Source organism: Lygodium microphyllum, chromosome 15 (assembly GCF_053477565.2).
Source record: "Lygodium microphyllum isolate KBCC chromosome 15, Lygodium_microphyllum_v1.1.10, whole genome shotgun sequence".
Taxonomy (NCBI): domain Eukaryota; kingdom Viridiplantae; phylum Streptophyta; class Polypodiopsida; order Schizaeales; family Lygodiaceae; genus Lygodium; species Lygodium microphyllum.
The window spans coordinates 52,840,882-52,912,970 of NC_141149.1; positions in this window are offsets into that span (position 1 = coordinate 52,840,882).

Sequence of the window (72,089 nt, forward strand, 5' to 3'; positions counted from 1 at the left end):
GACAAGCGACTTCACAACCCCCCGCATGAATTTCGAGCGACATCTCGCTCCATACCAAGAGAGGGGGACAAGAGCAATCTTGACAAGGACGAGATGCTGATCGAGAAGGAGGAGACTCTATTCCATGAGATGAAGAGACATCATTCCATTCAACCCAAGGAAGGGGATATGCTGAAGGTCTCTCATCCTCTTCTACTCTAATTCGAAAAGACAAGACACTGAATAACTTTATCCTATTCTATCAATCCGATTAGAAGTCATACCTCTACTCTCATTGCTATTATGTCTACTAGAGAGAGAGAGATCATACCTATTCTCTTGCTCTTGCTCAATACTAGAGAGAGAGCTACCCTTGTTCTTACCCTTGCTTGCCAAGGTGAGAGAGAGAAGTATTGCTCTCCAAAAAGCAAGAAGAACCATCTGTGAGGCTTACATCATTGAATCTTGCAATAACCATCATCATCATCTAGAGTCTTACACCCTTGCCAATCGGTATTACTACCGTGTTCTTCTTCTTCTACGAATCATATTTCCGTCATGGCCCTGAAGAAAAAGAATTCAAAAGCAAAAATCGTGAATGGCCCTACTAACGTGGAAGCAACAGTTGGAGTTGCAAGCATAGGAGTCACTAACAAAGTCACCAGTGCAGATAACAACCCTTTTTCCAATTGCGATACCACATGTTTTTCTGAAAGTTGCATGATTGATTGAAGTCATAAGTGCTTGAAGACATCAATCTTGTTTGTGATTTTATAGATTAGATCATGATTGAATTAAGTATTGAAACAGATAAAAATTGAGGAGCCATATACCTTCCCCAAGGATAGGTGATGAATCCCCATACCAAGTGGGGATGTTTCTACTGTAGCGGAATCATGGACCGGCTCCGATAGCGAGATGTCTCCCAGCAGGGATCATATTAAGTAGGAGGTGGATAGGGTGCTAGGGGGGCTCTGACTAGTAAATCCTTTTTTCACACCTAGGAACTACTTGGTCCCCTATATGGCTTGAGTTCTACTTGGGACACCTATAAACGCTAGCTATAGGTGGATTTGATCTTGGTGATGTGCAGATGCGCCGGATAAGGTAGCATGTGAAATTGTAAATTTTGTCCTGTATGGATGAGAGAACACACATTATGGAGTATAATCAATGAATTTGTTTTATTCTAATTGTATGTCAGTGAGTAAATTACGTAAACGAACAACTGTGCATAAAGGGATTTTAATTAATGAAGCTGTTTTTATATGTTTCACGTAATGTGGTAGGTAATTAGACAACTAAGAACTTCCGTAGAGGGAAGCGCGTGGATGGATTCCTGACAAATCCAGTCCTATGGCAAGGTGGTCTCAGTTAGCTGAGAGGTTTCCCCAAAAATAAACACTAGGAAGAAACTCTAGGAAGAGCTGATTCGCTGACTTACCTAGGGTTTGGTCTTAGAACTTAAACTATAAATTATATTAGGGGAAAGGTACGAATGCTATGCCAGAGCATTGCGAGGGATTTCATAAATCGTTAGTTTGCTACTGGAAAAAAGTGTTATACTCCATGAACCAAGGGTAATGGCACTCGCTCCTTTCGGATAAGAAGCCTCTCGAAGGACACCTCCAAATGTGAGCTAGTTGTTGATAGGTGATTGTTAGATCAATTAGGAACCTTTAGGTCAGTCCTTTGTGGGTAATGATAGGACGCTTTCCCTAAGGGGTAGACCTAGGGTTAACTAGCCGGGACAAAATCGACAAAATCTGATCATTTTGGTTCGAGTATGGATGTCAACAACTGGAAGGTAAACTCTGTGCGACTAGTAAAATGTTACTCGTTACATAATTAAGGCGGGTATGTTACAAAAATCATTGACCACTGTATGAAATTCAACTTGAGTAGAATGATTCATTGATGGTTTTAGAACTATACACACTAGCTTATCAAAAGAATGCCAAATTTTTGCCTAGGGGTATGCATTTTTAATACTAGGCTATCTTTACAAATCTATATTGCATTTGCATAAATCTTTCCACAGCTCCCACTTTCACTTTGATGGCTTTCCAATGATATTGCTTAGGAATCTCTTCACCTTCATTCCACTCATTGATATTTTTTGTGCTATGTCATAAGTTAGGCCTAATGTTTTCTACTCCTTTTTAATATTTACCTTGCCTTCATGTACACCTAATGAATTTAATAGCTCCTTGACTTTCTCAATAATTACTTCACATCTAGAGGAATGCTTTATTATTTATACATAATTGATATACAACTTCGATAACTTGTCAAATATGCACACGAGGCAATGCAAAGTGCAAAAATAGACATTCTCAATGTTAATTGGAAATATGGCTTTCCAATTCTTGTCAATATGTGACCTATTTCAGATTTTCTAGCTCTCACCTCGGCCTCCAATATCATCGAAATTTTTTTAACAAAAAATAGCCATTTTTAGGGAATAAAGTATAGATTCAGATTGTCCTTCAATAGAAAACAATGAACCTTAATAGTTTGTAGATATTTTTTCCACACTCCACCATTCAAGGATAGTAATAACATTGGAAGTAATTAATGTTTTCTTTCCTTATAATCCATGGGAGTTTGCTGCACCTTTGCAACTTTGCTTTTGTAATGTTCTTATCCTTATCTGTTTGCTCCTAAAGTGATTTTAATGAAGCATTCTCCTCCTCCAAGGTTGAATTTCTTTGTGTGTTTGTTGCCATATCTTGTCCCTTGTCTTTATATTGCTTTAGATCTTCTTCGAGCTTCGGTACTTTGATTTGTTGACATTGTAGGGCTTTTTGCAACACATTTAAAGAAACATGGGGTTTTATAACGTTGATGGATTATATTGATACATATGAATATTTCCATCTAAGGGTTTGCAATAACCTAGTACATCATTTTCACCATCCTTGACAAATGTAAGCAACAAAGAAGTGGAATTGAAAGGTGGATTTAACCTAGTGCTAGGATCATTAGGATACAAGGAACCATCCACCCAAAGATCAATATTTTTCTTTCCCTCTAAACGATATTGGGAAGCAATTGTTACATCTAGACCATGCTTGCTATAAGGGGACTTTGCAATAACATACTCTTCATCTATACGAACATGCAAATCCACCTTCTCTTACGATTTCTCATGTCCCTAAGTGGTTCCATTAGAGCAAGAGAGGAAATGGAGTAGATTAAGTTTTCATGGGATAATGCTAATTTGGAAGGAGGAGAGAGCAAAAGAGAGTATGAAAAATATTTTGATGCATATATAATATGGTCAGGCACCACTAGAGATGGAAAAGACCATGTTTTGAGAAAGGAGGAAAAAAGTCACTTTTTGGGGTCAAAATTAGCCTGCCTTGCTAATGTGACAATTAGGAGGAGTAGGAGCATAAAACATGTATATAACTACCTTTGCAAGCTCCGAGGTATCACATATGTGGATATTAAAAAACATGAGCTGATTTTGAGGGCCTTCAATACAAAAAGGTGTATAGAAAATGAATATTTCAACTTGTAATACGATTGGGTTCCTTTTGAGAAAAAGAAACCTATTGTTAGTGAAAAATTTCAAAAAGCTATTTTTTGGGACAAAAATAAATCCGAGTTGCTAATATGGTACACCTTTGGAAAGTGGTGGTCCCTTCTTGGAGAAGGAGCTGAAGTAGAGGGCCTTTCACACAAAAAATTATATAGAAAATGAGTGTTTCAACTTGCAATATGATTGGGTACCTTTTAAGAAAAAGAAATCCAATTTTTGTAAAACTTTATAAAAAATTATTTTTGGAGCTAAAACAAATTGGAGTTTTTGATGTGGCACTTTTGAAAGAGTGGCGGTCCCAACTTGGAGGATAAAAATGACTAGTTACTAGGGTGAAAGGAAAGGGAGACCCCCCTCCTTTCTAGGAAGGGTCCACCACAAAAAATGGGTGGAGCTTAGGAATGAAGGGGGGCTAGGGGACAAAAAGGCATGCAATGATTACCATTAAAGAGGGACTAATCCATGATAAAGGATTTTTGATCAATTTCTTATGAGGCCCTTTTTGAGTCCATATTCCCCCTAATATAAATATAATAAGTTAGTGGCTATGTAAGGATCATAATGACCACCGACATGCCAAGTGTAGACATGCAAACCCATCTAGCCAGGAGATCCATCATCAATGTCTGTACGAGTTGAGCTTGCCATCTCAACGCTCCCCCTGAAGCTCAACTGTATCTTTGCAACTCCAAGTCTGATCCCGTGTACTGACATATACCAAGTTTATCTCTCCTACAAGTAACTGCTCTCTCACAAAGTGGTAATGCACCTCAATGTATTTTGTCCTAGCATGGAACACTGGGTTTCTAGCTAATTGTATGCGTTCCAATATACACACACACAGGTGGACTACATCTTGAGTAGACAAAAGCTATCCATTTGAGTACGAGATGAATGACAATTGGACCATCTCCCTATACATGCAAATCACCCAATAACTTTTATAGCCATATCACCTCACATGCTACCATATTAGTATCTCTATACTTAGTCGTCTCAGTTCTTGATAAAGAAATTGTAGGTTGTTTTTTGCTGCTCCACATATCTGCTGCACTACCAAAGAAAAATGTAAATCTGGCAGATATGCTACCAGCCCAAACTATATCTATGTATCCAAACACCTGTATATCCTTACCTATCTCATTAGAAAGTCTATAATGCAAAGTGGACTTCACATATCTCAATATGTGTCTAAGTGCATCCAAGTGAGGCTCTCTAGGCATCTGCATAAATTGACTAACAAGGCCAATAGCATAGCCCAAGTCTGGTCTTATGATAGTCATGTAAATCAAACTTCCTACTATCCTCCTAAATATAGTAGGGTCTTCTATCTCATCCCCAACATTAACACTCAGCTTCACATTTTTCTCCAATGGCATTGAAAGAGGCTTACACACTGACATACCATACTTAGATAACATATCCAAGCCACACTACCTTTGGGACAACCATATACTATTGTCACAACATCTGGTCACCTCATTACCAAGAAAGTACATTAGCTCACCCAAATCCTTCATCTCAAACTTTTTTTTAAAAAAAGTCCTTAACTTCAACAATCCCACTATCACTATCACCTATAATAATCAAGTCATCCATATAGATGATTATGATGACCAAGTTTGCATATCTCTTTCTCACATAAAGTGAGTGCTCATCATAAGAAACATAAAAGCCTTCGATCTTGTTAGACCATGCTCTAGGTGCTTGCTTCAGTCCATAATAGAGTGCTTTCTTTAACTTGCACACATATGTGGGATGCTAAGCTCTACCTAGATGAGCATTCCCCTGGCATGGTTCCTTTATCTAAGAGAGGTACTATTGCTTGAAGACTAGCTGAATTTGGCCCCTATTTTAACATAGGTAGCCCCAGATAGCCATCTATTTGGGAACAATTTTTACCTTGTTCTTTTTACAGCCTAATGAAACTTAGCTATAATTGAGTTACTCAAAGAAATCTTCTTTTTGACATGTAGCACACCTCATTTGGAGTAGCCTATGACAAGTTATGATTGATTCTTTCCAGTAGGATCTAAGCACATAACATGCAATCCACTATTTTTGGGAGCTGTGTTTTGGAATAGTCTTTATTGTCCCCTTATAACTACAAAATGAAACTTAATGGGCTCAAATTACTCCCTTGCTTTGACATAAAGCCTGCCTCATTTGGAGTATTCTATGAAAGGTTATGCCTGTTTCTTTATAGTAGGGTCTGAGTAGACATCATGTTGTCCATAGTTTGCAGGTGTCTAGTGCTCAGAGATTAATAGCCAATTTTTTCACTTAATGTATTCCCATGAATGTATATATCATAACAATGGTCCAAGGCTCTTTCTCAATCCCATCCTTTCCACTTTTAATACTGAAATATAGTAGTACTCTCTCAATCCCACACTTCTAGCTTTGTATTAAGTCTCAATTTTGGTTTATGAGAACAAAAATATTTTAGGTGGGGATGAAATGTAAAGAAGGAAAAATATAAATACCCAAGGAAAATAGGGAAAAATATCGGCTACACTAGGCAAGTATATAAGATGTATGGGGTTATATTTTTGCATGATAAATTAATACAAATACCCTTACATCTTCACTATCATCTTCTTCAAATTTTATGGATTCCCCTATCTTAGCTCCTCTTCTTGGTGTTCTCTTTCTTCTTGCCTTTCTCTCTCTTTTGCTACTCTTTCTCTCTCCATTTCTTTCTCTATTTCTCTCTCTTCCACTCATTCTCTCTCTTCTCTCAGCCTCCTTTATTACACATAGTAGCCTTTAGCTTGAGTACATTTATATATAGGGTAAACATATGTAACCATATTCTTGCCTTTTGCAACTAGTTTACATCCATTTTTGAAATCTTCTACAACGTAGCTCCAAAGTAGCCATTTTGACAGACTTTACTTGCGATCCCTACTCAATCATTTTCCCAATAGAAACCATGTTCTTTGTGATGTTAGGCACATGCAACATATTCAACCTTAATTTTTCCATCTTGCATAGACAATGGGACACTCCCAACATGAGCAATAGGATGGGGACTATATTGTCATTTATTTCCAAAACTAGACATTTTAGGATTTTTCATTTCTCTAAATCATTCTTCATGAGATGTCATATGATTAAAGATACCTAAATCCATATACCATACATTATCAGTCATTACTGCTGATGCATTTGCATTTACTGCATTCATCGTGTGTTGCATAACAAACAAACTCATTAGCTACTTGATTATTGATAGATGCATAATTGTTAATTTCACCTCTTCTCTTTTCTAGATAGTCATATGAAATATGGCCCTTTTGAGTACAATTATAGCATTCTTAGTTAATCATAGCTTGCATTCTATCAGCCATGTCCTCTATGGCTCCCCCCTTCCTTAAGACTAGCTTCTACTACCTATATGTGACAACTCTTATGAGATTGCCCTTGATTTTACCCATAATGGCCACCCCATGGCCTCTATCACTAGGACCTCAATTTCTACTTGTGTTAAAGTAGAGTACTTGTTCTAACCCATTCTTGCTTTGTGATGAAGATGTAGTAAGACCCAATTTTTTATCCTCTAATATCAACTGAGATATTAGATCTACAAAATCAAGCTTGTGTTGATGGAGATTCAGTATTCTTGTACTCCTTGCCCAATCCATCTAAATATGCAATTGTAATAGGAGCTCACGTACAACCGTTAAGACCCATGGACCACTTATTCTTTCAAGCATTTCAAGTGAGCACAAATGGCTATCTCTCACCTAGTTGACATGCCTTCGATCCTATGGGATATAGTGAGCTTACCTTGATGCCCAAATGAGTAGCCTCCTCCCTCAAGCAACCCGGTAGCTCCATGATTCTAGATAGAAGCTCAAGAAACCTCAAGCCTCCACCTTCAAGATCAATCCTCCATAGCCGGCGCAAGAGAAGAGAAGATAAGAGAAGAGAAGAGAAGAGAAGAGAAGAGAAGACAATGGAGAGCTTCTTCTCCTTGATCCCTCACCCTCACACACTCACTCCCTCACTCTCACACTCCCTCTCTCAAGCACACACAAGCAAGCAAGAAGGAGAGAAGAAGAGAAGAAGAAGAGATCATGTTTGCCACACACCAAAGAATGAGCTTCTCATTCACTTTTTGAGTTTATATACAAAACCCTAATTCCTTTTGGGCGATCATCCTCTTTTTTATATGGCCAGCCATGGCCTAGGCCCTATTTCCTATTGTCCTCCTATCTTCTTAGCTTCCTTTCTACCATACATCTACCCTTATAATTTGCATAAGAGGGATCTTGGCACTCTTTTTCAAAAGTTTTAGGGGCGCTTTTCATTTAAAAATGCACTTTGTCCTTTGACTTAGCTTTTGAGGCTGCCCTTGTGCTTTTGGCCATTTTCCTTCCTGCTTCTTCTTTTGTGTTCGATTTTCTTCTAGACTGCCTCTTCTAGCTCTGCCAACTTGCACTTTTCCACTTTTTCTTCTTTTTCTTATGCTGAGGTTAACATCACCCCCCCTCGCTCCTAGTTGAGTGCTAATCCCATGGCACTGATGGTGGGTAGTAGTTGGAAGGTGGGATGGGTGTAGCTAGATGGCTTTTTGAGTTTGTATACAAGCCCTTGGTGAGGATGGTGTGGAATGGTTCTACCCTTGAAATTGTAGATGGTGTTGGGGTGGGTCCCTCCTCGAGGAAGAAATTGATCAACCATTTGAGGTGGTGGAGGCCGAGAGGGAATTGAGTGGATGATAGGGCCTTCGAAGTTGGTGGGTTGCAGCATTTGTATTTATCTGAAAAGAAAAGAAGGTGCATTACCTCTGGGGGGGTATGTCTACCTTAGCGTGTGGTGTATTGTGCTCATGTTAGTGGAATTGGGAGTTGGGTCAAAGCGTGGGTGTTGTCCCACACTTGAGAACCCATTTCGTGCATCATTGTATGTGTGGTGCATGGCTTAGGGAGACAAGTCTGGAAGTCCTACCCTTGAGGTGCCCTTAGCGTAAAGTGGGGGATGGGGCTAGGTAAAAAATCCTAGGTGTAGTGATTGTGGCACTCGAATGATTTGAGGAACTTAGTCTTTTCCTTTTCTTTCTTTTTCTTTCTTTTCTTTTCTTCTTCTTCTTCTTCTTCTTCTTCTCTTTTAAAAAAAATAAAAGAATTACATACACATGATGAAAAGCTAGTCTTCGTCATCTAAGTCGTGAGAGGGTGGTTCTAGGGGCTTAAGAGATTTTTCAAGAAATTTATAGCTCTTCATGTACCCTTTGAGGTTTAGACATACGTAGAGAGGGGTGGTGGAAAGAAATGGACGATTGCAGTAGGTGAAGTGGCTATCATTCATATCTTCTAGGAGAGCTAGGCAAAATAAGGAGAGTAGAGTAGCTCGCATCATTGATCTAGCCATAGCATAGCTATCTATGCTATTGGGATAAAAAATTAGTGCTTGGAGGAGGTGCTCTTGTGGTGTTGGGTCCTGCCTTAGTAGTATCCTAAGCAATCTAAGATAGTTACACGTGGTGATGAAGGTGGAATCGGGGCAAGAAGAGAATTTGACAATGAAGTAGACTATTGAGGCATAGAGGTCCTCTTACGTGAAGACTATGGCTTCTTCGGGTTTAATAGCATTTGTATTATAGATCAATGGAAAGTCATATCTATCGTGGATGCTTGGGCTAAAATCCACTCTTACCCTTTCTTGGATATGACATGAAAGTTGGGTCTTTCCTTTTGAAGGGTAGGGTGTTACAAAATGCCATCCAGGCGTCCATGTTTACATCCAACATGCGCCTTCTCCACATCGGTTGGCATTCATAGCCTTTCACTGCTCTGGGCACTTCAAAAAATTGTTTTGCCAAAAATCTGCATCCTTTATCCCCCATAAGGTAGGGTTCTATCCCCTCTCGGATATCCATTTGTCTCCTAGCCTCATTCTGACATCAATTACCTCTTCCACCACCTTGACTAGTAGTACTCTGCACAAGTTGGCAGGAAATCGAAAAATAAAGTTGAAGGGCTTACGAGAAGTCTCTTGTTGTTTGTAGATTATGAGTTTAGCATTAAAGCTTGCTGGGAAGTCATCTTGGCTTGGTGGGATAGGTGTTATTGGCACTACTACTGGTTTTCAACCTCCTGCTTGCTGCGTGCTTGCTCTACCATCTATTCTCTCTTCCTTTTAAGTGCAGCTTTCCTTTCTACAGAGATGTCCACTTATTGCTGCTCTTTTGGTCGAGGGGAAGGGGGCAGTGGGCCGAGTCTTCCTCTTGAGATCCCATCTCAAAACTTATTCCTACCCCTTTCTCTTATTTGTTCTCCTGTTGTACTTCCTCAGTGAACCCTAGGCCATCTGCTCCTTGTGGGGTCAAGCTTGCCCTTAGTAGATGACTCCTCTGTTCTTCGAGGCTAAGGCAGACACCCACTGGTTACACTGGCAAATGCAATCCTACTCTTAGAGCCCTACAAGAAATACCTAGCTTCCTCTTCAATGGTTCAATAGCCTCCCCTTCTTCTGTTTGAGTGCTATCCATGATTATGTGAAGGAAGCCACATTGTTGGGTCTCTAGGCTTACTTGAGCAACCTCTTCCTTGCTCTCTAACACTTTATCTCCTTCAACATGGGCCAAACGGTGCATGAGGTCCTTGACTCTTCTTTCATTCTGATTAGTACAATCCTCTACTCTTCTTTTCATTTCTTCCAGACTCCCCCCTTACCTTTGAGCCAGGATTATGAGTCTTTGCTCTTGATTTTCAATTTCTCTCTCCAACCTCTTTTGCTCTTCCTGTCCCAAGGCTACTTCTTTTCTCAAATTCTCTATCTCCACTTGATACATGTGTGTCCTCTCCTCTTGTGTTGCCTCTAGCGTTTCTGTGGCATTTTGGACATTCTTCATTTCTTCTTAAAGCTCTTGATACAACCATGCCAACTCCTCGATGAGTCCTTCTTCATCCTCCTTAGCTCCAAGCTTTACCTTCAGCTCATGTATTTCTTTTTGGCACATAGCTATTTGGCAAGTCTTATCTAATTGGTGTGCCACCATAGACTCCTTTTGGGCTTCCAACTCAGCCACCATTGCTACCTTCTTATCCTCCTTAACTTTCTCTAACTACGAGAGAAATTCTTGGACGTACTCATCGTAGTTTGCAAGTGGCATCATCGTTGTGGGGATGGAGGTCATGGAGGTCTCCACCCTCTACCTCTTAGGGTCCTGTCTCAACTCGGTGTCTACTATTTCCAGTCTCTTAGTTCTTGCCTCAAGAGTTCCTTCACCTCTCAACATAGCATAAACATCCCTTTTGGGCCTCCTTTCCACTTTGTGCTCTAGCCCTAATGTCTTCTCCACCAAGGCTTTACTCAACTCAACCTGTACTTGCTTGGCTCCTTCTCCTCTTCTAACTGTCACAGTGCCACATTCTCTATTCGGATTGTAGGTTCTCAAGAACTCTACACACTTAGTGTGGTTGACATATTGAGCAAGATTGCCATGTTTCACAATTCTTTTGGCAGCCTCCTCCTTGGCCATGACTTCTCCAATGTTGTGGATAGTCCTGAACTTCAACTGGCTATAGGTGTGGTTCTCCAGGGAGATGTGGTATCTTGCCCTTTCTTCTTTTTTTAATGGGAGCCGATGGGCCCGATCTTGCTGTCCTGCCATTTTGAGTTCCTGCCATGATACCATAGTTCACCATGAGTGTCCTCAATATAATATTTAGCTAAAAGGTAAGTAGGAATTGATTATGCTTTTTATGGAACGAATAACATGCTTAAGTACAAAAAGAGAATTATTCCTTCAAGCAGTCCATTCATTCCAAAAAATTTATAACTTTTCTCCTCAATCACGAGTTGATGTTCATCCACTCCTTTTCGCTTTTAGACATTGATTGAGGATTTTTCCTTGCATTTCATTCACCTTACATTGTTTACATGTTTGACTTGTTTGATTTCACCTTACATTGTTTGATTTTGATTTCACCTTATCCCATCCCCTTTGGAATTGAGAAGAATCCTTCCTAGGAGATTAAGGTTTGAGCGGTCAAGGGCATTCAGCGTGTGCTTGTGGTATTTTACTTTCGCATGAACCAAGCATAGAAGTTCAGACTGTATTCTAGATTAGCATAGCGGTCCATGTCAAAAGGATAGATGCCTACTTGAGTGATGTAGGCGAGAACATCCATAAGGAAGTCACCAGATTCGATCTTGCTAGTAGTAGTGTGTAGCTCCTCTTCCGTAAGGACTCAATCTAGATACGAATGGCTCATGACACGATCTTCCAATGATCAATTGTGAGTGATGGCCAATACCCTAAAAGAGGTAGGAGCTACGTAAGTGGGATCATACTCAGAGGTCTTGATGGCATGTCGCTGCTCAGCATTGGTCATGATTTGGCAACCTTCTTGTTTCCACTAGAGTTAGAGAGCATACCACTTGCGTAAGAAGGATGAGTCAGTATCGGCTAGCTTGAGGAGTTTGTCCAACTTTTGGCTTGTGGTAGTAACTCTGCTTTTGCTATAGGAGGTGATTAGCCATTGTTTAAGGGCTTGGTCTCAAGATATCTTAGCGTTGGTGATCAATTCCTCTACGATCGTGGGGGTTTTACCATCACAAATTTGTATTCCTCCCAGGTGCATGGCATGGAGCGGACATCCGATGCTAAGGATGGATCAAGTAGACCCAGGTCTAAGTGCTCATAGCTTTTAGCAAGTAGGGTGAAAGTGGCATCTAAGCGCTTGTGATGCAGGTGATTAGATTGTCTCCTATGTTTTCAGCTAGGTCTTTAGCAAATGTGAGGATCGATCGCATCGTTTGTAGGACAGCTTAAGACCTGATGGTGGGTAGGGTCGAGACGAGTTGGACAAGGGATCTTTTGGTGGCCAACCCTTAGGTGAGTCCTTAGGAGTACTAGCATCCTTAGGGGTGGTTGAGTCAACGGGAGTCAGCTGCAATTTTGGTCGACAGACTTGCTACAGTGTCGATGGCTTAGTGATCGCAGGCTCTATAGGTTTAGTAGCTCTGGGCTCTGCAGGCTTGGGTGTGAGGGTTTTTTGGGCCCTGCTTCCTTTACTTCAGTTTGATCTTGCATGGATAGGTTCGAGGGTGGCACTTGAGTAATGCCCTTGGCAGTTTTGGCTTTAGGCACCCATATCCAAGCACTGGCCTTGTAATATCCCTATGCTTGCAAAAAGGTTTTGGGAACCCATTGCGGCTTGACCATTCACATATGCTTGTATCTCCTATTCTACGGTCTCCAAGCTCTTGGATGTGAGTTTCTAAGATTGCAAGGTCATGTGTGCCTGCTTCTAGGACATGGGCCTTGATGTTTAGGTATCCATTTGAGCTATGGTTCTTGGGCCTTAGCTCCAATTTTTGTGGTTTGCTAGCATTGAGGTTTGGTAGGTTATGACAAGTCACGACCCCCCTCCTTAGTCTTGCTAGTGGATTGCTCCATTGGTGGCTTTACTAGCTTTGATGGAGCCGCCCTGCCCTTGTTGAAACCCATGACCATACGTATGTCACCGATGGCTAGATGAATGCATTGTGATTGGTAGTCAACATTACAAAGTCTCTGCTTTTTAAACATACGTCCTAACAGTGATTCCATACTTGCATGCTTTGCATTTTGCAACACATAAAAGATCATTGGTATGCTTTTAGACTTGATAGAAATTACAACCTTGCACTTTCCCAAAACTACATATGATCAACCCCCATATGAGCTGAGTTTGGCATTAGTGGGCTACAATTGTGGTCTACCAATTTGGATCCAATGATCGTGAGTCAAGATATGAAGTCAACACCCTCATTGATCAATGCATCAAATGTATGTGTTTGCTTGGTAGTGACAGTCATACGCAGGTAAGCTGGAGATATGGCTTCATGTAGGGGGTGTGTGGGAGGGTAGTACTTATTTATGTGGTTGCTGTTAAAAGGTCCTAGTCCTCTAAACTTCATCTTTTGTTTATGACCTTTGATTGAGTACAACAGTACTAAGTCTCCCTGTTTGAAATCCTGTTGTTCGACATTCCTATCAAAACAACTCTTACATTATGCCTTTTCGCATATCAGTGCATGGGTGGCTAGAAGTTGAGTCTTTGATAAGCATTCTAGCTCAATTAAGCACTTCGTCCATGCCTCCCTCCATCCCATGTCTCTTGTGAATAGCTATTCTCAAGCTCGAAACAAAGAAATCTACAAGTAGAATTGCTTCAGTCTCATAGGTCAACCTGAAGGAAGTCTATCCTACAGCCGTTTTGTAGGCTATCCAATAGGCCCACAAGGTTGCAATTAGTTTGTTATCCCAATCACTCCACAAAGCAGAGACTACTTTGGTCAGGACATTTACTAGAATCTTGTTTGTGGACTTAGCATGTTGGCCACTCACTTGAAGGTAGTATGATGAGGATTTTTTATGGGATGATTAGAAAGGTAGATAAGAGGTGAGCGATCGCTTTATTGATGAAGTGCGTGCCCTAATCACTAATCAGTTCCATAGGGCAGCCGAATTGTGAGATGACTTTCTTCCATAGGAACTTACATGTGGTCCAAGCATCGTTTTTCCTCATAGCTCATGCTTCCACCCATTTTGTGAGAGATAGCCGATGGTATGACAATAGATGATAGATTCAATGGAGATGCACAACCGAAGGTGATTTAGATATGGATATGGCGGCTTAAGCTTTCTTCATCCTCTTCTTTTTCATTATCCTCCTTCCATTCTCAGAGACAACTACAAGTGGTATCCTCCAGTGATAGATACCCTAAACTTGGAGACACGTTACATATGCTTCTACTTTAGATACATACAACCATAGGACATGACTTAGGATATGTCATATTTATGAACACTCCCCCTCAAGCTCAGAATGAGCTTGCACACATAAGACTCCAATCTCAGAATGAGCTTACACACATAAGACTCCAAGTGCACTCCTGAAGTACTCAGTTTCTGCATAAACTGACTTATCAATCCAACAACATAACTCAAGTCTAATAAGTAGATAAGACTACCAACCATCTTTCTGAACATAGTGACATCCTCAACATAAGATCCATCATCCATCAACTTAACATTTTGATCCAATGGTGTATCAACCGGTTTGCATCCTGTCATGCCATATTTTTCCAACATCTCCAATGCATATTGCCTTTGTATCAGCCATATACCATGAGGGGTGTCAATAACCTCGATACCCAAGAAGTATCTCAACAAACCAAGGTCCTTTATATCAAAATCTTTATGTAACCCATGCTTGACTTCAGCAATCTCCTTCTCAAATGTACATGTAATAATGAGGTCATCAACATAGGTGACAACAACAACCATACCATCTTCTGTATGCCTCACATAAAGTGAATAATTAGCTTTGCTCTTCTGAAATCCCATACTGCATAAGAATTTTCTGATTCTATCACAGCATGCTCTTGGTGCTTGCTTTAGTCCATATAAAGCCTTCTTTAACCTATATACATAATGTAGGTATTTTTGGATCTACATAGCCCTCTCGCTAATCCATGTACACTTCCTCTTCTAAGTTGCCATTCAAAAATTCATTTTTCACATCCTTTTGATAAAGCTTCCAACCATAGATGGAAGCCAAACCAATCACAGATCTCATTGTCGTCATTTTAGCTACTGGATTGAATGTTTCTTTATAGTCCAAACCATAAGTTTGTGCATATCCTTTTGCGACCAGCCTTGCTTTATACCTCTCAAGGGAACCATCCAACTTATGTTTGACCTTATAAACCCATTTACATCCAATGGATTTCTTGCCATGAGGTAATTTCACCAAATCCCAAGTCTTGTTTTTCCTTAGTGCATCCGTCTCTTCATCCATTGCTTGTCTCCACTCTTTGCTTTCTACTGCTTATTCAAAGCAAGTAGGCTCCACATGTTGTACATAAGAAACCATGTATGCATAATGCATCTTCATGAACCCATTATAAGTCAATCTATCAACTGGATACCTTACCCTTTCTAACCTTCTCAATTGAGGTACACTACCATGTGTCTCAACTGATCTAGCGTATGGTGGAACATACTTTCCTACACTTCTAGTGCCAGGTGTTTTAACATGTGGAATGCCATACTCATAATCTATAGATTCATCTTCTAAACTTTCAGCCATAGGTCTCTTTCCTTTCACAACTTCTGCACTCCTTTGTGCATTTCTCAATCTACCACTCCATGGATTGTAACTACCACTGCTTTCCACATTCTCTTGAGGTCCTGAAGCATCTTCCACATGCTGATTTTTAGCCTTGTTGTTTGCTGAAATTTTCCCTCCATAGCCATCATCATCATTGCTCTCATGGGAATCAACATCCACTGCAATTTTGGGCTTGTACCATGATTCATATTCATTAAATCTGACATTCCTGCTTATGTATACTTCCTTACTCATTGGATCATAGCATTTGTATCCCTTCTTCTCATCAGGATATCCAAGGAAAATGCATTTTATAGCCTTTGGTTCCATCTTCTTTCTCAAATCATTCGGAACATGAACATAACAAACACATCTAAAGACTCTAAGGTATGCAACAGTGGGTATCCTACCATACATTTTCTCATATGGTGACATATTATGATTCAAGGCTGTAGGTATTCTATTCATAATGTGAACTGTAGTATGCACTGCTTCTACCCAATATGACAATGGCATGTTCATTTGCTTCATCATTGCCCTTGCAACCTTTGCAATGATCCGATTCTTCCTTTCAGCCACACCATTTTGCTGAGGCGTGTACATGCATGTCAATTGCCTTTTGATACCATGATATCTCAAGAAGTCACAAAACTCATATGACATGTACTCTCCACCATTATCTGACCTCAAACATTTTATGTAGCATCCAAGCTGCTTTTTAGCCATAGATTTAAATTCCAAAAACTTTTCAAATGCTTCACTTTTATGCTGCATAAAGTACACCCAAGTCATTCTGCTAAAATCATCAATGCAGATTATATAGAATCTACATTTTCCGCTCATGGAAACATTATGACATGGGCCCCAAATATCTGAGTGTACCATTTCCAAAGGATAGCTGCTTATTCTCCCCCTCTTTGGAAATGGTAATCTGGACTACTTGCCAAATTGACAAGCCTCACATACATGACCAAAATTCACATATCCAAAATGCAGTAGACCACGACTATCTGTCTTGATTGCATTTGCTTCAATCTTTGCAAATTGACATGACCAATCCTTCTATGCCATAATTCCACATCCTTATCTTGCCCATGTCCTTTCTCAACATACATAGAGTTTTGAATCACTGGAGTACCTGCATCCAAAGTAAATAATCTCCCTTTCTTTCTACCATGAGCAATCACCCTGCCAGTAATCCCATTATGGAACTTTTCAATGAAACATTTAAACTTATTGAATCTCACCTGCAATCCTTGATCTCAACGGATGATAAGTTCTTAGTTATTGTGGGCACATAAAGTACATCACCAAGCTTATTCTCAATCCCATCTTTAGTAACAGGTGGCACACTACCAATATGAGTAATTTTATATAAAGTATCATCACTAGTGGCAACATATTCCTCATTCTGCATCTTCTCCTTTGCTATCAAACCACTCAACATGATGAGTCATGTGGTTTGTAGCTCTCAAATCCAAAAACTAGTCATTCTGAACCTGATTGTAACTTGAGAAGCTGTCCAAAAAACTATAGGCCTCTTTACTAGCTACTCGCTCAAGCATATGCTCAATGTTGTATGGCACTGGTGGGTAATTACCTCTCTTGGTAGCCGCATTGACTTCCTTGTAGTTGACGCACACTCTAATCTTTTTGTTTTTCTTCAGTACAATCACTATAGGTGAAACCCAATTTGTGTGCTCAATCTCGTAAATGAATCCTTCTCTCAATAGTTTATCGATTTTTCCTTTGACAGTGTGAGTGTGCTTGGGATTCATAGGATATGATCACTGCTTAACCAGCATTGCATTAGGGGTCATGGGTATATTGTGAGTCACTACACTTGGATCTAACCCTTTTAGCTCATCGAGAGACCAAGCAAAGATGTCTATGTACTCCCGTAAGAGAGCAATGAGGTTGGCTTCCTCCTCCTCAATCAAGTCATCAGCTAAAGACAGATCGAGGCATCTCCCCTTCCTTAGCTAGATTAACCTCCTTGACTTTGGTGGTGGCTGGCCCTTCTATTGGTTCACTCGTCTTCCCATGTCATTTGGCTCCTAGCAAGATCACTATCCTATTGCCTTTCTTAAAATTTGTGAATTGTTTTAGTAGGTCTTGCAACATTCTTTGCTCCTTAGCTTGTGGTTCCTTTGACTGTCCCCTTTGTTCCTCCTTCAACCTTCGGTGTCTTAGGTGAACTGATAGGTCCCCCTTGGTACATCTGGTCTTAAGCAATTGAGGTATCTCAGGATCACTGACTCGGAATTGAACTTTGCATCTTTGCTAAGAAAAGGAAATATCTCTTAGTGTTGAAGCTTAGATGGTGACTCTATCTTGAATAATGAGATGGCGCTTGGTTGGGCTAGGCCTGCTTGCCCATAGTCAATTATACCTCTGTGCTCCAACCATGTGCAATCGCAATCCATGCGCACGACTTCTCTCTCACTTCTAAAAGTGTTCTTTATTTGAGGTTTGCAGTCTACTTGTATTTGCTCAATAACATGTCCCTCGGTGTCATTCCTTGCTGGTAGAACAACAGTCTTTGTACTCATCATCCAAACTATTTCCCTTTGATCACTCATCATCTCTAGGCTCTTGTCTCTAGCCTCACTCTCATTAGTGACTAGGGCCTAATTATACATCAAGTTTAGGCCGTGCGTCCACTCCCACTCAGGTTCGTCCATGAGATCCTTGAGTGGTTTCAGGTTAGTGGCAAGGTTGTTGGCTAACTTGCCCATCATGTATTTCAAGATCTCATCGAGTTCTAGCCTATTGCTAGGGACATGGAACATGATAGGTTTGGGTTGACTACAAGAACCTCTGGTCATCATGTAGAGTGGCACTCTAGGATCCCTCTTGGGCACTTTCACTTAGGGTCCTCGATTACTCGTCTAAGTTTCAAGGTCTTCTCCTACTTGTGGGTTCATTTAGTTTCTTAGGTTTGAGTGAGTTCCTTATTATTTACAAACAGTCCTCAATTAACTGTCACTCTCTGTGTGTGTATGTGTGTGTGCTCTTTTCTGTACACTCTGCAAAATCAAGCCTTCAGCTGTTCGTTAGGTGCACTTCAAGTGTCGAAAAACAATGTGGGGTGCAATGCAGAATGGTAAATGCAGCTTTAGTACTCCCATCTATATTCTTGGCTTGATAGGGCTTTAAGCTCGGTCGTTGCACTGGTCGCTCTTGCTAGTCTTTAGGGTTTTTGTTGCATCCTTCTACTCATTCGAGGTCTAGCTCAAGGTCTATGGTTCAGTTTGTCACTCTTAGTGGGGTGGACAACTAATAGGTCAACTGGTGTCGCTTCTAGATCTGTGATTTTTTTGTTCTCTCGTTTCTTGCGCTAGAAAGGTATTATGTTTGTCTATATTGCTTTCGAGGGTTTGTACGGCTATGGCCCATGTCAATCAAGGTCTATAGATGTCAAATTTGACAGATTCTAGATTTGACTTGGCTGGTCCGAATTGCAAGGTCCAATCATCATTGGCCTCTCTGAGGTGGCCCAGGGCCGAATGATATCAGGACCGAATCTGAGGCTAAGTGTCTGAGGGCCATCTAAATGCTACATGGCAAGGTGGGCATCCGATTCGAATGGGATGAATACTGTGGTTTGAGTGGTTAGGGCCAAGTGGGTTGTGGGCCGAATGGCTAAATGGGGCATCTAAATGTGGTTGGGCCAAATGGCCGAGTGGATAGATTGAGTGGGCCGAATGTGAGCGGCCGAGGTTCGATTCTAGGACTTGACCTGAAGTGGCCGCCCGAATTTGGGAGTGTCTCAATTCTAGGAATCAAATGTTCGAGTGTCAGATTCTGGGAATTGGACCCCTGTCGACCGTGTCTGATTCTGCCGGCACGTAAATAGTGGCAACATAAAATCGATTCGTGGCAACGATTTCGGCCAGCCCACAAGCAAGGTTCTCTAGAATCCAAGGGTAGATATGTAGGGAGGTTTCTATATACCTGATCCAAGCAGAGAACTCCTAGGAACGCTGATTGATTTGTCGGAAGCTTGAAGTCTCACTCTCACTATTAAGCTCTCTCTCTCTCTGTGTACTGGAAAACTAAAAATGAGCCTTCCAACCCCCTTCCTTGGGTCTTAAGCCCTTGTCCTAATACCCAAGTGTTGCCCCATTAATACTATTCCTTGTCAATGGATTGCAAGCCTATTTTTTCCCCGATTTTGCCCTATTTTGGTCTCTTTTACAGTAGAAACCCTAAAGCTTTTTCCTTCGACTTCTTAGTTCTATCCTACTCTAAATGCAATGAAAATCAAAACACAAGTACTAAAATGAATCCTCCTACTTGTCTACTCATCAAAAATTGAAATACTTACTTGTTTTGAAGATTAAAAAGCCTAAATCTCCTACCTATCTCAAGCTCTTATTTGGAGATGAAGCCCTTACTTCGTTGCTCGATTTGAGGCATACAAGTGCTCAAGCTTGAATCCATTGGTCTTGGAAACGGGACCAAAACTCAACCGCCAAGACCCACGGACTGCTTATTCTTTCAAGATTTTCAAGCGAGCACAAATGGCTATATCTCACCTAGCCGACATGCCTTCTTCGATCTTATGGGGGTGTAGTGAGCTTACCTTGGTTGATGCCCAAACGGGTAGCCTCCTCCCTCAAGAAACCCGGTAGCTCCACGATTCTAGATGCCAGCTCAAGCAACCTCAAGCCTCCACCTTCAAGCTCAATCCTCCATAGCCGTGTATGAGACAAGAGAAGAAAAGAGAAGAGAAGAGAAGAGAAGAGAAGAAGAGAGGAGATGATGGAGAGCTTCTTCTCATTGATCCCTCACCCTCACACACTCATTCTCTCACACTCTCACACTCCCTCTCTCAAGTACACACAAGCAAGCAAGAAGGAGAGAAGAAGAAGAGATCATGTTTGCCACACACCAAATAATGATCTTCTTATTTACTTTTTGAGTTTATATACAAAACCCTAATCCCTTTTGGGCAGTCATTCCCTTTTTTGCATGGCTGGCTTAGGCCCTCTTTCCTATTGTCCTCCTATCTTCTTAGCTTCCTTTCTACTGCTCATCTACCCTTACAATTTGCATAGGAGGGAGCTTGATGGCGCTCTTTTACAAAATTTTTAGGGGTGAGTTTTAGGGGTGCCTTGCATTTAAAAATGTGCTTTTTCCTTTGACTTAGCTTTTGAGGCCGCCCTTGCACTTTTGACCATTTCCATTCATGCTTCTTCTTTTGCGTCCGATTTTTTTCTAGGCCGCCTCTTCTAGCTGCTCGGCCGACTTGTGCTTTTCCACTTTTTTTACTTTTTCTTGTGCTAAGGTTAACAGAAACCACTATATCATGATCATCAATTGCACTTAATAGATCCAAGAGCTTCAACAATGCTCTTCTTTGATGCATAATCATTAATAGATAGATTGCCATACATGACATTGTTTAACTCAGATGTTAACTGCAGCTTTCTAGTTTTGGTATTTGTATAAAACAATTTGACCACATTATTCCATGCTTTTGCAAGACATTTGCATATTGTATATGCCCAATGATATTGTTTGAAACACTAATGGAAAGCCAATACCTAACTTTTCAAGCACTCTGGATCCATTCCTTCACTGCATTGGCCTACTCAAGCATGGTATTCTCCTTCGTAACTCTTGAGCCTCAGTATTATCTCCTTCAATGTAGTCTCAATAACCTTTACCCATAAGGAAATTTATCAATATAAACTTCTAAGCATGGAAGTTATGCTTGTCAAGCTTATCATTGAAAATCTCATTAAATCCCTTAGACAATGTGCAGCAGAACCCACAAATCTGCTTTTATCAATAGCTTGCTAAGTCAAGTAAATTGTCACCCATATATTGAACTCAATATACAAGCATACCCTGAGCAACGCCTATAATATCTAACAATATCCAAAAAATATCTACCACACCCAACACTAGCAACTTGTTTGCAAAATGATGAGGTTTGCAAAGTTTGTGAACCTTACCATATTTGTAGAAGAATATCATCTAACTCCCAAATAGAGACCAAAACATGCTTAGAATGCAACTTTTAAATAACCATAGACCAAAGATCTACAATGGTCCTTTAGCACTCCAAGCTCTTGAAGATGACTTGTCAATCAGAGATCACATGAGAGAAATCTCCATAGGTGTTTTCCATAATAAATCTTCCTTATAGACTCGTGCTTGCAGCTCAGAGCTCCTCACTTGAATGCCACTCTGATACCATGAGAAGCTAGGGGGAGAGTGAGGGATCTTAAGCTCTTGCAAGATACACAATACATATAGAATATAAATAAGATAGGAAGCAAAAAACCCTACTCTTTCTTCTTTTTCTTCTTCTCCACTATAATAGTCTACCAAGAATAAAGAGAGAGTATAGCATATGTAATATACAAGTGGTCTGAACATGGTAACTAGAAAAATGACTAGATAGATATTCCATAACTTGGATAGGTGGACTAACTTGGCTTTAAAGTATTACTAGAATGATATGTTGATACAAGTACCAACCACATCAGTGATATGAGTGTGGAAATGGATATCCAAGTATATGAGTGTGAGCTCGTGTTGAGCTTGACATTTTAACATAATAGTGATGGTTGTTGCAGGCAAAAAAATTTAGTAGCTCTACCTCCCTTCTAGCCACATGGACTAATAATAATATTCGATCATATTGAGGCTATACATCATTTGATATACTATAAATACATTGCCAAAAACAAATCACAATTGATTGAATATCCAAAAATGTACAATATGGCTTACATAGAATTGTAGTAAGAAATAGGGTAGAATAACAATAGGCAAATGTATCTATAAATATTTCTCAATGTGAGCCTCATATAATGAAGGAAAAATGTATTTATAAATGTAAGATGTATACAATAGCCAAGATAGAGCATATGGACAAATAGAGAAGGATGCTCCAAGTATCCAAACTCCTATAGTTAATCAACATCCAAAAGTTATCTCAGCATAAGGGATCATCAAGAGCACTCCACAATATAACCAAATATCAATCCAAATTAGATCATGCATAATAAAAACTAAGAATTTGTTGCATGATCAAAAGAGACATGACATATAGACCACCATGTGCAACTTTTGATGAGTATAGTTAGACCATGTCTTTCTGCATATCTTATTTTGAGGCTGATAAGATCTTGATTTGTGATAGAGTGCTACATCAAAGAAGATAAATTAGTATTGTTAGAACTAGATTAGTACTAGAAACAATATAAAATATAAGAAAGTTACAATGGTGTGAAACTATGAGACAATTAATGGTTGAAACAAGTGTTTTCATTGAATAAAAGTGCATTATTAGCTTTTACACTTTATTAATTGCTAGCATAAATAGTAGAATTTAATTTGTACATTTAAAACACAAAAATATCCAAAAAAAATTAAAATGGTACATTTAACATCAAACCCAAGATAAGCCATTTGCATAAACATGATTGTCTTGAAAAACTACTCACTTCTACAATTTTACGGCACATTGGAAAACATTAGACTAAACTCATAAGCAATAAATGAGAATGCACTTTTTATGCAATATGACATTGAGAAATAAGGGGAAAAGAGTGGGAAGGGAAATCTCTAATTTTTTTGGGGCAAGTTAAAAGAGGAGTGAAACATAATGAGCTTAGGGATGTATAACATACAATGCTAAATCAAATTAGCTTTTACCTTTTGTGAAAGGAAAATGACGTAAAAATTATGCTCTCCCTCCCCTCCCCAACCCCCTAGCTTCTCTATATAAATTTCCCTCATTGTACAAGTTGGAATCCACTTTGAATCACCTTGAACCCTACAAACATGCATCCCCAGAGTACATCAATGCTCTCCAATCAAATCTTCATGATAGTTCACGCATCCTCCATCCTCTTGGCATGAAAAAAAATTGTGCATATTTGGCTGCCCCTCTACTACAACATTTCTCAAATATTTCATACTACATCCAACTTTAGGTCTATATACACCCAACTCCCCCTCCTCACTTACTCTATAAGCCATGTTTCTACTACATCAAACTTTAGGTCTATATACACCCAATTTCCCCTCCTCACTTACTTTATAAGCCATGTTTCTGCTACATCAAAATTTAGGTCTGGATACACCCAACTCCCCATTTCTCACTCACTATGTAAACCATCTTTCTACATGGAAGCTACGAGAGGCCACTGGGATGAGTAAACAATGTCAAATCAAGCCACAAAAATTTTACCGTGCTACTAGAGAATTCTAGTTTACACAGCCTCAAAGTGGATGTAGAGGGATTGTACATGAACCCATGAATAATGAATCTATGGTTGAATCTAAGGTGCAACATGATGCTAACAAGAAGTCTCAATTCTCCAATCTTAAGGATTGATTATTTATCATGAGATTCACCAAAGCAAGCTACAAGGATAACCTCATTGTGCAGCTTATGAACTTAGAACAACAAGAAGCTGTGAATATGCAGGACTACATCTCAAAGTTAAATAGTCTATATAAAATAATTCCTACTAGAGAAAGGTTGAACATCAATGCCATTACACAATCTTTTCTTAAGGGTATCCATGATAAGAGAATCTATGAGGCCATGGTTAGTAACTCTACATTGGACAAGTCCAAAAGAGAACTCTTTTAGGGTATAGAGGAGACACCTCACACATGGTATTAGAGTAATGGTTAAAGATTGATTATCGATAAATAAAAGGAACTGAACTAAAATAAAAAAAATCTTTAAATTGAACCCCTAAGATTGATTTCAACTAACTTCTGGTGTGCACAAGAAATCAGAGGTGAGGAGGCAATCTAATTAAGAGACATTTTCCCTCTAATATAATACATAGTCCAAAGCTTAGACAACTACTCATATCAATAAGCTGTACTAGTATCCAAATTAGCCTACCTACCAGTTACATCTATGTTTCTTTAATGTCAACCACCATATGAAATTATGCCTACTTCAAATTAGTCTAGATACAACTCTATGGTAAATTTTAAAGTCATGGTTGGAAAGATCCTAAGATTCACTCAAAGGTTAAGCAACTTGAAGGATGGAACACCACAAAGCCACCCAATGAGAAATTTGATCCACAAACCTCACAAAGTGCACATCCACCCCTTCTAGCTATACCCTTGCTCGTTTGGCTCTTTTAGACACAACAAGAAGTATTTATTGTGTTAAAAATTGCATGATCTAGAGAAAATGTGTTTATTATTAGAAGCTTATCTTTCTTTTGTTATTTTTCCAAACAATTTGTATCTCCAAGCAAGAAGCTTTCTTGTACCATGATAAATTTTCCATTCTGTTTTTGGAAAACATTATTGGAAAGAGTGTATAAATTCATTCCATTCTTTCTTAGTGCATGCTTTATGTCATGTGGAAAGCAATAATTGAAGACAACATGCTGATTCATTCAATTCTTTCACAATGCATGCCTTATGTCATGCAAAAGAATAATTGAAGAATGTCCACTTTCTACGGATTAGTAATGGAGGTACACTGTGCTTGGCATACATCCCATCTTATAAATGTATTTTGTCACCTAGGGAACTCTAGGTCTAAAGTGTTGACTAGAATAACTTTTATTTCCCATTGAAAACTCTTTCCTCGTGCTTTTCTATCACCAATATCCTAATAAAGTTTTGTTTTTGTTGCTTCTTGTTCTACATCATGATATGTTTGTGTTCCATTTTCTCTTAAACAATGTCTACCATAAATGAAGGCTAAGTTAATGCTTTATTCATTATTTGATCAAACTATGAAAAAGTGGTTTGATTGATTGTTGCAAAAGAAAATTTGTGTGGGCTCTTGGAGTAAGAAATTAATGCTTGATTTACTTTACAATCATTGTAAGATCATTACAAGTAGATCTATTTGAACTTGCTACTGCCCCTTTGCATGTTTATTTATAGAAAGAGGAAACTTTCTCTTTTGATTCCTTGCTACGTGGTGATAGCATTATATCTACATTAGCTTGTTATAAAAAACTTACCAACCAAATACTAGTAGCCTTGATCCATGTGAAGGACACAAAGAGTTCAAGAAACATGCTCACCATGTATCCATATTGTAATGACAGGAATGGGTTAATAAACAAGGACATAGCCACAACGACTTCTATCTCCTTACAAGTGAATGAAATGGCTAACTTAGCAAGTCAAAAGGATGTCAAACTAGGACTTCCTATAGGCTATATGTGGCTATAGCTAGTCCAATGCGAGTCCTATTTGAGTGCAAAAATATTACTATCTATGTCTTGAATAACCTAACTACATAATATAAATGGGTTAACATTGTATAGTTGAATACCTTGCAAAAATTCATCAAGATAATGATGATCCTTTCTAAATAAAGTGAATAATCTACCAACACAAAAGGGACAACTCCCTTTTTAGAGTTAGTCAAATGGGTACCTCAATAGATACTTATTTTAATGAAGGCATGAAATTTTACAACGTAAACATTAAACTTTAGAAGTATTGAATTGTCCTTCTCTTTTCACATTATGTATTTCAAAAACTCTGAACCAATTTGACTAAAATAAGATTCCTTAACAAACAAAATGAAGTTTTTAGTTGTTCTACTATTAATAGGAAAAAGTAGTCACCTTGTTTTAAGGCACTCTTATTCTCAACCTTTTTAACCTTTGCAATTTTGATTGTGAAAGCTTATGTATGTAATGTGAAATACACAACACATAGAAAATAGTAGATGCTATGGTTATAAACATTGAAATACAAAGTTCTTCATTAGCTTACACCCGAAAGCCATAGAAAATCTTGCAAAAATGAAAAGTTTCATTCTTCATCTAGTATCTTACATCTCTCTCTCTCTGTGTGCATGCATGCGCATGTGCACATATATGTGTGTAGGTTGCATTAATACAAATACAAGAGTTGTAGAATACAAAAAGTGTAAGACTATTAAACCATGTCCTCCAAAAATATGGGATATAATACAAGGACGCATCATCAAACATGTGCATTACCATATTTGATTAAGCAATTGACTAGTGAAAAATGTTATGTTAAACAAAATAGCATTTTATATGAAAGAATATTTCACATGAAACAAATATTTATTGTCATGAAAGAAAGTTTCTTTGTAAATGTGTAGTGACTTGCCATGTTTGACCTATAGGAGTGTAAAGATATATGTCAAACTTACAATAATATTTCAATAAACCTTTAAAAAGTCTTAGCTAAAGGACTAGCTAAGTAATTTATGGTTTCGGTTTATTTAGATTAGAGATTTATCTATGTAATTTTAGTTAATGAAAGCATAAATTATTTTATTTGAAAGATTATGTTTGTACTAAAAGATTAATTTTTAATTTAATATTATTTTTATAATTTTAAAGGACTAGATAATGTAGAGAATAGTGTTAAGATGGGGCATATTAACAACTCTATTTTGTATGAATTTATTCCTCAAATAGACTCATATAGGATGATGGAATAAGCTTTGACACCTTTGCTTGATGAATTTATTCCTCAAGTAGATGTACTTGGTTTCACCAAATGTAGGGAAGAAGTTTTAAATATTTTGCATTCTTGTAGTCGTTAACTTCAACATCACTAGTTTGTAAGTAGCTTGGCATTGACCTTTTACTGTATACAATTAAGATACACAAATTACATTAGCACATAACTAATTTACATCCATATGGATATATCAAAACTTGAAAATTACATGATTAAGCAATCAACTATCACATGATTGAGACACAAAGTACATAATCGTGTAATTAACCAATATACAATTGAGATATAAATTACGTGGTTAACCAATTACCTCATACACAATTGAGATAGTTGATTACACATTTGAGATGCAAGGATGGCACAATTAACTAGTACATGATTGAATGCAAAGTACACAATGGAGCAATTAACTTGTATAAGTTTGAGATGCAATGTGTATGATTGAGTAATTATTTGCGAATAAGATAAAAACTGCATGACAGAGCAATAAGCTTGTATATGGTTGAGATGCAATGAACAATTAACTCGTATGTGATTTACATGCAAATTACATAATGAAAGGTGAGAAGGATCAAGCAAGAGAGCACGGAGGTGAGAGCTATAGCGGATGGGGCAAAAGCAAGAAAAAGAGAGACTCCAAATGTGGGAACTCCAATAGTCACAATGTGTGATTAGCCTTCCCTTTATTCAAATGTGACTGAAAGAATAAAGAATGAAGTGATAGTGATGGGCACTCGCTGCCTGCAGTGTGCAAGTGCGGGTAATGTCAATGTAATAATATATGGGCGGCTAGGTGGAGGTGTCTTTACCCCGAACAACCTCCCACTTAAAGGCGAATCTACCTCAGTGTGAGGAGTGAGAAGAAAAAAGAAAAGTTTCATGTAGATCAAGACAGTTTCTTGCAATTCAGGACAGTTTCCTACAGATCAGGACAGTTTCGTGCAATTCAAGACAGTTTTTTGCAATTTAGGATAGTTCCCTGCAATTCAGGGCATTTTTTTGCACCAAAGAAACAAGATATTTCAGCCTTTTAAAGCCTCAGAAACATCCACAAGCATGTGGGATAACCCGTAGGTATTTCAGTCAGTACATAGACTCTGCAAGTACTGTAAATGACCAGCCAAGTAGATATCAAGGCATTTGTTTCATCTCTAGATTTCAATCCTCAGTTGCATCCAATGCTCTCAGGAGCTCCAAAATGACATGTAATGCTTCAGTAAGAGACAATGCTTTTTGCCTACATTCAGTGACAATTTCCAGTCATTAAAAAATTCTAGATTTAAATATTTTCAGCATAAAATCCCAGCTCCAATGCATGACATCAAGTCCATATGACTTCCCAGCATATACTTATGCTTCAATGGTACTCCTGAATAAGTTTGAGAGCTCCAAGCTCATGTCAAAGGTGCATATATGTTGTAGGTTTTCTGTATATAGTAGACCATTGTTATTTCAGATCTATAATCAGTTCTTCAAGCTCCCAGATGAGCTCTCAATCAAGCAATGGTGCTATCACCTACTGTTTATTGCAATAAACAGGCAGACAGCACAGGTCTGTGCTGAATATCTCAAAATCTATGAGGAATTTGAAAAAAGTTTCTTTTGCAAAGTTGTAGACCACGTCAAAACGGTCAAAATTAGTGGGCCATTTCTCCAAAATCCATTTCTGTAGCAAGTTATAGCTTCTGCAAAAAAGGGCATGTTGGCACAATCTCCTTTATTGACGTTTTCTTCAGATCTGATGTATTGATGTCAAATGGCCCTTACCAAGCCTTTAGGCTTCAGGCATTTAGGCTCTGATACCATATTGAAAGAGAGGGAGAGAGACAGAGTGGAGTATAAGATGAGCCTCAGCTCATTGTTGTTCTTCTTCCATTATTCTTCCATCATACTAACTAAAAGAGACTTACACACATAACCATATGGCCTCCTTTTGCAAGCCATAGTGGCTGCAACATACTCGACATTTATAATAGAAAGGGCCATGCATTTCTGCACCTTGGACATCCATGAAACAACACCTCTAGCAAAAGTGAACACATAGCTAGAGGTGAACTTCCTACTATCTACATGTCCTACATAGTCAGAGCAGTGTATCCCATGACTCCTGTATCTTGGCTACCATAACATATGTACATATCAGAAGTTCCCTTCAAGTACCTCATGATACCCTTAACAACATCCCAATTCCTCTTTCTAGGCGTAGCCATATAACGTACCACAATACCAACTACAAAAGCAATATCTAGATGGGTGGCTATCATACCCACTGCTGCGGATGCATAGGGAATCTTGGCCATCTCGGCCCTCTGCTCATCTTTCTGCAAATAATTAGCATGTGATACCTTCACATGAGAAGGCAATGGACAGCCACCAATAGGCTTTACATCCTGCATACAGAAGCGCTCAAGGACTTTATGACTGTACTCTCTCTATGATAGAGATAGAGTAGTCCTTGATGCCTATCACACGTAATCGCATACCAAGAATATGAGAGACCTATCCCAGATCTTTCATCTCAAAGATCTTCTTGAGCTGAGCCTTAAGAGCATCTAGCTCATCATGAGCTTTCCCTACCAGAAGCATGTCATCCACATAGAGTACCAAAATCAATAAAGATCCATCACGGGCTTTCTTTGTTTACAAGCACGGATCCATAGCACTACAGCTATAGCACTATGATTGCATAAATGCATCAAACTTATGATACCATTCCCTAGGTACCTACTTCAAGCCATAAAGACTTTTCCTCAATCTGCACACTAGGTGTTCCCTGCTAGGCTCTGCAAAGCTCTTAGGCTACTCAATGTAAATCTCATCATGCAAGTCCCCATGTAAGAAAGCTGTCTATCTAATTGATACAAGTCCAAGTCAAGCTATGCAGACAAGACAAAGTGTAGGGTGGTTATCTTAACCACAAGAGAGAAGACCTCATCAAACTCAACACCATGCTCCTATTTAAAACCCTCTGCTACCAATATGGCCTTGTATGTCGGCATGGGGTGTCCAGGGGTACTTTTCAACTTGTACACCCAGTTGCAAGGCAAAGCCTTCTTGCCACTAGGAAAGGAAACCAAATCCCACATACAATTCTTATGCAATGAGTCAAATCTTAAACTCTACATAGCCCTCTCCTAGGAGTGACTGACAACCGCCCCGCGTATAGCCTCATCATAGGTGAGAGGCTCTCTTGCATCTCTGTAACCAAGACATAATTTATGGAGAGCTCATAGCAGTCAAGAGATCGTCTATCTCTAGTAGAACGCCTCAATGTAGGCTATTGTGCTACCTATCCAATATCTTGTCTAACATCCTGTGTAGCATCCTGGCCATGAGGATCAGCTAGTGCAGGTTTTCTAGCTAGCTGTGCGGGAGCAGGGGACTCCTCTTGGATAACCCTGCGTATCTTAACAGTTTTCTCAAGTTGCATATGCATTTTGTCCTCATGGAACATAACATTATGGTTGCGGATCACTTTTCGCGCCGCCTGCAGATCCCAAAGAAGATATCCCATCTCTCCTACATTTCCATAGCCAAGGAAAATGCATTTCACACTTTTAGGATCCAACTTATTACATTTATCCTTGGGCACATGGCAAAAGGCCTCACATCCAAAGACATGCAAATGAGCATATGACGTCCATACCTCCTCTGCAATCTAGAAGTCGATACCACTGCAAGGTAACCTGTTAATGAGATGCACGGTAGTAGAGACTACCTCAATCCAAAAATGTTGTGGTAAGCCTGCTTGGCTAAGCATACTATAGACCCTCTCCTGGATAGTCCTATTCATAGGCTCAACCATACCATTTTGAGGAGAGGTGTAAGGGGCGGTCAACTGACGCTTAATACCCCGCATCACAAATCTGCTCAAAGGCACATGAGACATACTCACCCCCATTATCTATCCTTAGGCATTTTAGTCTATCCTTAGATTGATTCTCTGCTAAAGCAAGCCAACACGAAAAGACGGCCGAGACATCAGATTTTTGGTTTATGGGATAATCCCAAACCTTACATGAATAATTGTCAATAAATGTGACAAAGTACTTCACATTCCCTAATGACTTATAGGGCATGGGTCCACATACATCTGAATGCACAAGAGCCAAAGGCTCACCCATGCATGGAATACTCGACCTTTTTATGCGAATTCCTAGTCTGCCTACCATATAAACAATGATCACATGACTCAAAATGCAAGTAGTCAAAAGGCAGAAGATATTGCAAAGCACTAAGAATTTTTATTCCCTTAAGTGACATATGCCCGAGATGAGCATGCCAAAGAGATACATGTAGAATAGAGCCCACTGACAAAACGTGATTAATAGTACTAGATACAACCAAGGGGTAGAGGCTACCAAACTTGGCACCTCTTGTAAGAACAAGCCTGCCATGACTTATCTTCCATACAGAATCACCAAAGCATATATGATAACCTACATCATCAAGCTTCCCAACAGCAGATATAAGGCTTTTAGTTAGTGTGGGTACATGACGTACATTATACAGAATAAAAGTGCTACTAGACTAAAATTGTAGAGTGACCTCACCAATGCCAACAATAGCAAGAGACCGATCATTATCTAAGTGCACATAGTACCATATACACTGTGATAGGTATGAAACAACTCACGGTAGGGGGTCACATGAAAAGACACACCCAAATCCAAGAGCCAACACTATGCATGAATAAACTAAGCCTCGGTTAGCTGAGAGGCATCACATGAAGAGGCTACTAAGATGTAGTCACCATCGAACTCCTCAGGCTACATGACATTTATCTCCTCAATCTTTACATTGGACTTTGCAGCTATAATGTTGTGTGGCCATATGTGTCCTAATTTCCCACAATAATGGCATGTAAGATTAGACTTATGTCCATGGGACTTGTTGTGTCCACATAACTTAGTCCGGGACTTCTGAGAGTCCTTCCCATGATGATCATTATCTTTCTTACCACTTTTTCCACCTCTAACAAATAAAGCATGTGAACTACGGGAAGCATCGTTGTTTTTCCTATTAATTTCTTAAGTCAAAAGCGGACTCTCTACATCTTGCAATTTCAGCCCATCAAGTTTGTTGGTACATATCGTAGTGCAAAATACATCCCAAGACTCAGGCAAAGTGCCAAGCAGAAACAAAGGACGTAGAGTATCCCGAAACTCAAAACCATGTTGAAGAAGATTATTCATAAAAGAATGAAATTGGCTAAAGTGAGCAGACAATGGGATCCCCTTCTTCATGTGGAGATCCATCAATTGTTTAAGCCAATATATTTGTGAGGCAGGGCTTTGCATTGCATAGATTTCTTGAATCTTGCCAAAGAGATACAAATGGTTGCTCCATGATAGCTACAACATATGATCTTTTACACTAGACACATGTAGAGAGCACAATGGACAAACTTGGACCCTCATACATGATAACAATATATTTTTATAAATATTTCATGAATGACTACCAAAGATCACACTACATCCATAATCATCCAATTGTCTAGTGTTGATCAAGGCCTTTTTGAGATTTGGTACATGCCATGTATTCTTGAGCAAAAAAGAAGAATCATGAGAAAAAGATAGATGAACATCTCCTAATCCACCAATGTCACATGCACGATCATTTCTTAAACAAAACAAAGACAAGACACAACCTTTTTTTTTCTACTTACATCATTGGATGCAAACCACTTCCTATGTAGAGTAACATATCATGTGACATGCCATCATTAGTGGCAACTAGAAATGCATCACCAAGTGTGGAGACATAGACAATCATCACTATTACTGCAAATAGTGTTTAGCTCCTCAATCTAGACCTTGGAGTTCTCTTTCTTTTTGCAATCATCATCAATATTTTCCTTGCCTTTGCCTTTGTTCTTCCATTTGAAGAAATCTTTCTTATCTAACTTATTCCAATCATCCTCAATTGTACCTTTAAGCTTCATACCTTTGCATATAATGGACTTAACCTATTTATTTTGCACCAAAACTTTATAAATTTACTTCTTCCAATAAAATAAGTTACTTCCATCCAACTTCTCAATGTTTAAAAGTGCATCTCGAAGAGAAGATGATGATGCCATCACAACAAGCCGAGGAGCTACCAAATGATGCCCAACTACATCAACTAGAGGGCCAAAAAGAAAAACTCCAAATCATGTTCACTACAATAGCCCGCCAATTGTAAACACAATGCTAAATATTCAAATTTTGATGCCCAAAAATGGTCTAAGCATTCCTAAATGCATGCTTAATTTTTACAAAATTTTTGCTATTTTTCTTTTTTTTTTTTCATCTAAAAACCCCTTAAAGACTTGCATAGAGATCACCTTTTAGGTCTTCCAAAAAATTTTCTTTCCTCTCTACAATGTCAACACTAACCAACTAAGCTAATTCATTGAAAATAACCAATTTAGATATTGTGCGATGTGAAAATAGTTCTCTACAAGTGGCTCAAAAAATAAGCAATTCAATTTTCTGCAATTGTGAACACATCTATTTTAGCCAAGTGTTTCAAGTTGAGCTTATTCAAATGCATACAATGTGAATCTAGCATAAATAATAACTAGTTTAGGGCTCCAAGTGCATACTATAGTGTGAATCTAGCTTAGAATAACTAGTTTAGACATCCATGTGTGAATACAACTCATAAAATATCCATCTCAAGTTGACCAGTTTGAATAGGGCTCCAATAAAAACTAAAACAAGCCACCGCCTACTATAGAAAATGGTGGGAAATTGACAAGTATGATAGTACATTGGTGAGACAAATTTGATATTGATGAAAACATCCTCTTATAGTAGAGTTGATAAAATCTAAGGCACTAAGAGGCTCATTGACAAGCCATAGAGAAATCAAGCTTTAATCTTTGTTCTTCTCTATTCTATAATATGAATAAGTAGATCCTATGTTTTTATAGCAAGTTGGCCATGTGCTTCTTTGAACAAGGGGGACCCTTGCTTTCAAAATAAATCCTTTCCTATGCTTAAGTAGGCCCCCATCTTTGCATACATCAATACATGAACCCTTGAACAATTTGAAAAATCCAATAATTGAACTAGATAATAGCCTTTAATGGATCTCCAAATACATCAAACTTGGGCTATAGTAACCCCCAAATTGAACCTCAATGGCTCCCTTGATTGAAGCATGTGTTATACTTAAATCGGAGAGCTCAAGTATTTGGTTATACCTCTTTTAGATTTGGGAAGCAAGGATCAATCTCATAGTAAGGATTGACTCCTTGCACTCCATGCTCCAACCACGAGCATTAAAAGGTAAACCTCTGATATAAGTTGATAGGATGAGGAGCATAGAGAGAGAGAGAGAGAGAGAGAGAGAGAGAGAGAGAGAGAGAGAGAGAGAGAGAGAGAGAGAGAGAGAGAGAGAGAGAGAGAGAGAGAGAGAGAGAGAGTGTGTGTGTGTGTGTGTGTGTGTGTGTGTGTGTGTGTGTGTGTGTGTGAGCGAGCGAGCGAGCGAGCGAGCAAGAGAGAGAGAGAGAGAGAGAGAGAGAGAGAGAGAGAGAGAGAGAGAGAGAGAGAGAGAGAGAGAGAGAGAGAGAGAGAGAGAGAGAGAGAGAGAGAGAGAGTGTGTGTGTGTGTGTGTGTGTGTGTGTGATTTTGTGGGTACTAGCTTACCCTTATTTTCTATTATCTACACTTATGTATAAGTGTATAGTGTGTACATATACAAGGGGTGTCTATCCAACCTTTGTTCATTGGCCTTTACCCCAACATTCCTTTATTAGTCATGTAAGCATAGACCAAAGGCATGAGATCTACTATGATAATTGCTATGAAAGTAAGTGATATTCATTTATCTATTTATTTAGATTGTTACTTGTCTATTTGCCATATGATATTCAGTTGTATGTGTAACATGCCTGCCTATCAACTATCTAGGCACGTTTTTTAGTGGTCCATCGAGTGACGAATCTAAACAATGCCGCTTGAAACTCCCATGGAATGTTACGGGGTTTGTCGCCTAGGGTTTCTCAAGTCCTCCTCACAACGGAATGTTCGCAGCTAAATCCATTGGGATCGACTTGAATTTGGGTTCCTAATGGCCAAGGTCTCCTGACAGCATTCTAGCATCGGGTCTTGGACATCCTACTTTACACAGAGATACCCAAGTCGAAGCTAACCCATGCCACACTTGGTTCAAAGACAATGGGAAATGAGAGGGATGTGTCGCTCAACCTTTCTGCTCGTAGGGCATAGTCCCATTCCGATCCCCTAAAATGGAATGAATCAGGGTTCTATCCTAACAATTTCTCAGGGTCAAACATTCGTAAAACCTTGTGAGAAGCCTCCTAGTTTTTTGGGACCATCCTGTCATAGGACAGACCCGCCGTCGGGGGTTCCTCCCCACCTGCTTCCCTCAATAGGTGTTCTTTAGTTATCCAATTAGGTCCTATCACATTTATGTGTGACATTTAAAATGAGCTTCCTTAATTAATCCTTTTAGGGAACAGGGTTCATTCACGTAACTTGTGGCACTGACACGAAAATAGATTAGACAGGTTCCTTGGAAGTAAACTTTATATTAGCATTTTAACAGAGATACAAGCCTTATCCAAAAAGGATGATTCCCACAATCTATGAGGATGTGTCTTATTTCCTCCAAGTTTCTGCCCTTGCACTAGTAACAGGGCCTTGAGAATCCATCTCGAGTCATGTAGATTGTTTAAGTAGGACCCGAAGGCAAGGAATTTAGAAACAAAGTGCCCCTGGCATCCAAGCATCCTCCTACATTCAAACTAACCCACGGAGAGACCTCTTGTGGCGGGTTCGGTCCATGTTCCCATCATGGTTATTTAGAACCCCCTTGGATAGGGTTAGCAGCCAGTTGGGGGTGGTTTGGCGCACCCCTTCAGGAATTTAACCTAATTCATTATTCAAATTTCTTTTGTGAGCTTGGGTCATACAATCCTTTCACAGACGGTGTTCTTAAATTTACAAGCACAAACAACAATGAAGGTGAGTGCTCAGGATATCTGCTAAGGTGGAGTTCCTATTTTTGAACGCTTAGCGTTCATCCTTTTGGATTTTTCTTGCATTGGTGTCAAATTTGCAATTGATCTTCTGAGCAGTAGGGAATACCTTTGTTTCAACCCTCATTCTTATGTGATCCGAGCGAGAAATTATGCCATTGGGTTTATATCCAACAATTCCCGAATGGTAGTTGCCCCAATTTGCTAACCTTTAGTCCGGGGTTCTTTTCTTGAGATCACAGGTCTTATATGATTCAACTAGGATTTCAATTTGGTCATTTGGTAACCATTCCCCTCCTTAGAACTTCATCAACATTTCTAGGTTTACCCTAGGGTTTCATTCCCTCAAGATTTCATAACATAAACTTTTGTTCATTCCTCCCGCAAGCCAAGAGTAAACTAAGCCCTTTGCAATCCTTGAGTAGTTGCGAGCATCGAATGTCACATGGCGAATGGTCATTCTTTCTTGTGGATACGACATTCGAGTTTTCTTGTATTGACATCGAGTTGTATCATGGTTTAAAATGATACCTCTAAGGGTGTTATTGGACTCATCGCAGCTAGTTGCTAGGATAGAACCTATGAGCATGTTTACTTGATTCTAAGTCAACCCATGATCGTAACAATAATTTGGATTATTTACAATTAACCCTAAATAAGAAAATTTAAACCCTAGCCTTACTTATCATATAGGATTTCATTTGCCAAACTGCCTCTTGCAGTTAAGTTTAACAATTTACATGCGCCTCTTAAGTCTATCTATTAGGATGAATCTCTATCATGTAGTGCAACCAAAACTATCCACGATGCCACGCAATTCTAGATGCAAGTCTTTCCCGAGTTGATGATACAATGCGAAGATTTGATTCTTGAAAATTCATTTCAATGAATTTATGCAAATCATAAGTTGTGACTTATGTTTTTAAGTGCAAGGTACATGAATTCATCATGTCTAATGTAAATGCAAGGTAATTCTCTTTAAAGGTTTATAGGATGCAATCGTCCTACACGGTCTTGTATATTTATATATATTGGTAATCTAAGATGCACTCACAAAAATTCATACCTAATAATTAGTTTAGTATAGCCAACAACCCATGAATGCTTAATCAACTTGTAGCATATCGTGACCATCATGAACTTGATTCAAACCTATGCGTCTACCTTTCTAGTTATACTAATTACGCGATGCAAACGTATGATTCCTTTCTATGATAATTACACCCTACTACTCTATTCATAGGGCAAGTCATTGTAGTAGTACCTGGTTTTGGAGTGACGAATTGGCATTTATACCTGATAACCCAATCGTGTTAGCAGTGGCATCTTTGCCTGATCCTCCTTCTATGGTTGCGGCCTTTCCGACTTCTAGGGAGCGTTTGCACTTTGGGGCCATTTCAGAGCTTGGAATGTGGCCCTCTCTTCTCACGATGCACTCCTTTGTACTAGAATTTCCCATGCTTTGCTTGGATTCTAGCAGCCTTTTGCAAAATAGAGGGGTGGTTGATGGAAAAACCGCAAGAATAGCGAGGAAGGGAGGGTACTTGTGATCTTTTTTTCAAGAGAGGGAGGGAAGGAAATTCCTTGAACCTTCCTCTCTCTCTCTCTCTCTCTATCACTGAAGCATCCACTTCAACTTCAACATTGCTCAAAATTTGCTTTTCCACTCCCTACAATGGCTAAAATCTCTCCAATAACATTTGATAATCAACATGAAGTTGAACATGTTTCCCCATAAAAGAGTGCATCTCCTCCAAGCATTGAGTCCTAAGTTCACTAGTCCATTTTTCAAAAAGTGCAGGAGACTTTTTGTTTCTATCCAAGATTTGCTGCATATCTGCAATTTTAACCTTTAAGATCCAATTCTAATGCATCATATTTTGACTGCTTCTGCTACAGCTTCTGAATCAAGACCTCAATTGCCTTCTGCTTGGTAGCCAACTGATCTTGCAATTCAATAACCCAAATAACAGTCTGAGCATTCCGCTTATCATAATCATGGAAGTATGCCATGAGTTTCTGCATAACTCCAATAGCATCCGAAAGACTGTCAAATTGACCATCATACATCTGAAAACCAGTTGAACCTGAAGGTATTTCTGCTGGACCTTCAACCACATCCTAATCACCAAAGTCATTGCCAAGATGATTCCAAGAATCAAGATTAGCATCTTGCTTTTTCTCCTCTGATGCAGACTTACTTCTCAACCATATCTTCCCAATTTTCTGCTTTTTCTTAGCATAAAAATTACCATTCATTTTAGAAGCATCCCCATCATACTACTTACCAACATGAAGTACATCTTTAATACCTGCATCTTTATGGTCTCCCTTAACAAATTCGAAAGCCACCTGCTTGGCATATGCCTCATCATATCCAACCTATTTCAAGCCATGATAAATAGCATGTTTTTCAAAATCACCATCAAACATATCATGAGCATCATTGAAATTTTTAAGCTCATGAGAAACATCAACTTTATGATCGGCTTCCACTACATCTTCAGCCAAATAAGTAACATCCATTTTCAGCAAATACTCAGTCATCGTAAGCTTTGGATACAAGACCCATGCATGCTCATACAATCCTGCTAGAAAACAACCCATCCAAGATTTCTTAATGTTAGCCATAAGCCTCTCAAACATAAGGCCTGCCCAATTTGGCATCCCTAAATTCTCTACATAGTAAAGAAACCCATATCTCTAGCAATGCTATCTGTCTTGATGAACATCATAAAGCATTCCATAAACCAATGCAACTGCAATTTCTTGACACCATCAATGTGTTTTAACACATAAACATTCTTGGGCCCTGTTGGGTCACCGAAAAAATAATGCATTTGGTCTTCCGTGCACCAATATGCAATCGGATTATCATTCAAAGGAAGTGCAAACTAACAATGGTAGGAGTCAACTCAAGACGACCTGCAATTTTGTAATTTGGGTGCCTCAAAATATCCATCTGCATGGAGGCATGCACATTCGATGCCCAACGATCCCATGGCAAATGAGCATAATCATACAATCCGATCTTTTGTAGCCATGACTGATGAACCTCTGCCTCAACATTCAAATACAAGGTGGAGTCCATGAAGGGAGTACCAACAGCACTAGGACTAGAAGAAGATGGAGCCTTCGATGGTGTTACCTCTTCGTCTCCTTGTTGCACCAACCTATCAATCACTGGCCACATAGAGCTCATCATCGTCATCCTCCTGGTGGCCATGCTTGGTCATGGACAGCTTCCAAGCTGAAGACCACTGGCGAGTATGCGTCATGGCAGTGAGAGTTATAGGCCGAGACTGAGTCAAGAGTGGAGAAGGAGAGAAACTCCCAAAAGAACACACGCCCTTTTCCATTTGCATGCCAAAGTCCAAGTCTTCTCTCAGTCCACCCTGTTTTGTGCTAGGTGTCACCTCAACATCATAGGATTTAGACCATTCACACATGCAACTACCAATAACTGATTCCCTTGTCCCATTTTGAATGATAACATGAACATTTGAATAATAGGGTTGTACTAACCTCTTAAGCCTAAAGCCATTCACTGCAAGGTGTAAAACCTTTCCTTGCAAGTCCTACAGCAAAAAAGTACCCTGACCCATGTCCTTGAAAATAACAAAGGGACCTGCATACCTAAGTTTGAGCTTACCGGGAAACTTGCCAAGGCGAGAGTTATATACCACAATCCAATCTCCCTCCTGAAACATTTTCTTCTTGACATGTCTATTAACCCATGCATGTCTCCTCTATTGTGTGACACCCATTGTCCCATTTTCTTCTTGACATGTTTAACCCATGCATGTCTCCTCTATTGTGTGACACCCGTATAAACATCAAGAAATACTTGATAAGCATTGTTGCATACAGCATTTTCCTGCTGCAAGTGGGGTAGGTGGATGTTGTTGATGAGATGCTCATGTAGGTCTTCCATCATTGCAGGACCTCTACTAGCATTCCTCTCTCAGCCCTATGCCTTGCCCAAAGTTCACAGTTTGGTCCAACAAAGTGTCATTGACCTCCACAATAGTGGCATGCTACCCTTTTGGGTAGTTTGCTGCTATGCTTGAAAATTTCCCCAAGGTTGTCTAGCCTTCATTCTTCTAGGTCCTCTGAAGGGTCTCTATGACATGGTGTCAAGAATAATTTGATTTACTGCAACTAATTGAATAGGTCTTGGCCTAGCTTGCATTAATGGCATCTACTATTCCATCCTGACATTAGGATTATACCAGCAAGTCCTAGTCTCATGGTCCTTTCTTTGGCATATCTCACAATGCTTTTCCTTCTTCTTACTTTCAGTAATACCCAAATCTTTTAGCTTCTATTTTATCATTTTATCTAACTTGCTATCCTCTGACTTTCTCTTATGTTTGTCCTTTGCTTTCTTCTTTTTAGTCTTGGCTAATCCAGATTTCTTCTTTTTCTTCTTATTCCTCCTCCTACTAGAGTTATCTTCATCAAAGTCACTTGAATCATCATTTGAATTTGAGCTATAATCACTATCCTCATCATCACTGTCTGTGTCTAAATCTGACCCTAAATCTGTATCAGAATCTAAGTCTGAAGAGTCCTCATCTTTATTGTTCTTAGATTTAGAGATACCAAGTCTTTTTTCCACTCTCATAGCTGCCCTTATCAATGTGTCCAATGTATCATTCTTACCCATCTCTACATTGGCAATAGTATTCCAAATCTTACCTCTCAGGCCCTTCATAAAATAGGTAATCTGCATTTCCACTGAAGGTGTATCATCAACATATTCAACAGGTTCCTCAATTTCTGGGCATAGTCATCCACCAACATAGTCTTTTGTTTGATCTTCTTGATCTTCCTTAGAATATCTCCTGGAGTTTTGTCCTTACGGAACCTGCCTAAAAATACTATTTTTAAAGCATCATATGAATTGAAGGTTGCCATACCATAACTGGCAAACCAGTCCATAGCTTTCCCCTAAAACATGGCATCAAATTGTTGCTTTTTGACATGGTCCCCATACATTTGGTTGAAGCCATGGGTTGTCCATCTTGTCTCAATCTTGTCTCAAACTGGTCCACATGACAATCAGGGTCTTCTTGTTTCTTTCTTGAAAACTTAGAGGCTCTAACTTTTGGGTTAACAATCTGATTTGGATTCATTATGTTCGGCTTATGAGGCCTTTGCAATGGTGGTAGAGGATTAAATTTTAAAGACTTCTTAGATTGAAGAGCTATACCTCTCAGTAAAAATGATCTCCCGAGCACTATATGTTGCAATCTTTCAAGTGCCTGCTTAGGAGGAGTTTCTTGATCTTTAAGTGGTAATGATAGTTCCTCATCTTCTGAAACATTAGGTGAAACTTAAAGAATTATGAATGGTTGTTGTATCCCCAGAGGGACCCACATCCTAATCACTGTGACTATCATGTACAGCATGTTCTTCATCCAATTCCCATGATCTGCTCTCCTGGTAAGAATAGGGTTTGAATGATAAGGGTAATTGCCTAACATAAATGCTACACATAAAAGGTGCATGGTACATGATCAATGCCATTAGCATTCCTATCGCGTAAATCTCTCAAGAATTGGTTCCAGATCTGCTCCTAAATCAAGAAATTATTTTCCTGAAACTGGCAGGGATCGCCAAAGTTTTTTGGCCTCTTGGAATATTATAACAATTCAGACATAGTGTTCTACTTGAGGAAAAACACCACAATACTGCAGAGCTTCCTATATAGATTTACAGCCATCAGCACTACATAATGTTCAAGAAATACATTCAAACACAAAGCACACATCATACTCAGCAACATAGAATTGTTGATCATCAAATATTATGTTGTTTCCTATCACCATAGCCATCATTGATTGAACAACTTGAAAGAGAATAACACTAACATTCAAGAGACAATCAAAAGATAATGGAATCAAACATCAACCGCCATTTCTGGGCACTGTACTCAGTCATATTCCATTCATGATCAAAAAGCAACTGCTCGAATACAACTACCTAACGTTTCTTACCTACGCCGCTTGACTTTCAGGTGAAACATCATATGAAGTATAAGGACTGCTTTACATATGCTGATCCAAAGACTACATGCATACTATGACTAAGGTGTAAAATAGTACTAAATATACGGTGAAATTCAAGTCCTAACAATGCACAAGGATTAACTATCTTTGAGCACCTCACTAGCGTGGACTTATTGTTTTGGGCACTCTCTAGTAGGGGCTATTGTATATATACACATGCATTTTATTTATTTCGTTATAGCCTTTATGTAGACTAATTAACTTGAGTAGAGTGTATTTTCATGCACAAGTATTAATTATCTTTGAGCACCTAACTAGTGTGGACTTATTGTTTTGGGCACTCTCTAGTAAGGGTTATTGTATATGTACACATGCATTTAATTTATGTACTTATAGCCTTTATATAAGGCCTAAAGAGCTAGACAATATTTTGGTATAAACCTTAGAATAAGTTCTTTAGTTAGGAGTTAGAAAGTAATAGACCAAAAAGCATGTAGTTCATGTGCAAAGAAAGTAATAGGTCACAAAAGGATGTTTTTCATGTATTTTAAGCAAAAAAAGATAATGCAAATCCATAAATATATGCATGGGGAAGGTGCTCACCAATGCATGGGGGGAGATTGTACCCAATCTTTTGTCATGCACTCTTCTTCTATTTTTTCTCTTCTTGTAATTTGTGAGTTCCTTCAATTTCTTGTTTATTTATGTTATTATATGATGAAGAGCTACAATGAGCTCTTCTATCATCACCAGCCCCACTAACCCGTGAGAAACATAAACTTGCTTGAATGTCCCTATAAACCCATAAGGAGATTTCATGTCTTATACTTATCTATCTACTTGGCTATGATTGGGATTTTGGAGTCAAGGGCTTAATTTAGCAATTTGGTTGCTAGTCGAGCCAACAAGTGTGTAACTACTCTAGCACTGATATCTATGGGGGTTATCTTGCCAGCACATATTGTTGCACGAGATTATTGATCATGTCTACAGTTGTTCTAACTATTCCTACATTAGAGAAACATTAGCTAAGAATTCTTGCATCCCATCCCTCATCTTGGTACTTCTTGACTTCTTCTTGTTGAAACTTGATAATCCTATGGATAACATCTTTTGTAGTAGTCTTGATGGTTTGCCAATTGTCTCTTCTAGAATAGTTTATCCACTACTAACTAGTAGAATGAATTTCCCTATATCTACTACTAATGATTGCTTTTACATTGTCAATGAAACCATCAATCCTCTATGAGGTCAATATGCTTTCATATTCTTGTAACTCTAATCCAACTAAGGTTTTATTTTGGAATGAGTCCAAGGAGTACCCTCAAGGGAGTACCTCCTTTGATTGATATTGATATGCTAAAGAGTCTACACTAAGCCTTACTAGTTTGAGGTGGGGTAGGTCTTAAAACCTAAGTTGGCGAACAAGTATTTCTTATGGTTTGAAGTTCTAATGACTAATTGATCAGTTTCACTTATTGATCAATTTCACGTCTTAAGTTACTAATACATCAATTGAAATGGTATCTTTAATTGCTAGCTTGGTCCAAGGATCTAATTTGACTAATTATCTAAAAGTCACAAAGCTACCTAGGGTGCTATGGTCAAGTCACCCTAGCCAATTCCCATATCATAGTATGAAAATTGCAATCTCATCATATTATACATTATAACATTGCAATATTACTCTTAATGTTTCATTATTAACCAAATTTTAGTTTCTTATTGGTAGTTTTAGGATCTAGGGGCTTGGTATTATGATGATTTGTCCTTGGCAAGTGAGCACCCTCTCTTAGCCACCTATGGTGGATGAAAACCCACTTGACTAGTTCTATGATATCACACTATTTCTTGCTATGATGCATAGTATTGTTTACTACGAGACTATTACGTCATGGTAGGATTAAAATTTAATTCTTCATACACCTATTCCTTCCACTTTTTCTCAATTTAACTTTTTTTAATCGAGCAAACCCAATCCAAAAAAATTCATTACTACTCTATCACCACAACAAGTTTTGGAGTATTAAGCTCCTTGTAATGGAAAGAAAACAACAAATTTACTTGTTTTTATTAATCAAATGTATTTCAATAAATTTTATTCATATTCCCTATTCTATCCATAATGGGTTTCAGAGTACTAAGCTCCTTGCTCAATTTTCATTGTTTTTATCAATCAAATCCAATCCAACAAAATTCATTCCTACTCAATCCACAATGGCTTTCAGAGTACTAAGTTCCTTGTAATGGAAAGTAAACTCAATTCAACACTATTAAACCTTATTCTATAAATGTGGTAAGAAAGTGGAGCTAACCAAATAGATAGAATCCATCCATTGTTCTCACAATAGAGCAAACATATTAAGGCAAAACCAAGGGTCCTCCTCCTTTGTTTTAACTCAGGATCAAGCAAGCCACACTCTCCTTATCCCCCAAGCAAGCATCTAAGTGAGCTCAACTAAGGCTCAAGAATAAGAGAGAAAACTATATGCTTATGGGTTCCATTACTCCCTCCATTGTAGTCTAAGTGGGCAATGAATAGACTTGGTGTTCCCCTTTACTTATGTAGCATCGAATGGCTTTGTGATCCATGCTCTAGGGTGAGAGATTTCACTTTAGCCACTAGTTATGTAATATATTTACCCCACATTGTACATACCTTTGGTGCCATTTGGTAATGCAAGTACTAGCTTCTTGTTATCTTATGATCTCCATCTCTTATTGTGTAGGGTCTCCAAGATGGTAAAATATTATTGGCCCACCTCCCATGCTAATCAAATTAAGGCAATGTGAAGTCATGGGTGAATCAAGAATATAAAAATTTGGGTCAAGGCTCAAGGCTCAAGGCTCAAACAAGTTGGCAGCCTTTTCTTGAAGGATAGACAATAGCTATGGCAGGAGTTGGAGGACTATTTCTCAAGTTGCCATGGAATCCCAACCAAAATCTCTCCAAATATTTCTTCCTTCTCTTCCAAGGCATCAAAGACATCAAGAAGGAGATCCTAGCCATCATGAGCATTAGATCAAGTAGTGGAATGACCAAGATTGATGAGTTGTAGTCTCCAAGTAGCCCCCTAAAGCGCATTTTACACTACTATTCCTAGCCTCTTCTAGGTCCTTCCCAAGATCATTCCTCAACATGGACAGCAAGTTCTGGAGTAGACTAAGCCTTGTTTTAGCTATCTCTGATATTCTTTGCCATTCTTGAAGAAACCCTACTTGTGACAATAGGGGGCAACCATTGAAGCTCAGTTCAAGCTCTCATTATCTTCAAGAAACCTTGAATTCTCAGCCCCAAGAACCATCTCAAGCAAGCCCTGATGAAGTATGTCCAAGTTTGGAAGGATTGACACAAAGTTGAAGAGGATCTGTTCATGGGAAGCCATGGCTAGTTCTTGAAGCTTCAAATTCCTTCAAGAAGCATCAATAATTGAATCTTGAAGTTCCCTATAGTCATCTTGCGATTACATTTGATCAAGAATTCAAGTCTTGTAGCTTATTTACCATCAAGAAGCTCATGTGAACATTATGGGAGCATGAATTCGAGAAGCAAAGTCCATCCACTAATCATGGGAGAGCTATTGGAGCTTCTTGAGGAGGGATTTGCATTTATCTTATGCTCTCATATGGATTCAAAAGGCAACCTACATCAAGCTTACTACAAGGTACTCTTTTCATTCTTGATCTCTCTCTTTCTCATTTCCAATTGCTATGTTGTTGGAGAGAGCTAAGGATTGAATCTTGCCTTGTAACTAGAGTCTTTCATAGAACAAATGTTGTCCAACTAAAATTAGTAGCTTAATTGCTCTTATCATTGCATAAGAAATGAGATTTAGTCATGGGCAGTTTGATCATTGGTTTATACTTACCCCTAAAATTCCATTGTGGTGTGTTTACTAATTTGATCATAAACAAATTATTAATCCATTATAAAAGGGTAAGTTGGAATCTAGTGGGTCACTAGATTGCCAAGGTAAGCCCCTCTCTCACCCCATCCATTGTCCATTCTATGCACTTCATGAAAAGGGCCAAAGTTTTCTTTTCTACATGCATTTTATGATGATCTTCTTAATTAAAAATGCTTGCCATGTATACATGCCACCTAAGGAAAAGGAAGATGCAAGGCAAGTTGGCAAGACAAGAGTGAGGCAACCCTCCCTTGCCACTGAAGACCTTGAGGGATGCACCACCTAACTTGGGGGAAACTTTACCCACCTCTCGATGATACAATCCTTGATATTTGTGTGTAGCTGCAATAACATTCAGTAAAGAGCCCAAATCTCAAAGGAAATATACTTGGCACAAAGTAAATGTAGTGGCAAGACATGTATGTTATGCTCTTGGGATGTGGGTGGGATGTATGCAATGAGTGGGAGATGTCTACTAAGATTATACACATTGGTTGGCTCATTGATGCAAGCCTCATATGGATGTACATGGTACTATGTATTTTATGATAATTATGACATGGCATATGCTTTTTAGTCTTGAGGTTTACAAATGGTACAAATTTGGGTCAAGATAGGCATTGCATTAGGTGCAAGAATTTTACAATTGATATCGTAATCCATTTACGAAAAATTGGGTATTATTACTAAGCAAAAGCCCTATAGCTCATCTTGAAGGGAAAAAATCCCTTTGTTTGAAACCAAAATTCTCCCCAATGAGAGCTACAATTGGGAAGAGATTGCGTTTTTTGTGCACAATGGTCCAGTGGGACAGGGTGTAGACAACTCTTATATAGTCACAGAAAGTAAGCTATATAAAATTCTAGATATCTTCTATCATAATTTTTTTTACATAATCTCATAGAGGGGATTCCCCTCTTTTATTTGAATAAACAATAATCCCAATCAGAGTTATCTATCAAAAGTTACACTCATTGTACTAACAATGGGTCTAGTTGGCAATATCTAGAATGGCAAGAAACAAAGGCAAGGGCAAGGCCCAAGGTAACCTATAGAGAGGTATTATCAATGCTAGAGAGCCTACAATCGAAGAGCCACATGAGGATGACTTTGAGGAAGACTCACCCAAATGGGGAGCCTTTAGTGTCAATCAAACTCTATGCCACATGAGACAAGCCATGCAGTGAGGCACAATGACATGGTCTCTAAGCATAATGAAGTGGTATCAAAGTTGGATAAGCTCATTGATTATATGGCCCACTTGGATAGCCCCTCCAAGATGGATTTTGTAATGTGCCCGCCCTTTGGCAGTATGTTCCTAGTAGCCCATCAAGAGATCTCCTAAAAAGCATCTTCGGGATTTTAATGAAAACCCTCGGAGTTTGCTAACTAGGCTTACTTGAGTCTACCCCATAGTGAAAGTTTCGATCGTTCCCACAAGGATCAACTTGAGTCTTTTTGGTCAAAGAAACTACTAATTGTTGACCACTGATTCAAGATTCCATCCCTATAGATTTGCTAACTGAAACAGGCTTATGTTGCGCTAGGTTCAAAGAGAATGGGAAACGAAGGGAAGTATGGCACTTTGATCCTTTCTGCCCATAGTTCTAAAGTGATGCGAGTCAAGATTTCTGATCTCATAAAAAATGTGATTTTTATTCCTTCTTAGGAAAGCTCTCGGCTTACGGAGACCAGTCAACCATAGGTCTGGATCATCCTCCCGCTTCTCTCCCGAGAGTATTTTTAATTACCTAATTACCTATCACCTTAGGTTCAACATATAAAAATAGCTTCTTTGAACTATCTCCTAATACAAATTTGTTACACACCTTTAATTCACAACACAAAAACAGAGTAAAACAATCCCTTCTCAATAGGTTCCTTTAAGAAAAATAACTTTTTACAATGTTTTCTATTCTGATTAGAGTGATGTCAACCCAAAGATATTATTCTTTCTAAGTTTAGATCCTCAACTAGTCTTGAAACTTCCAAAATAATGTTTGGAAATCGAAGGGTAGTTGGCAGTTTGTAAGAGCTTAAGGAGGTTATGATCAAAGCCCCCTGGTATCCTCACCTCCTCCTACCAACTAGAGTTCCTTATGATAAGATCTTTCATGTCATGATTGGTCTACACTCACTAATGAGAAACAAAAAAAGGAAACCCCTTGGAGTAGGTTTTATTCACGCTAGCCTTGAGAAGGTCTAATGCCATCAAAAACACTGCCTCAATCAACATTCTGTGCTCATTGGAATACTCCCTCGGTCTCTATACTCAGTCATCTATCTTTTAGCCTGATGATATTAGGAAATATTAGTACCTAACTTACAATCACAAACATCTTATTTTGAATGCATTATTCATAAACTTTTAACAAATTTATTTCCAAGACAAATATTTTCTTTCCAATAATAATAATATCAAGACAAAAACTTGGCGTAAGTGGCAATGCCTTTCAATAGTCTTCTTGGATTTCCCCTTCCTTGGTATCTAGTTTGGACTAAACAATAATTCTATTATTGAGAATAACTCCCTTGGAGTTTTGTGTAAAAATCTTGGTTAGTTTGATTACGAAAAGTATTCTTCAACAATTCCAATCTCAAGGTCTTTTAGATATTGAGAATTAGCATCTGTAATTATCCATCATAGGTTTCATTAGATCAACACAAATAAAAAACATTAAGTCTTTTAGGAACACTGTACCTTCCTTGTACTCATTTAGGTTCATCTTGTACAAACCCAAGTTACCCCTTGGAATTTGCGGTTAAGAAGTCCTTTAAAAGATTATATGTAGAGAATGAATAAAATCATATGTTATGAATGCAACTTTTATTGCCAATTCATGGGATGATGGCTTGCTAGCTACCTTTATTATAAAAATATAGTATCTGGAGATCCATGACAACTGCTTAGTTGATGGTATTTGTAGATTCATTTGTAATCCCAATACTCGTCATTCAATTTGTAGTAATTGTGTCTGTAGTAGCATTATTGGCAGCTCTCCTACGTTTGCGACCTTCATAACTTTCTTCTTGGGAGCCATGGTCTTTAATCACAAGATTGTAGAGGGGATTTTTAGCAAGAGAGCTTGGGGTTGTTGCAATTGGATTGATGGGAATTTGATTGATGAGGATGGCGATCACTAGGATTTTAAGAAAATCGAGAAGAGTCTTGATTCCATAAGGAAGTAGGGTAGAAGGGATGGAGGATTCATGGAGGGGAGCTTCAAGCTCTACCCCGAGACCTACGGACCACTTATTGCTCAAGTGTTTCGAACAGAGCGGCCATGGCTACCTCTCACATAGCCGACGCGCAATGCCTACCTTACGGGTGTAGTGAGCTTATCTTGATGCTTGATCGAGTACCCTCCTCTTTCTTGCACACTGGTAGCTCCACGATCATTGAGGCAAGCTCAAGCAACCTCAATCCCTCTCCCATGAGCTTCATCCTCCATAGCCATGCGCGAGACAAGAGAAGAGAAGAGAGGAGGAGAAGATGAAGAGAGAAGATGGAGAGCTTCTTCTCCAAGATCTCTCACTCTCACACAATCACTCCCTCACTCCCTCACACTCTCTCAATCCCTCACTCAAACACAAGCAAGAAGGCAAGAAACAAGAGAAGAAGAAGAAGAGCTTTGGCCACACATAAGAATGAGCTTCCCATTCACTTTTCAACTTTATATACATGCCCTATTTTTCATGGGCGGTCATCCCTCTTTTTTACATGGCCGGCCATTAGCCTAGGCCCATTTCCTCATTTCCCACCGTTCTAGTCTACTATCCTATCCCCAACTAATGCATACAATTTGCACAGGAGTGATCCTGGCGCTCTTTTACAAGGTTTTAGAAGTGTTTTCGCACTTAATGGTGTGCTTTTTATTCTTTTACTCTCCTTGGGCGACTCCAAGACTTCTTGAGGATTGTGCCCGTGCATTTAATTTTTTCCCGGGTCTAGTTGCCAGTTAAGGCGCCTTTCCCTTTTTTTCTATTTTTCCATTTTCCGCTCCTCTGTGCTGCGGGGTAAACATTACCCCCCTCCTAGCCAAGTGCCAGTCGCATGGCACTGTGGTGGGAAGTAGTGGGATAGATGATGCTATTGCTAGGTGGAACTAGTGGGTAGATGACACTGATACTTGTGAATGAGAGGTGATGGAGTTTGATGACGATGACCAGGAGAGATTTTGGCATGTTTTGGGCTTCATGAAGATACTCGGCATCCTTCACACTGCTATGGTGCCCCTTATGTAGCCGATCGTCTTTTGAGTATCCGAAACGCTTGAAGCAATAAGCAATCCCTTAAGAGGATGGTATTGGAGGGATTTATTCTGGAGAAACCCCCCGAACACTGTTTGCCTTGAAAAGTCGTGACCTTGGCTGAAAATCCTTGTCTTTGAATAGAGGGTCTTCAGTTTTGAGTTGAAGGTCTTCAGGTTTGTGGAATCAATAAGCGATCCGTAGATCTTGAGGCATTGGGCATGGATCATTGGGCAATGAGGTTCCAAGATCTATGCCAATGGCAGATCCATCACTGGGTTTTCCTTCAGCTTGATTTGGTTCAGTCATGGCAGCCATCAGTAGGCAGATGATTGGCAACATGAAATCTGTTGAGCCATTTAAACCTTCGCAGCGAAGCTCCTGAAGTTGCAGTAATGGGGTCATGTCCGACTCATGGAAAAATTCCTTATCATTGGAGGATGTAGTAGATGATCTCCTTCAACCAAGCAGCCAGTTCCTGAAACACGAACATAACCTGCAAGAAAAGTGGTGCACTTCCTAGGGGGTGTGTCTGTCTCACTATGTATTGCATGGTGCCCGTGCTAGTGGAACTGGGAGATGGGTCTTAAGCCCTTGGTAATGTCCCACACTTGAGGACCTAGTTCGTGTGGCGTTGGAGGTGTGGTGCAAAACTTAGGGTGACAGGTCTGAAAGTCCTGCCCTTGATGTGCCCTAAGTGTGAAGTGGGGGAGGGGCTAGAGAGGACTCTAGATGCAGTGAGTGTGGTGCACAATAATAGTGAAGGGAGACTGCAAGCACATGTTTTTTTTTTTTTGAGAATGGGAGAGAGTACATTGGGCAGGGTATGTGGCACCTATTTAGTCACGGGGCGGTCACAGGCATTGTGATAAAAATGCACGACTTTGTAGGTATTCTTTAATACCGGCTTTAGCTCTCAAAGGAGTGGTGGACAAGAAGGGGTGATAACACCTTGCAAAGCGGGTGTCACTCATATTCTCTAAGAGCTCTACGCAGAAGGCAGGGAGGAGAGTAGCCCACATCATCAACCTAGTCATGGCTTTGCTATCTATTCCTAAGTTAATATAAAAAAAGAGTGGGGAGAGATGGACTTCCTCTGCAGGTTTCTGGAGTAGCAGGAATTTGAGAAGTCGGAGGTAATTACAAGTGGTTAAGAATGCTGGATCGGGGCAGGAACAGAAGTCTACCAGAAAATGATTTATGGAGGGAAGTATATCTTCTACCCTAAATACTCAGCACTCCTCAGGGCTTCTAGCATTTACATTATGTTGAGATATCGAGCTCCACTCGTGATATGCCAAGGTGACTGTTGTGCATTTATGTCACCGACGTGTCAGTTGCAGATGCGGTTGGTACACCGCCCATGAATAATAGCTACATGACAGCTATCCTTATCTACTCTAGTTCGTGGCTCAGTTAGTATGTCACCTTAGTTAGTTGAGTTTGGTTTGAGACCCATATATAGGGTTCTTCTATTTCTTTGTATGAGAGTTCTTTTGGCTTACACAACTAAGAAGAGAAAAACTGTTTTCAGCCTCCACCTTTGTGTGTATTCCCCCATTGTGCAAGCAAGAAAGCTACAAGTGAGACTCCTTCCTTCTCTCCCACAATCTTGACATGGTATCAGAGCCTTGTTCGTGGTAAGGAGCTCAAGAAAGCAAGCCAAGCTCGCGGTGTTCTGGTAAGAGGAGCAGTGTTGCTTTCATTTTCTGTTTTGGGAGCAGATCTCTGCAGGTAGCACAGCCGGAAATTGCAAGAGTGCATTGTCTCAGGTTGAGACGCCCTTCGCGGTGAAGCAAGAGGGCAGTATATGCTGCGGGTAAGGGCTTTAGCCCTTGGCGACCTTGTTTTTCTGATTTGAGGCCATTTCGGGGCCTGTTTTGGAGACGGAAGTTTTCTACACGCACTCAGGGAAAAGCCCTGTTTTATGCTGTGCGACCACTGTTCTACAGGTCGGTGAAAAGTAACCACAGATATTGCATCGTATGCTCGTGTGCAGAGACATTGGGAGTTACAGAATCATCCTTGGTTCCTGTTTATGCAAAATCGTCACTAGGAAGTGACTGTGTGGTCAAATACCACTTTCGCCAGTTTTGCAGATTTGCCCTTGTGAGGGTGAAGCTGTGTTTTTTGCAGTGACAGAATCTTTTGCAGTATTCTGTAATGGCGTCTGATTCTCTTTCACAGATTGTCACTGAAAAGCTTGACAAGAACAACTTCCAAGCATGGAAGTTTAGAATGACAGATTTCCTTATGGGAAAAGGATATTGGGAATTTGTTGCAGGAAATGAAGAAGAACCAGTTCTTCCTGATGTTCCCAATCAACAGCAAATGCAGGCATTCAAAGCATGGCATGAGAGAGCCAGGAAAGTTATGTACTGGCTGTCTATCAGTATTTCAGACTCTATGTTTGTGCATATTCAGGATGCAAGTACGCCAAATGAGGCATGGAATACTTTGTCAAAAATGTACAGCACAAATACTCAAGCCAGGAAAATGCAGCTCAAGCAAGAGTTGCATAATGTGCAAAGAGAAAATATGAGCATCAACGACTACCACATGAAGGTGAAGAAGATTGCAGATGCACTTGCTTCCATTGGGTCGCCAGTGGAAGATGATGATTTAGTTTCTGTGACCTTGAATGGTCTAGGAAAGGATTATGCACAGTTTCGGACATCCATTTCAGTTCGTGAAAGATTTCCTGATTTTGAGGAGTTGATTGCTCTTCTAATTTCTGAGGAGCAGAGAAATGGTGGTGCATCTTCTTCAGGAGGAACTTCAAAAGAAGCTGTCTTCTACTCAAATGCTGGAAGAGGTAGAGGCAGAGGTAGAGGAGGCCGATTTGGAGGCTGTGGTAGAAATCAGAATATGCAGCAAACTTAAGAAAACCAGTCCTATGGAGGAGGACGTGGTAACTCTAGAGGCAGGGGGAGCCAAAGAGGTCGTGGTGGATGGCAAAGAGGCCAAAATGCAAACAGTAATGATGAATGCTACTATTGTGGTAAAATGGGTCATATGGCTAAAGACTGCTATAAAAAGCAGAATGACATCATGAATGGAAAACTGCAACAAGGAAATTATGCATCCTCTAGTAGACAGGGTGATGACAGAAATGAGCATCTGTTTATGGTGCAGCACATGAACAATTCTGTGACAAGTGCAAAAGAAAGCAATGATGTATGGTATGTTGACTCAGGTGCATCAAACCACATGACAGGTCATGCAGAATGGATGGAGGATACAAGAAAAATGGAAAAACCAGGATTTCTCTGTTTTGCACTTGTCACAGAATTGTTCGTGTTCTGCACCATAAACAGATGCTCATTTCTGTCATCACCCTGTCTACTAGAGGATGAATAATTTCCTTGTTGCAGTTTTCCATTCATGATGTCATTCTACTTTTTATAGCAGTCTTTAGCCATATGACCCATTTTACCACAATAGTAGCATTCATCATTACTGTTTGCATTTTGGCCTCTTTGCCATCCACCACGACCTCTTTGGCTCCCCCTGCCTCTAGAGTTACCACGTCCTCCTCCATAGGACTGGTTTTCTTAAGTTTGCTGCATATTCTGATTTCTACCATGGCCTCCAAATCGGCCTCCTCTACCTCTGCCTCTACCTCTTCCAGCATTTGAGTAGAAGACAGCTTCTTTTGAAGTTCCTCCTGAAGAAGATGCACCACCATTTCTCTGCTCCTCAGAAATTAGAAGAGCAATCAACTCCTCAAAATCAGGAAATCTTTCACGAACTGAAATGGATGTCCGAAACTGTGCATAATCCTTTCCTAGACCATTCAAGGTCACAGAAACTAAATCATCATCTTCCACTGGCGACCCAATGGAAGCAAGTGCATCTGCAATCTTCTTCACCTTCATGTGGTAGTCGTTGATGCTCATATTTTCTCTTTGCACATTATGCAACTCTTGCTTGAGCTGCATTTTCCTGGCTTGAGTATTTGTGCTGTACATTTTTGACAAAGTATTCCATGCCTCATTTGGCGTACTTGCATCCTGAATATGCACAATCATAGAGTCTGAAATACTGATAGACAGCCAGTACATAACTTTCCTGGCTCTCTCATGCCATGCTTTGAATGCCTGCATTTGCTGTTGATTGGGAACATCAGGAAGAACTGGTTCTTCTTCATTTCCTGCAACAAATTTCCAATATCCTTTTCCCATAAGGAAATTTGTCATTCTAAACTTCCATGCTTGGAAGTTGTTCTTGTCAAGCTTTTCAGTGACAATCTGTGAAAGAGAATCAGACGCCATTACAGAATACTGCAAAAGATTCTGTCACTGCAAAAAACACAGCTTCACCCTCACAAGGGCAAATTTTGCAAAACTGGCGAAAGTGGTATTTGACCACACAGTCACTTCCTAGTGACGATTTTGCATAAACAGGAACCAAGGATGATTCTGTAACTCCCAATGTCTCTGCACACGAGCATACGATGCAATATATGTGGTTACTTTTCACCGACCTGTAGAACAGTGGTCGCACAGCATAAAACAGGGCTTTTCCCTGAGTGCGTGCAGAAAACTTCCGCCTCCAAAAGAGGCCCCGAAATGGCCTCAAATCAAAAAAACAAGGTCGCCTAGGGCTAAAGCCCCTACCCGCAACATATACTACCCTCTTGCTTCACCGCGAAGGGCGTCTCAACCTGAGACAATGCACTCCTGCACTTTCCAGCTGTGCTACCTGCAGAGATCTGCTCCCAAAACAGAAAATGAAAGCAACACTGCTCCTTTTACCAGAACACCGCGAGCTTGGCTTGCTTTCTTGAGCTCCTTACCACAAACAAGGCTCTGATACCATGTCAAGATTGTGGGAGAGAAGGAAGGAGTCTCACTTGTAGCTTTCTTGCTTGCACAATGGGGGAATACACACAAGGGTGGAGGCTGAAAACAGTTTTTCTCTTCTTAGTTGTGTAAGCCAAAAGAACTCTCATACAAAGAAATAGAAGAACCCTATATATGGGTCTCAAACCAAACTCAAATAACCAAGGTGGCATACTAACTGAGCCAGAACTAGAGTAGATAAGGATAGCTGTCATCTAGCTATTATTCATGGGCGGTGTACCAATCGCATGTGCAACTAACACTTCGGTGACATAAATGCACAACGGTCACCCTGGCATATCACGAGTGGAGCTTGATCTCTCAACACTTTTACCGAGTACAGCAGAACAATGTCCCCTTGTTCGAAGTCTCGCTGCTTGACATGCTTGTCAAACCACATCTTTCATCTAGTCTTTTCACAAATCAGAGAGTGAGTGGCAAGGAGTCGGGTCTCCGTTAAGCGCTCGAGTTCCACCAAGCGATTGGTCCAAGCCTCTCTTCCCTCCCAACGCTCCTGGACTGCTAGCCTCAAGCTAGGGATGAAGAATTCTAAGGGTAAAATGGCTTTAGTTCTGTACGTTAGCCTAAAGGGCGTCTATCCTAGAGCCATTTTATAAGCTATGCGATAGGCCCACAAGGCCGCCATTAGCTTGTTGTCCCAGTCACTTCTCGAAGTAGACACGACTTTTATAAGCACGTTGACTAGGATTTTATTTGTGGATTCGGCTTGGCCATTAGCTTGAGGGTAATAGGGAGAGGACTTCCAATGAATTATTAGGAAGGTAGAGAGTAAGTGGGCAATCACTTCATTAATGAAGTGTGTGCCTTGGTCGCTTACAAGTTTGATTGGACAGCCAAACCGTGAAATGACCTGCTCCCACAAGAACTTTGCGGTGGTCGTAGCATCGTTCTTCCTCGTGGCTCGCGCCTCTGCCCATTTCGTTAGATAGTCGGTCTCGCCACTATGATGTATCGAGCTTTGGAATATTGTGCTATAGGATTGATAGGTCCAATAAAATCGATGCTCCATTTTTCGAAGGGTTGTCGGGCTATGACAGGGTCAACTCCATCTTGTCCTTTCGCATAGGCACTTTGGTCCTTTGGCACTCATCGCAGTGCTTTACAATTAAGCTGCACCGCGGAATAGGGTGGGCCACCATAGCTAGGATTGTAGCACCTTTCGGGCTATTGTGTCCCCGCTAAAGTGTCCTCCAGCGATTCCACCATGTGCTTCGTTCAATGCGTCATGCATCTCATGCTCACATACGCATCTGTGCAATAAACCGTCTTGTCCCAACCTGTAGAGTTGGCCAGCTAATCAGTTGATATGGCTGGATTTTCAAGATTAGTCTTTTCAGCCTGGCCTTCTCAATAGGTCGCTCTGGTAATCCATTTTCTAGTACTTTCACTATGTCATCGGCCCAATACGGCGTCAGATCAGCTTTAAATAATTCTCTCTCACTAGACAGGTTAAAGAGATGGGCATCTGGCAAATCGTCAGGCACGCCTTGCCCAGCGACTTCTCCTGTGGGTATGCAAGACATGTGGTCATCCATGTAGTGCTGCTTTCCTTTGTGTACAACCATAGAGAAGTCAAACTCCAGTAAGAGGAGTAACCATCTAGCTATGCGCCCCGTGGCGCAAGGCTTGTTCACAAGATATAGCAAGGCTTGATGGTCAACAAAGAAGACAAAGGGAGTGGCCAACAGGTAATGCCTAAATTTCTTCACCACAAATACCATGGCCAACCCCTCCCTTTCCGTCGTGGAATAGTTCATCTCGGTCTCTGTGAGCTGCCTGCTGGCAAAACTCACTGCGTAATCCAAGTTATGCTCACTAGGCTAGCATAGCACAACTCCAATAGCGAACTTAGAGGTGTCTATGTGCACATGGGATGTTACGTTCCAGTTTGGGGCTCGCAAGTTTAGTGCAGTCGTAAGAGCCTTTTTCAACTCCTCATATGCGTGCTGGCATTCCTCTGTCCACTCAAACACTATTAATAGCTTGTACAATGGTCTAGCTATTAATGCATAATTTAGCACAAATCGTCGATAATATCCAGTGTGTCCCAAGAAGCACTGAACTCCCTTGTAGTTATCGGGTGGTGGTAGGTCAACATGACTTTGGAAAAGTCAGTAGCAATGTCGTTCCTTGACACTACGTGCCCTAAGATGCATCCGTGTTTTACCCAGAACTGGCACTTTAAGGGGTTCAACGAGAGGTGGTACAGCCTACACCTTTCAAAGACAGCTCTCAATTTCTCCAAGTGTTCAGCCCAACTAGAGTGTAAACATAGGTTGTCTACGAACACTTCCAGTTTGCGCCTAAGCATGTCCTTAAAGATAGTGTACATTAGGCATTGGAAAGTTGCAAGTGCATTCATTAGCCCAAAAGGCATGACAACGTAGGCGAACACACCCCATTCCGTGTGGCAAAGGCAGTCTTGTGCCTGTCGTCAGGATGTAGTTGCACTTGATTGTAACCTGAGAAACCATCCGGAAAACTGTAGGCTTCCTTCCCTACTACCCTCTCAAGCATGTGCTCGGTGTAAGGTAAAGGATAGTTATCCCTTTTCGTAGCGGCATTCACTTTTTTTTAGTTCACGCACACTCGGATTTTTCCATTTTTCTTCATGACAATCATGATAGGTGATACCCAGTCCGTGTGCTCGATCTCATATATGAATCCTGCCCTCATGAGTTTATCAATCTCCTCCTTCACTGCATGGGCATGCTTGGGATTCATGGGGTAAGGCCATTGTTTTGTTGGCACTGCATCTGGAACCATTGGGATGTTATGAGTCACGACCCTAGGGTCGACTCCCTTCAGTTCTCGTCCAATGTCCAGGCAAATACGTCAATGTACTCTTGCAAGACCGCAACGAGTTTGGTCTCTTCCTCCTCCCCCAAGTCATCTGCAACGAACATCGGTCTTGGTTTTTCACCTTTCCAAGCCAAGTTAACCTCTTTGACTTTGGCGGGTCCCTCGATCGGTTCACTAGTCTGACCTTGTCTTTTTGCACCTAACAGAATCACCACTCTGTCACCCTTTTTAAATTTTGTAAACCGTTTGGGTAGATCCTATGGTTTCCTCTGCCTTTCCGCTTCTGAGTCCCTTGCTTGCTTCCTGGCCTCCTCTTTTAGCCTCCTGCATCTCAGGTGGACTGGCAAGTCTCCCTTGGTGTGTTTGACCTTAGAGGGTTGCGGTATCTCGAGATCACTCTCAGTGCTAACTTCCGACTGAACTCGCATCCCTCACTTGAGGAAGGTGTTTCCCCAGGGGGTCGTAGTTCCGTAGGTGAATCTGTCTTGAGCAGTGGGATTACCCATGGTTATGCTACTCTGGCTTGCTTGTAATCCACGGCTCCTATTCGTTCTAACTAGGATCTGTCACACTCCATTAGCATGACTCCTTTTTTGTTCCGACTAATCCCTTCTTTCCTAGGCCTCAAGTCTGCCCTGATTTGTTCTATCGCTTTTCCCTCCATGTCGTACTCTATTGTGTCTACCTCTTCTTCACTGTCTTCTCCCGTAAAGTGACAATCCTCATACTCCTCATCATTCGGGTCCTATCCTTCTGACTGCTCATCATCCCCTAAGCTTCCCTCTTCAATCTCCTTGTCGTCAGTAACTAAAGCCCAGTTATATAACAAGTTCAGGTCGTGGACCTTGGTCCATTTCCATTCTAGTTTAGCTAAAAGGTCACGTAGAGGTTTTAAGTTACCAGCCAAATTGCCATCCAATTTATCGGTCAGATACTCTACGATTTCTTGAAGCTCTAATTTGTTGTTGGGGATGCGGGACGAGGTCAATTTGCCTGGGTTGAGTGAGCTTCCTGCCATCATGCAAAGCGGCACAACTGGCTCCTCAGTTGCATGGTTGCGGCTTTAGCAACCTGCTGATGTGGTCATTCCTCATCTGAGAATGATAGGTCAATGGTTGCCAAAACGTGCATCCAATCCCTCTCATCCTCAGGGCAAGGAATATATCTAGCAAGGGATCCATAGGGCTTGGTCGTTTGAGTATCGCCTTTTAGCATAGCCGAGATGGCAACTAGGTCAACAGGTGTCGTCGTCCAAGTGTCCATCTCTACCCTCACTGCACTAGTTCTATTCCCTAGGAAAATCAATCCATTGCCCCAGTCATCTATGACTCGTGCATTCCTCATCCAAGGTCATCCTAATAGTATGTCGTAATCCACTCCCTTCATGACAATGAAGTTTACCAAAAATTGCACACCGGCAATCTTTACCAGCCAATTCTTTAAGACCCCAAATGGTCTTACCCTCATTCCATTTGCTAACGTGACATTGAATCTAGCAGTCTCTACAGGAGGGTTTCCCCATGCCTCTAGGACCACATGGTTTAGCACACTAACACCGGCGCCTGTGTCTACAATTTCTTTTCGAGTCATGTCTCCTAAGGCTAGGTCGGGCAAAACTGCGTGCATTTCAGTGCCTTTCCAAAAAGCATTGATGTGCAAAGACTTAGGATCTGAGTGTAGAGTTAGACTTGGGATCCGTGTAACTGCATCATGATCTTGCAGATTAGCACCCACAAGTCATGCGTGTCCCTCGATCGAGTCTTTTAATTCCTACCACAAGGAGTGATTTTGCCTAAGCAGATCCTCCAAGCTTAAATTTACTGGACTGGACAGCAAGGTTGTGAGGAGGCTACCAGACCCCTGTCTTCCTCTGAGGCTAGTTGTTCTAGGCCATGCATTCTGTCTGCCCTGGTAAGTTTCCCCCCGGCCTTGCTGCTGAGTTGCTCCTAGTGGTGCAGGTATGCTCCCAGCCGGTGGTTTTGTGGGTAAGACTGGTGTGCTAACACTGGAGAAGTCATCCATAGGGTCTTCCAATATGGGTTCAGCATCCTCGAGGTGCTTTTGGGCATCCTTGATCCATTCCTTGACCTTGGCTATAGCCTCGAGTTTCCGTTTGGGGTGGGGATATTCCCCTACCTTGGCACTCCCTAACACTGCTATCTTAGGAGCCGAGGTCTCTGCCTCTGCGTCTGTGATCTTCTTTCCCGTTACTAGCGTAGTTGTTTCCTCGGTTTTAAGGGTTATGTTTGCATTGGTTCTCTTTTTCCATCTCCTCCGGCTTTTCTTCCCCATTGAGGTTGCATCAAGGTTACTTGGGCCTGGCAAGGAGATGCCTGCTTGTTTCGTTTGAGCTCGCGTCATAGCATGTAGTGGGATGGGCGTATTCTCACTACCAAAAGTTTCCACTCCAAAGAGCCCCAAGGGCACCAATGGCATGTTGGCAGCGCTCGTTGATGGCTTCCACCTAGGACAGTCAGGAAATAGATGTGTGATTCCACACTCTGCGCATAGGAGATCCGCTTTGTCTTTGTTAGCTTGTTCTCGCTCTGGGTAGCGTGATGAAATGTGGCCTGGGTCCCACAAGTCCAGCATCTGACTCGATCCTGGCTAGGCCCTCCAAAGCCTGTGCCTCGTCCTCTTCCTAAAGCCATCACCGGCACTGGCCGATAGTCCATCAGGACTGGGTTGCCCTCCTTGTCATAGGATATGTACGGATTGACATATGTCTCTTCCTCATTAGGCTCCTCCACAAAGTGAATAGGAGCATCGCTAGGTGGGTGAGTCACAAAAGGCCCTGGTGGCCTGGGTATACCAGTTGGGTTCATCTCTAGCCTAGGCACGGTAGGTCTTGAGTCAGTTGGTGCTGGAAGAGCTAACTGAGCTCCCTTGCCAAAGAAATTAGGTGGCCTATTACCTAAGTATGGAGGGTTGTACTGTTGCGTGTATGGGAATTTCCTCGGCATTCTGCAATGCACTACATCATGCCCGAATCTACCTCAATTTGAGCACGATCGAGATCTAGGATCTTGGCACTCCACTGGGAGGTGATTGCCGCCACAGTACACACATTGTACATGCGATCTCGCAGGCTTTCTAATGAGCTCTTGCAACCGTGCAATCTCCATTCTCATCTCTGCCATCCCTTGGTCGTGGTCTACACTCTTTCTGTTCAAAGAGTAGAGAGAGAGAAATGGAAAGACTCCATATCCATGAGCCTTCAGGCTCTCAAGCTCATTCCTTCATTTCCACACACTTAACTGAAAAGCACACACACACTACAAGATAAAGTGACCTAGTGTAAATGTAGACTAGACTGACTAACTCTAGTCAGGTCACTGACTAGAGTTGACTACTAACCCGACTTATTTAATGTAGTCACATGTAGACAGCTGTACACACTAGCTGTCATAGATGTCGGTCATAGATGAAGACACACTGATGGTGAGCTTGATTTCTAACACTCCCCCTCAAGCTCAAAAACAAAACTCAAATCATTTGCATCACTCCAAGTAGCTGTCTAAAGTGAATGAACTTATCTTTACCAAGTGATTTGGTAAAGATGTCTGCTACCTGGTCTTCAGTCTTCACATGCTCCAAGTCAATCTGATCTGCTAAAACCATTTCCCTGATGAAATGGTAGTGAACCTCAATGTGTTTTGATCTTGCATGATAAACAGGATTGCTTGCTAACATAACACTGCTCAAATTGTCACAGTACAGCTTGACTTTGCTGTCCAAGTGTACTCCCAAGTCATTCAGTAACTTTTGTAACCACTTAGCTTCACATGCTGCTAAGGCCGCACCACGATACTCTGCTTCCGTACTGGACAATGCAACTGTAGGCTGTTTCTTACTCTGCCAACTGATCATGCTACTATCCAATCCAAATGCATAGCCACTGGTTGACCTCCTGTCATACGTGTAACCAGCCCAGTCAGCATCAGTGTACCCCATCAAGTCAAGGGTTTTCCCATATGCACAAAATAGCCCATGATCTGTGGTACCCTTTACATATCTCAAAATTCTTCTGACTGCATCCAAGTGTGGTTTGCGAGGCTTCTGCATGAACTGACTGATCAGCCCCACAGCATAATTCAAGTCAGGTCTAGTGATCATGAGATAGAGCAAGCTGCCTACCATCTGTCTGTACATAGTAACATTCTCAATCTCTGTCCCAACATCAATCTGCAGCTTGACATTTTGCTCCAAAGGTGTATCCATAGGCTTGCAATCAGCCATACCATATTTCTGTAACATGTCATGAGCATACTGCTTCTGTAGCAACCATATGCCTTGAGATATAGAAACAACCTCAATCCCCAAAAAGTATTTCAGCTTTCCAAGGTCCTTGACCTTAAATTCAGCCTGTAAACATGTCTTTATTTTTGCAATCCCATTTTCATCATCTCCTGTAATGATTAAGTCATCAACATAGACAACTAGAAAAACATAGCCACTATCTGTCTTCTTCGCAAACAGACTATGATGAGCATCTCCCAATCGGAAACCATGTTGCTGTAAATAACTGCTGATGCAAGCATTCCATACTCTGGGTGCCTGTTTCAACCCATATAATGCCTTTTTCAGCCGACATACATGTTCTCGAAATTCTGGATGTACATAGCCTTCAGGTTGTTCCATGTAAACCTCTTCCTGTAATTCTCCATTAAGAAATGCATTCTTTACATCCATCTGCCATAGTTTCCAGCCTCTAGCTGTTGCCAAAGCAATCACAGTTCTAACTGTAGCCATCTTTGCTACAGGGCTGAAAGTCTCCTCATAATCAAGACCATACTGCTGCGCATACTCTTTTGCAACCAGCCTGGCCTTATATCTTTCCAATGATCCATCTGATTTACATTTTACCTTACAATCTCGACTTCACATACCTGAGTATGTGTCTAGCGGCATCCAAATGCGGTTTCCTTGGAGCTTGCATAAACTGACTTACCAATCCAATAACATAGCTCAAATCTGACCTGGTAATAGTCATACAAATCAAGCTTCCTACTATGCATCTGTACATAGTAGGGTCTTCCAGAAGCTCACCTGCATCTGCGCTCAGCTTCACATTCTGCTCCAAAGGAACTGAAATAGGCTTACAGCCTATCATCCCATATTTGGACAGCATGTCCAATCCATACTGCCTCTGCAAGAGCTGTATCCCACTTGGTGATCTAATCACCTCAATGCCCAAGAAATAACGCAGCTCTCCCAAATCCTTCATCTCAAACTTCTGCTTCGATAGCATTTTCACATGAAGGATATCTTCATCACTGTCACCTGTCATAATCAAATCATCAACATAAATGACAAGTAGCATAATACCTTTCTCTGTTTTTCTCACATAAAGTGAGAAATCTGCCTTGGAAATCTGAAAGCCAATAGTGACAAGATACTGTCCTATCTTGTCCAACCATGCTCTAGGTGCTTGCTTCAAGCCATACAAGGCTTTCTTCAACCTGCAAACAAACTCAGGATGAACAGCATGCACATAACCTGGTGGCTGCTCCATATAGACCTTTTCTTGCAAATCACCATGCAAGAAGGCATTCTTTACATCCATCTGATGTAAAGACAATCCCTTTGATGCAGCCATAGCAATGACTGCTCTTACGGTTGCCATCCTTGCAACCGGACTGAATGTTTCTTCATAGTCAATGCCATATGTTTCTGCATATCCTTTGACTACTAATCTTGACTTGTATCTATTCACAAAACCATCTGCATTGTGCTTCACCTTATAAACCCACTTACAGCCAATTGCATTCTTATCTTTAGGCAAAGGTACCAATTTCCATGTAGCATTTTCTTCCAAGGCATCCATTTCTTCATCCATGGCTTTCTCCCATTTTTCTTTTCCCATGGCTTGCTCAAAAGAAGTGGGTTCTGGTTCCTGTATCACTTTGACCATATATGCATAGTGAATGGCTGTAAATCCATCATATTTCAGCCTATCCACAGGATACCTAGCTCTCGTAGACCTGCGCAAAATAGGTTCACTCCCAGGTGCTCTCAAAACATCCTTGGTCTTCCTTACTCCAGGTGTAACAATAGAAGGAATACCCAACTCATCATCAATGCTCTGTTCTGAGCCACTGGATTCACCATCCACATAAGAGTGACTTGCATTCACATCAAATATGGGCTGATCAACCTTCTCTTTTCCTTTTCATGATACCTGCATACCACTATCTGCATTTCTTTGAGAAGATTCTCCTGATCTCAATCTGCCTGTCCATGGCGAAGAATGTGAACCACTACTAGAGGACGCTCCAGGTCCACTAATATTTTGTGACTACTGCTGTGAATTCTGTGCAGCATTACCATTTTGTGCATCTACATCATCAATCACATTTATTGGTTTATACCAGCTACTCATCTCATCAAAAACAACATCTCTGCTCACTGTAAAGTTACAAGTAGAAGGGTTATAGCATCTATACCCTTTTTGCTGCAGAGAGTAACCAATAAAGATGCACTTCTCAGCTTTTGGATCCAACTTGGATCTCAACTCATCTGGCACATGTACATAGGCAATGCAACCAAAAATTTTCAAATGAGAAATATCTGGTTTCCTACCAGTATACCTCTCCTCTGGAGTCATCCCATGTATTGCTGCAGTGGGAGTCCTGTTCATTATGTAGACTACTGTAGCAACTGCTTCAGCCCAATAAAAATATGACAGGTCTTTTTCATTGAGCATGGCACGAGATACCTCTCCAATATGCCTGTTTTTCCTTTTTGCAATTCCATTTTGTTGTGGGGTATGACTGCATGAATATTGCTGCTTTATGCCGTGCTCCTACAGGAACCTTGCAAACTCATTTGAGAGGTACTCTCCCCCTCCATCTGACCTTAGGCATTTTATTTGCAGGCCTGTTTCTTTTTCAACCATAGCTTTAAGAGTTTTGAAATGCCCAAAAACTTCACTTTTCTTTTTCATAAAATACACCCAAACTTTTCTACTATAGTCATCAATAAAAGTGACAAAATAATGACAGCCTCCAAGAGATGCAGTTTTAGTAGTCCACACATCAGAGTGGATTAATTCCAATGGCTTCTCACTCTCTTGAACATGTCTAGGAAATGATTTCCTTGCCTATTTTCCAAATTGGCAGGCTTCACATACCTTATGCATTTCTGAAACCTTGAATTTAGGCAATCCTGCAACAATATTTTGGGCCTGCATTGATTTAAGTCGTTGTACATTAACATGACCAATGCGTTTATGCCAGATATCAATATCTGCAACTACACCGGTCCCATGTGCAAACATTGCTGCACTCAATTCAGACATGTCTGCATCCAACGTAAACATTCTGTCCTTCTTCTTTCCTTTTGCTATCAAGCGATCTTTATTTTTCATATCCTCAACAAAGCATCCATGAGGATTAAATCTGACCTGCAAGCCCTGTTCAACCATTTGACCAACAGAAACCAGATTCTTGGTGATATTCGGAACATGAAATACATCGGACAAGTATTTCTTTTTCCCATCCTGCATAGACAAAGAAATTTTTCCAATCTGCACAATCGGATGTGCAGTATCATCACCAATCTCCACAAATCCTAGTTTTTCCATTTTCCTTGCATCCTCCATCCATTCTACATGACCTGTCATGTGGTTTGATGCACCTGAGTCAACATACCATACATCGTTGCTTTCTTCTGCACTTGTCACAGAATTGTTCATGTACTGCACCATAAATAAATGCTCATTTTTGTCATCACCCTGTCTACTAGAAGATGCATAATTCCCTTGTTGCAGTTTTCGATTCATTATGTCATTCTGCTTTTTATAGCAGTCTTTAGCCATATGACCCATTTTACCACAGTAGTAGCATTCAATATTACTGTTTACATTTTGGCCTCTTTGCCATCCACCACGATCTCTTTGGCTCCCCCTGCCTCTAGAGTTACCACGTCCTCCTCCATAGGACTGGTTTTCTTGAGTTTGCTGCATATTCTGATTTCTACCACGGCCTCCAAATCGGCCTCCTCTACCTCTACCTCTACCTCTTCTAGCATTTGAGTAGAAGACAGTTTCTTTTGAAGTTCCTCCTGAAGAAGATGCACCACCATTTCTCTGCTCCTCAGAAATTAGAAGAGCAATCAACTCCTCAAAATCAGGAAATCTTTCACGAACTGAAATGGATGTCCGAAATTGTGCATAATCCTTTCCTAGACCATTCAAGGTCACAGAAACTAAATCATCATCTTCCACTGGCGACCCAATGGAAGCAAGTGCATCTGCAATCTTCTTCACCTTCATGTGGTAGTCATTGATGCTCATATTTTCTCTTTGCACATTATGCAACTCTTGCTTGAGCTGCATTTTTCTGGCTTGCGTATTTGTGCTATACATTTTTGACAGAGTATCCCATGCCTCCTTTGGCGCACTTGCATCCTGAATATGCATAATCATAGAGTCTGAAATGCTGATAGACAGCCAGTATATAACTTTCCTGGCTCTCTCATGCCATGCTTTAAATGCTTGCATTTGTTGTTGATTGGAAACATCAGGAAGAACTGGTTCTTCTTCATTTCCTGCAACAAATTTCCAATATCCTTTTCCCATAAGGAAATTCGTCATTCTAAACTTCCATGCTTTGAAGTTGTTCTTGTCAAGCTTTTCAATGACAATCTATGAGAGAGAATCAGACGCCATTACAGAATATTGCAAAAAAATTTGTCACTGCAGAGAACACAGCTTTAGCCTCACAAAGGCAAATCTGCAAAACTAACGAAAGTGGTATTTGACCACACAGTCACTTCCTAGTGACGATTTTGCATCAATAGGCAACGGGGATGATTCTGTAACTCCTAATGTCTCTGCGCACAGGCATACGATGCAATTTCTATAGTAACTTTTCACCAACCTGTAGAACAGTGGTCGCACAGCATAAAACAGGGCTTTTTCCTGAGTGCGTGCAAAAAACTTCCGCCTCCAAAACAGGCCCCGAAATGGCCTCAAATCAAAAAAACAAGGTCGCCGAAGACTAAAGCCCTTTCCCGCAGCATATACTGCCCTCTTGCTTCACCGCGAAGGGTGTCTCAACCTGAGACAATGCACTCCTGCACTTTCCGGCTGTGCTACCTGCAGAGATCTGCTCCCAAAATAGAAAATGAAAGCAACACTGCTCCTCTTACCAGAACACCGCGAGCTTGGCTTGCTTTCTTGAGCTCCTTACCACGAACAAGGCTCTGATACCATGTCAAGATTGTGGGAGAGAAGGAAGGAGTCTCACTTGAAGCTTTCTTCCTTGCACAATGGGGGAATACACACAGAGATGGAGGCTGAAAACAGTTTTCCTCTTCTTAGTTGTGTAAGCCAAAAAGAACTCAAGTACAAATAAATAGAAGAACCCTATATATGGGTCTCAAACCAAACTCAACTAACTAAGGTGGCATACTAACTGAGCCATGAGCTAGAGTAGATAAGGATAGCTATCATGTAGCTATTATTCATGGGCGGTGTACCAACCGCATCTGCAACTCACAAGTCAGTGACATAAATGCACAACAGTCACCCTGGCATATCACGAGTGGAGCTCGATATCTCAACGTGAACATCAAGCAGAAATACAAGGAGGACATCAGAGACTACGTCACCCACGTGCAGAGTCTATTCAAGAGGATCCCAACTTGTGATGAGTGACCTATCGAAAGAGTAGTCTCCACAGTCTTCATCAATGGGATACAAAGTGAGAAACTCTAAAGGCCTTGGCAGGCAATTCAAGCTTGTAGCAGGACACACTAGCTAGGGTCTTTGACGAGGCAATCAAAGTGGACAACCAGCTCAAAGAGCGAAGCTCCAAGAGCTCTCGACCCGAGAGAAGACTAACATAAGGTAAAGGAAAGGACACGGATGCAAGTCAGGAGCTAGTAGAGATGAAGACGGAGCTAGCCAAATTACAAGAAATGATGAGACAACCAACACGCCCTCACATCCAATGCATGTATTATGGTGGAAACCACCTGCCAGCCAAGTGTTAGAACCCAAGGTCCCGACCTTGTGCCAATTGCGGTAGGTTTGATCACGATGTCATGCATTGCAAACTACCTAGGACACTCTCGTACTCACATCCATACAAACAGCCTTACCTAGCGAATGGGTTACAAAACTTTTACAAAAGGGGAGTCCATGTGGAGGAGCCAAACAACAAAGAGCCTTATGTGCACCCCTACATGTCATATGACGAAGAGGGCAATGCAATCCTTATGGATTACTGACCTATATTGGTGATGGCATTAGGTAGAGGTAGAGGCAAAGGCTTTGGAGGGTAGACCCAAGAACCAATCTCGTATTGGACTTGTGGTCACCCAAGACACGTCTCCTCATGCTACCCCAAATGGGAGAAGACTAATCAATCTTAGATGCCCAGAGTGTGGAATCACTCATTTGTTTGCTGAATGCCCTAGACGAAGGCCACCCTCTAGTGCAGAAAATGAGCCATCTATACCATTGGGGCTATTTGGAGTCGAGATATTTAATAGAGAGGACACACATATCCTGTTGCATGTTATGATCCGTTGCAGGCCGATTGCCTGGACCCAGCAACTTAGATGCAGCCTCAATCGAAAAGAAGAGCCGTAGGTGAAGGAGAAAGAAAGCTAACGCAAGGATCATGCTAAAATTCGAGAGTGCCACAATGGAGCCCCAAGAGAGACACCAAGGAAAAGGGATTTCTACTGCAAGAAAATCTATCTTGTAACATCAACAAGCTTTTGTTTCATTCTTTAGAGAACCATGACCATGCAAACACGTCTAAGTTCTCCTTTAGTAGGTCTCACAGGACCACTAGTTCTTCTTATAGAAGATTTAGACTCACTTTCAGGTGACGTTCAGTACCATCAGTATCATCTAGGAACGTCAATTGCCTTTCACCCTCCACTTCACGGATAAATGTTCCACTGATTACTTCTGAGTAAAGATCTGACTCCTTCAAGGGAGTGGCCTCATCTTCTGATGATGCACTAGAACTATTGTTGTCTTTTAATGGAGGCTTAGCTCACTCTTTGGGAGGCTGAAAGGGTATCATTAAGTTTTTGAGTTTGGGCTGGGGATGAGTTACTTCTTGGCTCAAGGACTCGTCCTCTGAGGATGCATCCAAGAATGTCACATAACAGGAACTTCCTGCGTTCTGTTTAAACACTACAGGACTGGGAGTTGTTGGCAAGGTGCATCGTCATCATCTTCTTTAAGGAAGGTAACTTTGGATAACAAGAGCCACTACTGAAGAAAGGCCTATTCTTCTTAATCCATTTCTTATAAAGGCTTTGCGTATGACATGATTCATGGATCAGTCCAAAGGATACCACAATCATTCTGTCAAACAAAAAGGGATCTTCTGCTTCTGAGGCTTCAAGAACATCAAGAACATCTCTGCCTTCTGTGAGTAGGATAGATCCTTGAGCTCACTTTCATAATCTTCGTCTACATTATCACTTTCATCCCCTTCACGTTCTGTTTCTACATCTGTGGGTGTTATGTAAGAGAAGAACAAGCTCTCTATTATGTCCTCTACTTCTGCTTCTGCTTCTGCTTGTGTCTCTGTCTCTACTTCTGTCTCTACCTCTAACTCTGACTTTGACTCTGTGACCGCCATGTAACAAGGAGAACAATACATTCATGCTTCTATTTCACTGTCAAAAGGTGATTTCAGAAGTCAATTCGGGTTTAGGCATGAGGTATTCTCCCATGGACAAAGATTTTGCTTCCTTTGGTAGTTGGCTTACAATGCCCACTATTAGGGATTGTGCCTCTGTTTTCTTGGGAAAGATCTGTTTGACAGTCTCTGCGTCTCCTGATGTACCATCTCTTACTTCATTGGAGGAGTTTGTTATGACTTTGATGGACATAGATCCATTACCTTTTTGTGATCCATACAACTTCAACACCACTTTATTGGGTCCTCTGCCTAGAGTTAGGATTCCTTTGAACCAGTCCGTCCTTGCTCTTGCTTCAAAAAGCCAAGGTCTTCCCAACATCAAAGGTATGAGGTCCTGTAGGAATTTGGTTTGACTACCAAATATGTCAGTCAATGGTCTCTTCCCACAAGGGTTGGTTTTACGTATGGGAGGATGCCCAATGGTTTGATTCTACTTTGGTCTACCAATCTGATAAGCCACTGTGTAGGTTTTATTCCTTGCAACCCTAGATCCTTCATTGTCACATCCGTCATTATGTTTACTAATGAGCCTCCATCAATCAATGCATCTGCAATAAAGCATCCTTCTATCCATATGTCAATCTTTGGGGTTCCAAGATCCAGGAAGGTGTTGGATACATCTACTTCCTTCACGGGTTCTAAGGCTCTATTGGACTTTGTTATTGTTGGGGGAGCAATCCTTAGGCCACATCTTCTTGTCAAGATGCTTTTGAATTTTTTCGACAACTACGAGATAGCATTAGTGTCGGAAGGTTAGGTTTGGTTTAAAGGTGTCTAGGTCTTTGACCAAATTATACTCTTTGATAGGATCCACAGGCTTTTCCAATCGATTGGGAAATGGGGCCACACCCACTTTTATCTTCCCTTTTTCTTCTAAGAGTGGCAACATGTGCGCTTCTTCTTCATAAGGAGGTACTTCTACATCCTCTATTTCCTAGACCTCTGGTCTTGTCTCTGCAACTATCTCTGAAGCTCTCTGTGGCTCTATAGTGCTCTGTACTACATTGTTCTGGACTGCATTGTTCTATTTTTGGTGCGTAGATCGGATGTTGGATGTGTATGTAGTGAGCGCCGGAAGGTCCCCAAGAACAAAAGAACCCTACTTTAGCTCAAAAAGCAAGAAAGAAGATTTGCACGACATCAAGAAAAGAGACCAATTGGGTACAATCTCCCCCCATGCCTTATGTGAACGCTCCACAAGGCATGTATTTATAAATCTGTTAATCTCCAAGCTCAAAATTAGCCCAATTTTACAATAAGCATGCTTTAGCTTTTGTGTTTGCTTTTGTCCAAATAAAAAATAAAGCGATTGGGTGCCCCAAGAGTCAGGTTGTGCCCAAATACAATGTCCAATAATGATATATTTAAACAGTGTGCCCATGTGCATACAAAATAATAAATGTTTGTCAAATGCTTAAATAAATAAGTGCACCTAAATAAATATTAGAGGCACCCCTTTAATGATAAGGCATGTCCCATCAAAAATGATAATTTCTTCTAAGTAATCTGGATACATGCAACGGCCCAGTGCTTCCCATCGCCACTGCCACCTGCTCTACACATCAACTGAAGCATTTACAATTGTTAGAAAATAATGAAATTATACCAACAAAAGAGAATACCTAGCAGTCTTCAGCTACAAAATAAATAAATAGGTTGGAACTCTATCCTAACCTTAATTTAATACGAGTGCGCACTCTAAACTCATAAACATCCATTAATTTAAATATGTATTTTATGGAATCACCCACGTGCACATTAAATTAACATGACACCAAAAAAGGACAGGCGTCCCCGTCAACTTCTCGCACAAGAAATCCGCCTTGTGTACAAGCCCCGACAAATAAATTTAGTTTTACGGAATCCACTGCAAAACCTCACGAAATCCACCGTGGAAAATAAATAAACTCACAGAATCCGCTGTGGTCTCACAGAATCCACCGTGGAATATGCCTCCTGGCATCATACCCTCGGGGTGGGATAGCAATTGTCCTCAATTACTATTAGCTCAATGTGGAGCGAGCAGTGAGGGGTAAGCACTTAGGTAACGAGCATGCATCCATTGGGCCTCTTCAACTGGATGATTTTTAAACTTAACCAAATATCTAGAGTATCTACGGCCAGTTCTAGTGGCCATAAAATTAGTATCTAGAATAGTTTCAGGTCCAAGGATTTCAATTTCTTCTTCTAACAAAGGAGGGTTTTCATAGACAGGGTGTACATGTAATTGGCCTCTAAAAGGTCGTAACAAATTGATATGAAAAGTATTGTGGATTTTTCAATGTTGGAGTAGTTCTAATTTAAATGCATTATCGTTGATTTTGTGAATGATCTTGAAAGATCCATAAAATCTAGGAGCTAACTTTACAACAGGGTGTTTCTCAACACTTTGTAATCTTCTCTTTTCAATGCGTAACCAAACATAATCATCAACTTTGAAACTCATAGCTTTTCTTTTCTTGTTAGCT